Here is a 72089-nt window from a genome sequence, read left to right as displayed (position 1 = left end):
AATCTGTTAAATTAACTAGGGGATGCTTTTGTCTCCAAAATCAATAAGTCATAAAAGTATAGCCTCTACTAACTAACAGTCACCACCACCCTTATCATTGCCATCATTGCTCGAAGCCTGGCTTGCTCACAAAAAAATCAGCTCGTCCACGCTACAAGTAGCCTCGTTTTCAATTTCTAAAAAACGAAAGCAACCCATCTGTTCTTCCTCACAACCATTGTTGCTTCCCACACCCTTAATTATTGATAATAAGAGATGTTCCATCTAGAATTCTAGGGGAAGAAGAGGACATTCCTCTTATGAGAAAAAGACGCACGGTCCCCTAAGATGTTTCCAAGTGTTCGAAACGTATGCCCCTTCTTCCTTGGTAGGTGGATCATCTATTTCATCCCCTTTGCGTACATTGATCGAACTTAAGGCCGAACTTCTTCCTTTATCGAGTAAAGCTACTATTCTTCACCTCGCACCAACTTCCATTTCGTCTCTTCCTTTACAGACACATGCCGCTTCACCTCTTCTGATTGACTGGCCTTCTCCAATGATTTTTACGCAGTTTGATTCACCCTTCAGTGAACCATGAGGCTCTTCCTATAAATGCTAGTGGATTCCAAAACATTGACTTTGCTTGCGCCCATCTTAGAGCTACGATTCCCCTGCTGATTTTAGAGAAATTAGTACATCTCTCGAAGACATCATGATGCAGAGTTATGTGAGCCTTTATGAGGTAACTTATGTTCTCAGTTTTCCTTTTTCTCATTTATATGTTTTGCCAAAACTTGTTTTTTGATGTTTCTTGTTCCTTAGGCTAATGCGTGGACTGAGGTGGCCCTTTTCCAGCAAGTGGGATAAATCCAAAGCTTTGGCAGTCCCACAATTTGGAGATTGAGGCGTGATTGTTGGCGGAGCAACATATGTTGTCTCAACTGGTGAAGCTCATGAAGATGTAGCCTGAGCAACACACTTTGAAGGATGACATGAAGCGGAGATATACCGGTACATAAATGCAACCATGCTGGAGAAGGTAAAGGCTAAGGACTATCGAGAAGACTTTTAGCGGGTGTTGGAAGACTTAAATTCAGAGCGCCAGGTGAAAGTCAAAGCGGATCGGGCCTTGATTGCCTAGAGATGAATTGGAACACACACTGGTTTCGGAGCATGATGTGTGGATGGTAGAACGGTCAGCTCTTCTGCAGGAGGTTGAGCAACTTTTTTAAAGGGTAGACTGCAAGGAGAACAAACACATAACAGACCTTTAGCATCTTTCTGGCAGACACACTTCAGATACATCAATGCTTACGGTATGAGCACTGGAAGTTAATTGACAAAGAGCTTAAGGAGGCATACGATTTCAGATATCTTTTTAGTTATGCTTGGCGAGATCACAATAGAGGCTGGGACGCTTGCAAGACCTATAAAAAGATCTCTCTATGGACTTTTCTCCTCCCCAACACTTGTTGAACGAGCTTTCAGATTTGGAGATGAAAGAGAGCTTATCAAACACAATCTGGAAACTAACATCTACAGAGAACCTTCTGCCACCTGTAAAGGGAAATGAGATGCGGAAGAAAGTTGAATTTAATTACTTCCTGGCTAATAAGAGGGCATGTTCTTTTTATGTCTTCAAATCTTTTATAATGCGAACCTTTATTTGTTCTTTTTGTCATTGTCAAACCTTTTATTCCCGACCACAAAGAGGAATGTCAGGTGTCATGGACCGACTCTACGGAGGGCCTATAAATATGCCCCACGATTCCTCATTGCAGGTAAGCCAAGAACACCCCAGAAATACACTTGACACCCTCATTGTCACCGCAACTGACTTATCGAAGCCTCTATGCTGGGAACCATACTCCCCGACACTTAGACTCATGGTGCTTCCTTGTCCTTGGCCTGTGTAGGTTCTACTCCATGATGGGCACTTTGGAAAATGTCGTCCCCCCAAATGTCCAGACCAGTCCAGGCCCCAGCAATTGTAGAAACTCCTCCGAGGGTAAGAGATGCACCATTAGATCCCCTCCCTCAGTCATGCGGTCTTGAGGAGCATATAGTCAGACCAGGGTTCCTCCAATCAATCTTAGATGCCTAAATTTTGATCTTAATGGCCCAAGCTAGACACAATTAGAAGGGGGCACACAACCATGTTACAAGGGCGATCCCTTCTCTAATGCCTAGCATGAAAGATGCAGTCGAACAAGTTCTCACAACCAATGGTGAAATATTTCAAATACGACTTTGACTAATCAAGCCATATAATGTCATATCGGAACGCTATGGCCTTATACAGCCATAATGATTCCCTAATGTGTAAGATGTTCCCTGCAACATTGAAGGAGAACACCATGAAGTGGTATGCCAGACTCCCCTCTGGATCTGTCACTGACTTCAAAACCCTCAACGACTAGTTCATGAAGGTTTTCTCAGCATACAATGAGGTGAAGTGTGGAACGGATACCCTGTTCTTGAATGCGTTAAAGGGATAACGAAATCCTCAAAGATTACACAAAGAGATTCTGTATCGAGTACGTAGAGGTGGAATACCTGATGATAGTATAACAACCACTACATTCAAGAAGGAACTTCCCATCGAGTTTGAACTCAGTCACAAGCTCCATAAGCCTAGGTACGAGTATATCACACTCGCGGAGTATTTCAACAAAGCAATTGAGATAGTCACCTAGGATAAGGAAAACTAGAGGAATAGGAAACCATCGAAGTCTGGACCTCCGCCGACTCTATCTTCATCGAGCAAATTAGTAAATGATTCTCGATATGATCGAAGCAAGGGCAAGGAAAGACCATCGAGGCTTTCGGACCGCGCAAGGCCATATGGAGAGCATCGCAGTGATTCGTCCTCTTTTACTCTACTGAATACGTCTTTCAACAACATGCTAAATGAAATTAGAAACAAGTCATACTTCATGAAGCCCTATCCAATGGCGAATTCAAATCCTAACTCCAAAGAATACTACAACTACCATAAAGCATGTGGTCATAAATAAGGAAGTGCAAGAATTCATCGAGGATCTACTTGACCATGGCTATTATTGGGAATTCATAGTTGAGAAGACGAAATAGGGTAAATGAGATGACTCTAGGAGATCGACTCCGACAAACAAAGGTGATGGAGACGAGAGGCCTATGAAAAGGCCAACACTTCACATCAATTGCATTTATGGGGCCTAAGAGTATGGAATGACCTCACGAATAGAGCAGAAGATCACTTGCAAGAAACTGAGGATCGTAACCTCCATTAGCAAAGCTCTCCCCATTGACGGCAACATAATCATGTTTTTATATCAACATATGGAGCGAGTTTGCACTCCGCATGACGATGCTCTCGTTGTAACTCTACAAATAGCCTACGTGAAGGTAAGTCGTACCTTAGTAGATGGTAGAGCTAAAGTCAACTTGTTCTTCAAGGACACCGTGAAGCGTATGGGGCTGCTCAACGACATCACGAAAACTTAGTCGGTTATGATGGTGTTTGAATGGACATTTGTCCAAACTTTAGGATCTCTCAAGTTGTTCGTCGTTGTTGATCCATATAGTCCTATGGTCAATCTTCCACCTACCATTAAGTGATCTGGTACCCCATTCCAACCGGGGTAAAGGGGATTAAGGAAGACCAGGTAAGCACCCGTTTCTACGCTGTTTTAAGTTTCAACCTTGTCCTTAAGCTCAACTAGGCAAGGTCATCCACTCCGGCCATCAACATTGCATAGCAATCAAAACCTAGGGGTTCGTTGAGAAACATTAAAGAGTTTGATATTGATCTCGACCCACAAGATGAAAGCATGCCTGTGTCCAAAGCGGATGAAGACGCTGAGTACATAATCCTTGATCTAAAGAGGCTGGAATAAAGGTCTAAGTTCGGTGCCAAGCTCTCGACATATGAGAAAAAGCTTTTTACAAGGTTCTTGTGGAGTAACCAGGACGTCTTTGCCTATTCAATAGAAGATATACTTAGGATTGACTTGGAGGTGATTTGTCACAAGTTACATATGGACCTAAACTTCAGGCCGATCATACAAAAGAAGAGAAATCATGGCCCAGAGTGAGGTAAAATTATTGAAACTAAAATTAACAAGCTTATTGATGTAAAGTTCATAGTGAAGGTGAATCATTGGAGTGGCTGGGCAACATTGTGTTGGTAAAAAAGAAGAATGGTAAATGGAGAGTCTGTATGGAATACCGATCTGAACATAGCTTACCCCAAGGATAGCTTCCCATTCTCATGGATTGACCAACTAGTCGATGCCACTTTGAGTCATGAAAGTCTTAGCTTCATGGACGCGTATAGCGGTTATAACCAGATCCATATGAATGAGTTTAATATGGGATAAACATCCTTCGTTTATGGACAATGGCACACTGCTACAAGGTGATGTTGTTCGGATTAGAGAATGCCGGAGATACTTATCAACAGCTAGTGAGTCGGGTTTTCAAATAAAAGATTTGCAAGACTATGGAGGTCTACGTCGATGATATGGTGGTAAAAAGTAAGAAAAAGGCCAATCACCTGGAGGACTTGGCGAAGTCATTCAATTTACTTTGCAAATATCGAATGAAGCTCAATCTGGAGAAGTGCATTTTTGGTGTCTAGAGTGGGAAGGTCTTAGGCTACCTAGTAATGCAAAGAGGGATTGAGGCCAACCTTGATCAAATAAAAGCGATTGTTAATATACAGTATCCCAGGTCGATGAAAGAAATTCAAAACCTCATGGAGAGAGCGACAACACTTAGCAGGTTCTTGTCCAGATTAACCGATAAGTGCAAAACCTTATTTAACATTATTAAACGAAACAGGGGCTATTGTGCGATGCAGAATACGAGCATGCATTCATCAAGTAAAAAGAGTATTTGTCTTCACCTGCCATTCTCTCGAAACATGTCCTCGGAGAGGATTTATACTTATATTTAGCGATATCCGAAGCAGTGTTAGTGCCGCTCTTGTCCAAGAAGACTTGGAGGGCTAGAAGCTAGTATACTGTCTCAAAGGCTTTCCTCATACCAGAAACAAGGTATCGAAAGATGAAGAAGCTAATTTTGGCACTAGCCATGGCAGCAAGAAAATTGAGGCTGAATTTCAACTTTTTTCGAGTTGTTATGGTGACAGAGTTCCTACCCCGATCAATCCTTCATGGTCTCGATAGCTCTACGATAGTGAATAAATGGGTCATAAAGCTAGGACAACACGAACTGGCCTACAAACCTAAACAGCCACTAAAGGATTTCATAACGGCATGCACTCCGGAGCTAACAAAATGAGATATCCTCATACCGCAAGTACTGAGGAGAAATGGCGCATGTAAGTTGATGGTTCAGCCAACCCAAATAGAGCAAGCGTAGGTCTAGTACTGTTTACCCCAAATGACTCTGTAACGGAGCAGGTATTGAAGTTGGGTTTTAGGGCTAGCAACAATAAGGCCGAGTACGAGCCCTATTAGCTGGGTTAAGAGTTACCACCGAACTCCAGGTAAAAGAGTTACTTATTTACTGCAACTCCCGTAGTGAATCAGGTCATGAGCGAATATACCACTCATAACTTGGTCATGCCGTTACACCTAGTAAAGGCTAAATAACTACTAAATAGGTCCAATAAGTATGACATCCAGTAATTACCGAGGAGTGAAACATGTTGACGCGTTGGACAATTTGAGGTCATTAGTCGACCATCGACTTCAGCGTAGCATCCCTTTCGAATATTTGAAAGTGCCAAGCATTACAAAGCAGACCTAGGAACAAATAAATGTGGTTGACGAGCATGAAAGTTGGATGGATGAAATATTGGCCTACATCAGACACGATGGTCTTCTAGAGGACTGCGGGTTGGCAAGAAAAATCATCCAGAAAGCATCTTGGTATGTTATTTTCCTTGATCAGTTATATTGCCACTCTTACTAGGGTCCGCACCTACTTTGTGTCACTCTAGAGCGAAGACCAAACATCCTAATGGATACCCATTCTGAAGTATGTGGTAATCACTTTGCAAGGCGAACGATGGCACAAAAGGTCCTCACCACAGGATATTACTGGCCTTCAATTTAGGGACTCCAGGGTATACACTTTTACATTTAGAAAATGCCAGAGGTTTCCTCCTATAACCCACTAACCAGCAGAAAAGATGAACTCAATGCATAGTGTATGGCCCTTCATGCGATGGGGGTTGGATCTAATTGGGCCTTTTAAAAAAGCCAAAGGCAATAAGGAATAAATGGTTGTTGTGACAGACTACTTCATCAAATGGATTGAGGCCGAGTCACTCTTCCGGATCACCGAGGCGGTTATACGAACCTTTGTATGGAAGAACATCATATGCAGATTTCGTATGCCTCATATCATCATCTCTAACAATGGTCTCCAGTTCATTAGCTCAGTAGTGACATATATGTACAAGGAGTTAGGCATTCACCATCTCACCTTCACTTCTCGATACCCCCAAGCTAATGGGTAGGCAGAGGCTTCCAACAAGACCATTCTATATTGCCTGAAGAAAAGGCTCAAGGTAAGAAAAAGTGCATAGGTAGATGAAATACTGGAGTCCTTTAGGCATATAAAACTACGGCATGAAAAGCCATAGGCAAAATGCCATTCTCACTTGTTTTCAGAGTTGAGGTTATAATCCCCATCCAACGAGAAATGCCAACTCTCCACATAGTGGAACAAACGGAGATGGAAAACTTAGAAATCATCTAAAAAGGAATTGGACTTTCTTGAGGAATAGAAAGAGATGGCTCAAATCCACCTAATGACATACCAACAATAAGTGCGATCATATTATAACAAGGGAGTCGAGCTCCGAAGATTCCAAGTCAGAGACCTGGTCCGGAGAGAAGTATTCCAGAATACACAAAACCTGGGTGACGGAAAACTGGGCGGGAATTGGGAATGCCCTACCAAATGTCGGAGTGGGAGGCAAATGGACTTTCAACCTTGCTACCCTAGATGGATTACCCATATAGAAACGCTGAAATATCTTCAAGCTAAATTGCTACTACTAAGAAAACCCCTATTTTGTATTTAACTTGCATAGCCAAGGTGCGCACTCCGGCCAGCCTGTAATAATAGAGCATAGTCTATGCCAGCCCGAGAGCTTCTGTAATCGCGACTTAGCTACAACAAGTCCGCAAGACGATACACACCGTGACCTTGATTTAAACTTGTCTAATATATACGTCAAATTTTTATCAAAAGAATGTGTTCAATTCACATAGTCCCCTAGGGCAAGCGAACTGGATCCTTGCCAAGGTTTAAAACTCCCTAAGGCAAGCAAACACCAAAATGAAGGATTCGTTCACAACCTTGGTGGATGCATTATTTAGAAGGCATCTGGAAAACACGTTTATATATTAAGGGAACTTCTAAGGCGCTTGGCAAAGGTGGTCTTATCCCAACCCACCATGCGAAAATTTCCCATGGCACTTGCCTGCTTGAGTAGGCAAGGTTTGAAGGGGTGCAGGTAATGTCAAATCCCCACTACCTTAAAAGTTAGAAAACTTTAAGGTAGAATGATGTTGCTCGAAGTTAAACGCCTAATGGGTCTTTTCAACTCCGAAGCATATCTTAAGAATGACGTGTCCACTCTCGATTATTGTGCAAACTAGACAAACATTACAAAAGAAGGTAAAAGGTCGTAAGTCAAATCACTTAAGGTGTCCGAATCATTACACCACCTAAAGAGGTGTGATTAGAATCACTCCGCGGAAAGAGCAGAAACATAAGTTCAACTTAAACTAACATACCAACTCAAGGTCAACATGTTAAATATGTTGAAAACAAGTCTAGACTATCATACACTTATTTGGAGTCAACATGATATTGTCCACTCTGAATAAAAGGGGCAAAATGATGTGGTTGAAACTTCACAAAGCAAAGCCAAAAAAAAAAGGTAAAGCAAGCAAAACATATTTGAAAGGAAAACCACGATTACTTCAATGGAATGTCAACTTAGTACTTCAATAAAACAAGATAATGGGGAAACCGTGAGCAAAAGCCGCACCTCAACTTACTAAAAGAAAGATGTCCAAACATGATAATGAACATAAAAGAAACTGTAGGAATAATAAAAGACTGGATGTTGCTGAGTCATGGAAATGAGAGCCCTAGGTGCTCGTGGGAAAGAAACCATAAACCTCATCATATTGGCTCAATCTTTCTTTCAGATCATGGATTATGTCGTGAGCTTCCTTCTTTCAGGCCTTCTTTGTGTCCATCACTTATTTGCGCAAGACCTCTTCCATCCTTCAGAACTTAGTAGTCTTAACTCCTAACTTTTCCTCCAACTTCATGATTCGAGCACCAACAGCTTATCCATGGATCACCATAGCTACTCTCACTAAATCCAGTTCTGCTTGCATTTTGTTAGTGGTAGCCTCGGCCTTCTCTCTCTGAAGTCGCAACTGATATAGAAAACCTTCGAACGTGTCCTTAACCTGCTAAATCTGAGTCTGCTCCTTCCGGATGACAGCTTCTAGCATGTTAAAGTGAGCTTTCCCATCTTCGAGCATCTTGATTGCACGCTCAAACTCACCCTGTAGATTTATAAGCTCCGCTTCTAGCTGTTTGATCTTCATCAGGTAGTTCCGTTATTCAACTTCAGTGAACAAATTAGCCTAGGATGGAAGAAAACGAAAATATAAATAAGTAAAAAAAAAAAGGAAACAAAGAGAATAAAGAGTCACTCCTCAGAAAGCACAGACTTACCAGATAACGGGCATGAAAACCCAAGTACGACAAATCCTCAATCTTCCTAACTATTGAAAAATCGTGCTGGGTATATGCAGCCCTTATGAAGGTAGACGCCACTATAGAATTGTACAATCTGCTTACATCTAGAGCCAAGTAACCTCTGTCCGTCACCGGAGTGACGACAAGGTGAGAATCTTGTCCTGGGGCAGCATTGCATCGATAGCGATTGTTCTCCGAAGCGAGCACATGGTGGGGAACTACCTTCCAAGAGGAAGATAACCTAGCCTTCAACAACCTTTAGATCATTGACTCTCTAGTGCCCACCCTATCAAGACCACTGGCTTTTATGACCTGAAGTTTTATTTCGTCAATATGAGTAACCGAAGCCTGAAGATCCACTCTAGCATATTGTCTTTTCGCGTCCGCCAGCTGCACTTTGCCAGTAAGCTCTAGTGTCAACTCCACAGTATTCATCCTTCCGTCAGACTGCACGACAACATGGCCGGCATCGTTAACCTCCACAACATTAACAGCTTTAACCAACTCTATATTTCTCTTTTTGGACTTGGCCGCAGCCACTTAGCTGGCCTTGCGAAGTTGCCTTCTTCTTAAAGGTACATGGTCCTCTGGGTCCACTTCACCAGATTTAACTGCTACTGTGGGTTTAGATTTAACCGCCAGTAGCTCCGTCTTCGACTCTGCTTTATATTTCGCAACACCAATAGATTTACATAAATCAACAACTTCTTCCCAAACCTTCCCCCGGGATGACCTACTTTCTTTTTTAGCAGAGGTGGCATCTTTTCTCTTTGTTGTCCTCGACTCTGACTAGTCATCCCTAGGAACTCTGATAGCTGTGTTTGGTTTCTTGACGACCAAATAATCATCAACCTTCTCAGGTACCACATCTTAAGATCACCGCTTGGTAACATCCTTTAGTCTATCGGGAGAATCTCGGTCTGGATGAACAATCCAAAACCAATCTCTATGAATGTTAGGTATGACAGCGAATTAGCGATTATTCAGATGCACCCTACGATTCTGATAGAGAGAGTATGATTAAAGATAACAGATGAGGCAGTAGGTATCATAGGAATACAAGGGCCATTTATGTCACTTTCCTAATTCCCTATGACGTGGAGTACATCATGATCGTAGTCATTATCTTTGTTTAGCAAGCCCCTAATCCAGGTTCGATTCCATCATCCAGCATGGCGACTCTGGAAAAAATATTTTAGACTTGTAGATATACTCCTCAACATATAAAAAGCTCGAAACTCAGGAAGACCCAACCCAGCCTTGTAAATCCTATTTAAACACTTGAAATCATACACAGGGAATTGAAAACCCAGACTAAGGTACCAAGGATGGATATGAACATCCGGCTAGGTCACCTCCTTGCCCTCGTGTGGGTCAGAGAATAAGTTCACCCCACACGCCTGCAGCCTTAGGTGGCAACCCACCAACACACCATAGTGCAATTCCATGAGTGCCTTGAGATCACCCTCATTATTTATAAGAGAAGGCATAGGAGGGTTATACAACGACTTGCTGGAAACAGGCACATCAAATTTAAGACCTCAATTGATGAGCTTCAAGGACCTAGAATATACGGCATCCATGGTAGATGGACGAGTAAGAAGTACTAAGGGAAGAGATTTGAGAGAGGTAAAAGGATAAGGAAATGATGCAAGGGAAGTAGGGAGAAGGAAATAAGGGTTTTTGTCTCTTAAAAACAAACTCTTAAATCTCTAAGAAGAAGGAAACAAAAGGAAAACAAAAGACTCAAAGGGTATAAATACCCTGATGTAGCCCATTCAAAAAGACATATAGCCTCAGGCAAAGAGTCACATCTCGACACATGGTAATCTGAAAAAGTGATCGACAATTGTTGGGGACCCGTGCGACCTTCACACCTCACCATCCATTTGCAGCGACACACTAATGATGTCCATCAGAGAACAAGGCGTTTCTTGGCATCTCACATAAGCCAAAATTGCTAAAAGCAAACCTTGAGCATTGTGCCCCAAAAGACATGACCCGACATGACCCTTTGCATTAATTGCTAAGGTCCTGCCTTTTCATCTCTCTTTAACGGTCACTTCGCCAATTATTCACGGAGAAAGGCAATAGATACAACAAAGGGTGAAGGGTAAAGATCCACCTAAAGAACCCACTCCTAGAAAATGCCTAAACACCGTTCACATCACTCCCAAAATAAACAATCACACACCCTTCGCTAGGAGAAAGACCTTAACAGATAGCTCGACAACAACGAGGTTTGAATATCACTCCAGAAATAGATACCTCGAATGCATGTAACTATCCCTCCAAGGGAACTTATGAATGATAGTTAGGGGAAATTGTAAGAACACAAATTATCACCTCTCCGAAGTGAACATAACATAAGCTCGCACTATCAGGTGCAACCCAAAATGAATAAAATGCTAAGCCTACCCTCGAAGGGGACTGATCCAATCGGGTGGTTCCCGGTATGGTTGGATGTAACTGACTCACCCTCAGAGTGAGCTCAAAAGTCTGGAGTACGAAATCAGCCAGTTGTCCTGGTACGAGGCAATGCAGGCTAGTCAGCATAATACCTTATGGGCCACTAATGTGTCAGGCAACGCAGTTTTGTCACAACTGCTCCTCCCACCCATGATAGAGAAGAGACAAAAGGTTATTCTCTGACATGGCGTCTATACGTCAGAACAGTCTTCTCGTCAAACCTTTTATTCCCGACCACGAAAGGGAATGTCGAGTGATGTGAACTAACTTTATAGAGGGCCCTTAAATATGCCTCATGACTCCTCATTGCAGGTAAGCCAATAACACCCTAAAAATACAGTTGACACCCTCCTTATGATCGCGATTGACTTAACCATTGGAGCCTCCATGCTAGGAACCAAGCTCTTGGACTCACGGTGTATCCTTGTTTCTAGCCTATGCAAGTTTCACTCCTCAGCAGGCCAAAATCTGCTTCAACAGTTGTTGTTAGGGAAAGATCTTTGCCTCGAATGGTGGTGCAGTGGTGAACCTAAGATCTTCTATAATCTTTCAATGCCTTTTGTTGGGACAAGCTTTGGAGTCAGGTGGTTTGGATTCTAGTTAACTGTCTATGGAGGAACCAGAAAGACAAAGACTTCGAGATGAAGGATGAGGGATGAGGGATGGTGTCTTTAACAACTTTCATCATTTCATCAATCTAGAGAGCCTAGCTCGTTCTTTGGTTTGTAGGTTTTTTTTAAGATCTCTCGCTGATGTGTGTATCTTTTGGGGCATCTTCCCAGACTTGACTTATAAAGAAGGCATCTTTGCTTCCCATGCATGTGTCCTGACCATGAAATGTTCTTTTAGACATAACTTCTACGAGGCAGAGTGATATGGCTGATAGGAATATAAGTTCGCTCTCAACGAAAGCACCATTTGTTGGAACCAAATTCGCGCACCTCCGTAAATGGTGGTAGAGCGTAAATCTGAGTAAACCTGAGCAGACTGTAAAATAGTAAACACTTGTAAACAAGCCTAAGATCGAGGAGGGGGTGTGTTTACTAACGACTTTCCGATGGTCAAGTTAGTAAATTATTTTAGACTCAAGTAGTGGGCAAGAGAATTCAAGTGTTTAGATTGTGTTACCATAGATGAACCCTAGATGGGTGTATTTATACTGTGGAGAAAGAGACCTTTTTAGGATAGAATCCTAGAGGATATCTAAAAGTAAATATTTCACTCTCTTAGGAGTTGTGGTTACTTGCAACACATGCCAATCCCTAGGTTGTAGGAACTCGAAGACCCATAAGATCTGATTGTGTCTATATCCCGATCAAATCGCTTGTCTTGCAGAACAAGCATGGTCATCCAGCGAAGTCGCTAGGACTCTGCCTAGTGCCTCAGAGTAGAGCGATGGTGGCATTGCTACTCCATCTGATATAGCCCCGCTCGGAGCTGGTGACTTCACCTGTAGATAAATAATTATCAACAGAAAAGGCAAAGTAAAAAAAAATATTTTAAAAAAAAGGAAAAATAAAAACAATTATCGTTAAAAAATATATAAAAATAAATAAAAAAGCAATTAGGACAACCCAAGGCCTCTAAACCCATTCCCTACTCTTTCAATCATAGTCTCCGTGCTTTTTCTGTTTTGCAAAAAATCCTAAAGGAAGCTACATAATTGTTGTCCCAGAAACGGCATGGTCAAGAGGAAGTTTGGCATAATCCCATTGAGCCCAGCAAGTTCTCTATCTCCGATTGAAGCACACCAATGATGAGTCGATATTTTACTATATATTTTACCCTATTCTTAGTATTAATTTATTTGTTATTTTGGTAGAATTTTGACACTTTGATTTATATTCTTAATGTAGGACATTCGACTTCCTCTGGAGCAAAAAGTGACCCAACGAATGAATTTTGGAGTGATTCCAATTGGAGGATGTTCGTGTGCCCTTCAAGATGATTGTGTCAGAAGTTTTCTACGAAGCTGTTTGACTGTGGTGATGAAATTAAGGCCCAACGCGTAGCTTTCCCAGATTGACATTTCTAGACATTTTGGGTATTTTGGAGGTCAAGATGGCATATTTTAAGGAATATTCCTTTTGAGGATTTGTAGGGAACGTCTTTAGCTTTCAACATAGACCTTTTGGGACCAAATCGGAGTTAATTTGGTTGGTCAAAAGTGTGATTTTCTGAGAAGTCCAAATTTTAGTTCAAATAAGAAACCTTTTATTTTCTGTTTTATTATTTTATTATGTTTCCTAGTTTTATTCTAAAGGAAAACTAATGAAAAGGGCTTGAAAACTTTGAGTTTTAATGATAAGGACAAAATAAAGGGTAAAGTGAATAGTACCAGGATTGACTTTTTAGTGTAAAAATGTGGTTTTTCATTAAAGTGAACAGTATCAGGTGCTTTTCGTTAAAGTTCCCTTATTCTAAGACCTTTTAGGGTTTTATTTTGTAGTAGTATAAATAAGATATTTAGCCATTAGGGTTAAGGAGGAGAAGAGTGGAGGAAACACATGCACTAGTTTAGAGGGTTTTTGAGTTTATTTTCAAGGTGTTTTCTATCATTGTTTTTAATAATATTTTGTTTATGGTTGTTAGTAACTAATTCTCGATGCCACAAGGTGATGAGCTCAGGAGGAGCTGCCACTTCGTGAAGACCATAGGAGTTCATCTCGTGTAAGGCAAGGTTGCACAAAGGTAAAGCTTCTTCATAGATAAGGTTTTAGGAATTGAGCTTTCTGTGGATTTTTGATGAACTTTTATCTACACTAGTCGATTGGAGTCAATGGTGAGTTTTAACCCAAAGGTGAGTTTTTCGGGCCAAAAATTCCTTGTGTTGATTATTGTTGTTCTTGCTCACATATCTTGTTAGTTTGTATATGTTACACATTGACTCTAGGATTTGCAAGTAGATATGTGTTGTCAACTAAGTTTAATAAAGTTTAAAAATACATTGAACTAAACCCTTGTTAACTAGAATTATGTTAGTAAACTAGGTACAGTTGTTTATTTTCAATTTTGGTAAACTAACAAATCTAATCTTTATTCACCGGTGATGCTGACTAGTCAGTCAAGCATATATCAAATTTTAAATTGCAGGATATACTGCCTGGTACCAATTTCAATATACATCTTCAAGGCTTCCATAGGCCATGAGTGACACCTAGCAGCATGTCATGGTTACCCAAGCTAATCAGAAGTGGTTGGAGAACCTATTCAGTTTTGGATTACATATGCAATACTGTCTTTTTCTAATTACTATTAATCACATTGTTTGGTTTGATAGTTTATTCATGTCTATTATTCAACAAGATTCTCTTAATTATATGATTACCTTGAATATGATGTGGAACGACTTCTTAAATCTCATTCATACTCTAGCTAGAGATTCTTTCATGTTATAGAGTATTCTCCCTCAATGATTTCAAGGTTAGAGATCTTTTGTTGCACATTCACATGCCCCTATGATTAAGTAGCTTAACCCCAACTATGTCGTGGAAATCCTTAAATGAGTGTGAGAACTCATCTTCATCATGTTTAGTGGACTCACTCTCTAGTGAGCACTTACATACTTGTCTTGCTGTCATTCACATCAATGACTTAAGACGAGTCACTTTCCTGGAGAGAATACATAACATGTACCGATCTAAGGATCGTCAATGTCGAATTGGCAATCATATGACCATGAATATTTAGAATATGTGTATGAAAGAGAATGGTCTCATGAATCTAACTTCTTAAGAACACATTCTCCTAATTACATATTCCATGGACTTATTGTTTAAGCATATAACATTTAATGAAAGGGCATTATACAATAATTTTTGCCCTTATATTAAACTAGTTTATTTTAATATGTAAAATGTCTGCAAGTAACCCTTTACCACAATGGTGGAAAGATGTTGAGCTTTTGCATGACGGTGTGAGTTCAACCCTATCGGTGGCTAATCTAACACCTAATCTAACAAAATCTACCGTTTGACAAAAAAAAAAAACATGTAAAATGTCCATAAAATATCATTTATGATTGGCTTTAGAGCATATATCCAACAACATTATCAATTTAAAAAAAAAATTAAAGTACTTATTTTATAAAATAAAAAAAAAAACTAATTTTAAAAATAAGTATTAGTATTCAAAAATAAAATAATAGTAAAAATAAATATTCAATGACTAAACTAGCAATTCTCTAATACAAAAATAAAATAATAGTAAAAATAAATATTCTTTTTTTTTATAGAAAAAAGAATATAGTAGAGAGAAAAGCCCCTAACACAGCCAGTACTAATACAGTCAAATTGAAAAGGCAGATGAGCATCCATAGGGAGACAAGCTTCCCAAATACAAAGATTCAAACTATTTAGACTGATAGATGCCAAAGCATCCGCAATGAAGTTTGCCTCCCTGAATATATGGCTCCATCTAATGTCCTGAAAGCTGTTGGCACATGACTTGATGTCCTCAATAACTGGTTTTAGGTTCCAAGGCACATCACAAGCTCCACAAATTGCATCCAAGACAAGCTTTGAGTCGCCTTCCACCCAGACATGTCTCCAATTCCTTCTCTTTGCCCAAATCAGCGCTTCACGGAGAGCCAAAGCCTCAGCAACATTGATGCTCACAGAGCTGAATTTCATCGCACCAGCTAGGATAGGTATATTATCCCAATTTCTAACGACAAACCCTCCAGCAGCCATTGAGTGTGAAACAGACCCATCAAAATTTATTTTAACATAAGGGGGTGGGGGGGCTCCATTTAATCAAATTATCTTGGGAACCTACCTCAGGTTTCTTATCGTGATTAGTATCCTCTTTAAAATATTCCTTAGCCGTTGACAGGGCTCTAATAACAAACCAGTAATATATAGGATTCTCATTTATGAATATACTTGCATTTATATCATTCCATATTATATCATTCCATATTTGCCAGCAAATAAACAAAGCTTTACTTAAACAGCTAACTTCATTTTTCCCATCATGTGGCAAAGTACTTAGCCAATCATTTACTTTGAGATTGTTTGCAATATTACTAAAATGAGGTTGATTCGAACAAGTCCAGACCTGCACAGCATATTGGCAGTGAAGAAAAAGATGGTCCTAGTCTTCTTTATAATTATGACACATCGGTCATTGGTTAGTTACATTGGGTAAAAACTTGCTAAGACGTTTACTGGTTTGTAACCTTCCTTTGACTAGAGTCCAGGCAAACAACTTAGGGTTGGTTTGGTATTGTTGTGCTTTGAAAAAAAGCTGCTGTGAGAATAAGCGGCTGTGCTGTGAGAATAAGCAGCTGTGAAATAAATTAACAGAGTGTTTGGTAAACTTTTTTGTAAAAGTGCTTTTGGAAAAAAAAGCAGTTTGATAGTGGGTATTTTCATTAAAGGAGCACTATAGCTCCGTGTGCTTTGAAAAAAAAAAGCCAGTTTTCCAAAGCTGCAAATAGCAGCTTCAGCTTTTTCCTTTGATTTCAGCTTATTCTCATAGCAGCTTCCAAAATAAGCCCTTTTTTTTCAGTTTACCAAACACCTAAAACCCTCACAGCTTTTTTTCATGGGTGTTTTTTTTTAAGCACCTCACTCCCAAACCACCCCTTAATCCTATGAGGCAAAATTTGCTTCCAAATCCTATTAATAATTATTTGTGTTGGGGATGTATGTAAATCCTCGACTTGGCGCCAAGTCGCGGATTTCACCGAACACTTTCCATTTGGATTAGGACCCCAAACAACAATGTATGTGGCATTATTAAGAGGAAGAGGGATGTCACATATCTTATTAACAATATCAACATCTATAACATTCTCAAGCTTGTTTCTTTCCCACTGACCATTAACTAAAAACTCAACTACTTTTGTATCCCACTTAATACGAGGGAATTGATTTTTTGGTATAAGATGAAAAATGGGGTGAGGAAAAATCCAGTCAGGAATCCAGAACAAGATGTCCTTGCCAAGCAACATAATGGTGTTACTATACTTTCCAAAAAGTTCTCATTCCTAAGGTATTTCCTTTTAACTACGTTTGCCCACCAGTTATCCTTATCAAATAAAATTTTCCATCCCAGCTTAGCAAGGCAAGCTCTTTTGAGGTGGTCAATGTTTTTAATACCTAGGCCACCCGCTTGTTTTGGTCTGCAAACTTCCTTCCAACTTACTGGATTGCACTTGTGGGTATTACCCCAAAAGAATTGTATGGAATCCTTATTTGATTTATTAGTTAACTTCTTAGGACACTTGAAACAAGACATTATATGATTAGGCAAACCTGTGAGGTTGGATTGAACAAGAGTGAGTCTTCCAGCCTTAAACAGAGTATTAGCCTTCCAACCGGCTAACTTCTGCTTAACCTTTCTGATCAACTCACTTCCATTCAAATGATCCTTCCAAAAGGCAATGTTATGAATTCCAAGATATTTTCCAATGGTAGATTTATGCTAAATGTGAAGAATATTTACAATCTCATTTCTAATTTGGCTATTAGTATTTGAAGAAAAATAAAGAGATGATTTATTAAAATTTATTTGCTGCCCCAAAGCAGTAGCAAACTTACTTAGAACATCCATAGCACTCCTAGCACCCTTAGTAGTAGCTTTAATAAAAATGAGACAATCATCCACAAAAATTAGATTTGAAACTTTATAGCCAAATGGGGAGGTGAGTAAACCAATATGAGATTCAGGAATACTTGCTAAATCATTTAATTTTCTGATTAAAGGTTCCATACAAAGGATGAATATATACGAAGAAAGAGGGTCACATTGTCCTATGCCTCTGCTTGCATTAAAATATCCATGAGGTTCACCATTAATATTGATAAAGAAACAAGTTGAGGAAATACACTCCATAACAAGGTTAACCCACTTTTGACAAAATCCAAAACTATCCAATACACACTTGATGCAATCCCAGTTAAGTAAATCATAAGCTTTTACCAAGTCAAGCTTAATGGCAAGATCTCCTGTTCTTCCTTTCATCCTATTAAAACTTGTGAGTAATTCATGAGCAATTAGAATATTATCTTGAATAGATCTTCCCGCGTAAATGCTTCCTGGTTAGGAGATATGCAAATAAGTATGATAGATTTTAATCTGGCAGATAATACCTTAGTTATAATTTTATAACTGACATTGCAAAGACTTGTCAGACAATAATTATTAACGGTCTCTGGGAACTTCACTTTCGAGATTAAAGCAATATTTATATGGTTAATCAAATGACGGCTAGTATTATTTACAAAACAATCCTTGACCATGTTGCACACAGAGGGTCCAACCATACTCCAACACTCCTGATAAAAGCTAGCATGGATCCCATCAGGACCTGGGGCTTTTAAAGCACCAATACTTTTAACAGCATTCCAAATTTTACTATCCATGGGAACAATAGTTAATTTACGATTTTGATCAGTTGTTGTACAAGGTTCAATGATTTGAGTAACCAACTTAATCTGGTCATTGGAGGGATTTTGCCCCCGTTTGAATCTCATTTTAAATTCATTAACAAAAACCTACTCCATCCCCTCTCCTTTAGACCACCAAAACCAATTGCCATCCCGAATTTTGTTGATTTCATTCCGTTTTTTCCTTATCATTGCACTCAATTGAAAGAACCTTGTATTTTTGTCACCATTTTTAAGCCAGTTGGCTTTAGTTTTTTGAGCCCACATTACTTCTTCCTCCTTAAGAACCCGAGAAAGTTGATCACTTATCTATGCTTCTAATTGAATTTTGTCTTGGATTGTATTAGAAGCAATAGAATTTCTATTTAATGACATAATTTCCTGCTGGACTTTGCTAAGTTCACTTAGGATCTTCTGTTTTCTTTCTTTAACTGACCCAAACACCACACGATTCCAATTTCTCACCAACCTAAACAACCCCTAAAATAGTCAATGGGGGACAATCCCTCATTGCAGCTCCAATTCTCCTTCACAAAATTCTTAAAATCTGGATGTAAATTCCACATAGCTTCGAACTTAAAGGTCTTCCTTCTTTGTCTAACAAGAGGGCCGACCGTGTCCAAGAAATAGGACTATGGTCAGAGCCCATAATAGGATAATTATGAAGGGAATAGTTAGGATAGGCTTCAAGCCAGTAGGAATTTGCTACTACTCTATCTAGTCTCTCAAATATAAGAGACTACTCTATCTAGTTTCTCAAATATAAGAGTATCATCCTTATGGTTGTTAGTCCAAGTAAAAGGAACCCCAGATGCATGTAAGGAAATAAGACCATAATTGTTCAAAAAATTCACAAAATTTGTCATATAGCAATTGTCATTCGATTGCCCCCCCCCCTTCCCCACTTTTCTTGAGTGTTTACAATACAGTTAAAATCCCCTAACATCATCCAAGGCTTATGACCAGGGTTGAGGGTAAGTAACTCCTCCCACATTCTCTCTTGTAGAGTTATATGTGGGTAGACATAAACAAAAATAGTGATAAACTCAACATTCAGCAACACATCCTTAATAGAAGCATGAATAAAACGCGAAGAAGCAGAGATAACATTAACATCTAAAGTGCCAGAATTCAAACACAGAAACACTCCCCCCGAATCTCCCATCGGGGTTACATCCAAAAAACTGATCAAAATGTCTCACAAAAAAAAAAAAACCTAGTAGGGGCTTTATCCACAGTAGACTTGGCTTCAACAAAGCAAAAGAAATGTAACTTAGACAAACTACATAGATAATTGAAATTAGACTTGAACTCTAGTCTTCCCATACCCCTACAGTTCCACACCATACCCTTCATTAATCTAACTCATCAAGATAAGCAGATGGTCCCGCCTCCTCGACATTTTCCCTCTCGGATACGTTTCCTAGGACTCAGCATTACCACCGTTGGTCTAGCAGTTGCAGAAGTCATCTCAGCTGCATGCAAAGCAGCAACAAACTCCCCAGCATGCTCCCTCGCTTCAGACTCATTGTCTCTCACAGTTGACATCATAACATCCTGATTCTGTTCCAACATAGACATGGCATAAAAAAAATTCAATTTACCTAACCTAAGCCCACTAGAACCATAAGACTCAAACCGAAAAGTTATATCAACAAGATTATCAAAAACAAGATAATCGGGTAAGAACCACTCATTGATGAATTTAACATAGAAATGAAGTTCATCACTAGCATTGCCTCGGTAACCTAGACAATCAGCATTTACCTGCCAATCTCGCTCCTTGGCCTTCCCAGCCCTACTCCAATCATGCACTAAGTCCGCCTTAGGAGTCCATTTCGGCTTAGGGCTAGAGGCCACCTCCTTATAGGACCTACCCTCCTTTAAGCTTTCACCAGAACTTCTCTTCTCACCTTTCCTCCTCCACTTAGGAATGACCGTAGTACAGCTCTCTTCATCCGGTCCTCCAACCTCCACTCGCAGACCAGTTCCTCGCACTCCATATAATCTTCTTCCACATTTGTAGCCTTAGGAAAACAGAGCATCACGTCATCCTGAAGACAAGCTTTTATATCTTCATTGACAACTACATCCTCTGGGTAAACAGTTGGTTCATCTTCCAAAGCTTTATCGATCATGAAGCAGCCATCATCAGCCTCAAACTTCGCACAGCCATGTCCTTCAAGATGCCTTCGTCCACAGTAGAAACACACTTCAAATATTTTCTCATAGCTAATCAGAATAGGTGAATCCTCTTCGTGGTTGATGATTAAAGCACGTTTCAGAGGGAAACGTCAGTCCACCTCCAGTAAGACTTTCACGAACAGCCTGTTCAGACCCAAAGTTACTTCGTCAACCCTAATCACTCTCCCAATAAGTTGAGTGATGTCCCTGATAATCTGTTCTTCTTTGTACTGCACCGTGACTCGCGGCAGCCTTGCCTAAACCACCAGCTTAGTAATAATATCAGAGTCCTTGAAATTTTTTGTCCATCGTTCAAGATGGGAAATTTGACCCCGGACATACCACGACACACAGACCCCCTACGCACCAGCAGCAAACCGTTCCCAGCCATCAACCACACCAGCCGCAGCCTCGTACACCGCACAAGCTACCACCTTTCTCACCCACTACACCGGTCGCTCCTCGTCGTCGATACTGAAGAGCCACCGATTCTCAGGTATCTGAGATAACTATTTTCTATTTTCTATTTTGATTTTTATATGATCGTTTTTATCGGATTTGATTGTGTTCAATATTTTCCTCATGAGTTTTGTCGAGCAATTATGTTTTTGTTCATCTTAATTAGACCTTGGTTTCAATTTTTTGAGAATCAGAATGGTAAAACCTGGCAGCTCAATGGGAATGCCAAGCAAAATAAAGTTGGAAGAACCCGAATCTTCGTCTTCTTCTGAAGATCTAAGTGATCGAAAGAAACTTAATTTGATATTGTTGTTAGTTTAGTTTGAAGAACAATCGATTTTTTCAATTCAATTTGCGTATTTTTAATTTGTTATAGGTGGAGGAAATGGAGCAGATGTGACATTTGGGGAACTGCAGGAGGTGCGCTTGAACGGGTCACATGTAGTGCACCTTAAGCCTAAAGAAGAGAAGAAGGGTGGTCGGGCGAACAAGAACCGGTAATCTGAACACATTGGATTATTTTGTTGGGTTCATATGTTTAAAGAGACTTTAAAACAAGATTTGGACTACTTGGATCTAACAGAAGACATGGCACAAAATCGAGTGCATTGCATTCTAGAATTCATATAGCCGATCTCACTTAGTGCGATAATGCTTTGTTGTTGTTTGTTGTTTGTTGTTGTTGTTCATATGTTTTGTAGTTGATCAGGTGAATATGTTTGTGTTTGGGGCCAATGGAGGTTACTTGCACTAAGCCTGTCCCTAGATTTCGAGAGGTTATTCAAGGTTCAAAAAAAGTTGAGATTTTTGTACGGCGTTTGTTATGATTTGTACTATGAAGTTCGTTCTTCTGTTTTCTAATGGGTTGCAGAAGCTTTCATTAGAAAACAATGGTAATTACAAATATTTTACCATGAGGAAAGTTAACTTTAACGATAGAAAGTCTGTCTCTATGTTTTGCCCTGAACTATTTGTAATCAAAATCTGGTATGATTTTAAGCACAACGTGTTGGAATTAGGTGGTTTAGTATATCATGTGGTTTTTCTTTTTAGGATTCACTTATCCTCCAAGATTTGATTTGTCAAAGTTATGATAAAGCTAGAAAACAGATGATCAAAGTTGTGAATCACATCTGTAGTTAATCAATTTATTGATAAGCAATCAATATACCTGAGTTGAAATTATTTCTTGCTATGTTCAGGTGGTACGCGACCCACGTTTTGAATCTTTATGTGGAGAACTTGATGTTGATCGGTATGCTCTCGCTCTCTCTCTCTCTCTCTCTGAAAACGTTCACCGGAGTTTTACGTTTATTGGTTTTTTCTTGAAGCAGGTTACGGAAAATGACTTTTTTGAAATTTTAAATGGAAAGGGGTTATGTTTTTTTTTGTTTTTTTTATGGGCCCGGGGGGGGGGGGGGGGGAGAAGGAGGGGTGGGTATGTGTGGAGTGGTAGGCTATTGGCATCACTTTGGGTTTTGTTTAATGTCCAAGTTTCTGAAAACTCCTTTTTTTGTTGCTGTTATTTTGTAGATTGGAAAGATGTTCTGATCTTGGTCTTATAGTTGTTGTATGATAGATAAACTTTCCTACGTTGGCAACTCTTTTGACTGATCAGCAAATTTTGCTTCTTGCAAAATGAAAAAGAAAGAGGGATAACATGTATTGAACAGGTTTAGGAAGAAATATCGCTTTTTATTTGAGGAGGAGCTTCCTGCCGAAAAAGAGGTAAGTTTCTTAAATAAGTCATAAATCCAATATCATCTATACGTACCGTTTCTCTCTCTTAGTTTTGGTTTGAATATGACAGGAACTACAGAAGCAAATCAAGAAATCTAAGGATCCAGAAACCATTGAAGAACCAAAGAAACATATCTCTTTGATTGTAAGTGCTTGCCTTTATATAAATATATTTGACAGATACCCTCATTTGTCCACCATGCTATATTGTCCTTTTAACTATAAATTTGCTTGGATGAAAATTAGAAATACTGGTTCTGTAACTATTCATTTATCTTTATTTACGTGTCTTTGCAGGACACACAGCTAAAATCTGAGTCAGCTAAGCATACTGAAGCGGCAATACTGACTGAGCACAAGAAAAAAGAGAGAAAAGCAGCAAAGGAAAGGAAGCAACCCTTTTTTCTTAAGAAATGTAATGCCCCTTCTCGCTGCCTCTCCACCTCTGTGCGCATGTTCATCTGTGTCCGGTTCAAACAGTATATATACTTCTAGTTAGTACATACGAGATGCAAGGAAATGAAAATTTTTTGTTCAAAATTTTCTATCATAATTCTAAGGAGCAGCTATAGTAACCGGTTTTGGCAGTTCCAGTGCTGGACGTTTCCTTGGTCATGGTTGAGAATCTTGAGATGTTCATTCTTGTAATGTTACAAGGGTGGCAATTCATAGTAGTGGATTGTTGGTGGTATGGAAACTACATGAAGCTTTCTTACAATAATTGTCCATGAGCTAATTGAATACAACATTGCCTTAAATGTATATGCGAGCTCATTAAGGTAATGCTGTAATTTATTTGCTTATGAGCAAGCATCATAAGAAAACTTCAATTATTTACCAGCCAACCAAATATCTAGGTTAACAACCCGACCCAAATAACATTACAAGATTGAACACTTCTAGACTCTCAACCACGACCAGTGCAGTGTTCTGCGTGGCCATCGACCAACAACTTGTATTGCTGCTAACTGGAATTGTGATAAATCGTGTGTTCTATATAATGCTGCTTGGCATAAATAGGAGTCGAGTAAATTGAATTAAATTACAATTGACGTTTCATTCTTTAATTATTGGCAGCTGAGATCCGAAAGAAACGACTTGTGGAGAAGTATAAACAACTCAAGGTAACATATTATCCTTTTGTCATGCTGTTGAACAATACCTTTGTGAGATTAGTACTTAGTCATGATGGCTTTGGCAACTAATGTCATCCATTTGCATGATCAGGCGTCTGGCAAGCTCGAAGCCTTCATTGAAAAAAGGCGCCGGAAGAATGCAGCAAAGGACCACAGATACATGCCATACCGCGGGCCTGACGCTACCGAGTAGCAAATTTAAAGGTTTATTTTGGTTTGATAGGAGCAGAGTAAATTTGATTTTATCTTACTAGCTAAAGTGGAAAACAGTGTGACTCGGGTAGGACGGACATCGGGTGTTTCCTTGGACGGTTGTAATGTTTAATTCTTTTTGTTAAGGGTATTGAAACACAGAAGAAAATCACTTCGATTCTATTGTCTTCTGTTGTGCTCAAATTTGGATGCCGTTGGCAGGAGAGTATCTTACATGGAATGATTTTACCACCACGTGGCGTCATAGTCCACTTAAACAATGACGTGTTGAAAATTTAACACGTCAATGTTCTATTGAAACAGTTCGCCGTGGTGTTAGTGAACCTGCTCCATGTAAGTTCTCTATTGTAGATTTACTTCCAATGGATGGATCAATCAAGTTGATCAAATTTATAGCTCCCTGAGAACAGGCTTTACATGAATTTATTATACCCCGTTTGTTTCACCTCAGTTAAGATTGATTTAACTTCAAGGACTATGCTGGATTTAAATTAGGGAGCTTTAATGAAAAGGGTTTGGGCCAACAAATATTTAATCAAAAACCATCCTAAAATGTTATTTAAGCAAAAGGGCTCAAGGTTTAATAAAAAACCATCCAAAACTATTGTTCACGGGCCAAACATACAAGCCCAATCAGCTACAAATCTACACTTCCGTAAATACCTTAAATGATTCGATGCAAGAGGAAATTGCAGTTCTTCGAGACCACGAACCGCAAAGAGGTTGAAGATATGTTCAGATCGAGCTTTATGATAAACTCTCGTGCCAAAAGGAGCTGCCCATGTACATAAATCAAAGTTGCTTCATGGATTGGTGCGAATTCAATTCAACGGACTACTATTATTACACCTTTTTGTTTCGGGGTTTTATATATGAGGGATATGTACGGTCCAAAAAACGTGGCAATCACGTCCGTATAATTTGTATTACAAGTTCATGGATAGATTCAAGCCTGTGGGCAAGATTGAATTTCCAGGTTATATATAGGAGGGGTACTTGGATGAGTTTTTCAAACAGTTGGATGTGGATATATGTTTGTATTCCTTCGTCATCTGTGAGTGTGAATTACTTCAATCATATGAATTACCTTTCCTCCACAACTAGCTAGCTAATTGGTATTCTTTGCATTCTTATTATTTATTCTCTTTGGATGTTGAACATATCTTCAACTTCTTCGCCGTTCGTGGTCTCGAAGAACTGCAGTTTCCTCTTGCATGAAGAACCCATGCTTCTAGCTGGCTTTATCGGCGCAGGCGGACATGTAAGAATCGTGGGGATTTTGTTCACTTTGGATGTTGGTGTGCGGCACTCGGAGACAACTCTTCACCAACCTCAACCCGTAAATACCCCTAAAGGAAGAGTCAGTTCAAATCAAAGTTGAAAAATGAAGCATTCATCGGAACAAAACCGTCGAACCAAGCTCAAAGAAGTTTAATGGCAGAAACCGACGAAAAAGTGTCTGGAAAAGAAAAAAAAAGAACCAAAACATAATGCTGTTTCTGGATAACCCAAAATATAACAATGTTTTTGGGGAAAAAAAAAAATCAGATACAGTTTTTGTTTTGTCTGTGCACAAACAAACACTGTATCTGAAAAAAAAAAAAAAAAAAACCAAAATCCAGAAACAGTGACTTAAATTCCAGAAACAGTGACTTACATTCCAAAAACAATCTATTTTTTTAACATTTGACTATTTCTTTTCTTTCATGCATCAGCTGATTATATTTAATAAACAGAGTGCTTATTTTGCTTTGAATCCAGATACAGTAAATTTTACTATTTCTTTTTCCAGAAACAGTGAGTTACATTCCATAAACAGTGACTTACATTATAGAAACAGTCTATGTTTTTAACCTTTGAATATTTCTTTTCTTTCATGCATCAGCTGATTATATTTAAGAAACAGAGTGCTTATTTTGCTTTGAATCCAGATACAGTAAATTTCACTACTAGCTTACATTTAAGAAACAGTGTGTATATTTCATTTAAATTCAAAAACAGTGACTTAGATTCCAGAAACAGTATTACTTAAAATCCAGAGACAGTTTATTTTTACAGTCCAGAAACAGTGATATGTTATTATTGAATAGCATGCAGATCTCAAATTTATTTTCTGGAGAAACAAACAATGAACTCCACTGATGAAGAAAAATAGAAAAACAGTACCTCGAATACATTATAAATAATAACAACGATCACATTTCAACGAAATAATACAAAATATAAATAAAATAGCATGAGATCTATATTTTTGTTTCAAAGAAAAAGAAGGTCTACAAAACAATGATGAATTCCATTAACGAGGAAAATATGGAACTCAACCTTAAAAAGTTAGGGGTAAAATCGATAAATCATAATTTATCATAGTTAGGTCATTTTTAGTTGGACTGGTTTAATATGGGCTTTGTATTAATCATTAAACAAAACTTATAACTTGGTTTTTTATTAAAATTAAAATTTTTCAAGCTATTTTCATTAGTTCTCCTTTTAAATTAAGTAATATTTTTTTCATAAGAAACGATAACAAGTTATTTAGACAATAACATAAATTACAAAATAGTGAATAAGAAATCCTCCATCTAGCAAAACTAGCTAAGATATCCCACGCTATATGAAAAGAGAGAATAATCCCTAAACTCATCCGAAAGCGAGCTGAAAAATGAAAATAACAGTCCTATGTTTGGTTTTTGCTCGGATTGAACTATAATCTCTCTCTACTCTGAGTTCCAGGAAACCAAATTTCTTTCTAGATGGAATCGAGAAAAGCGGGAAAATGCAGAACAACGCACCTCTTGACCATGTCGATGGGAGGAGCTGGCGGAGTCCACAGGAGTTCCAGTGAGGTTCTTAATAAACCCCTCGCCCACATTACCATACCCACGGCGAAGCCAAATCTGTAACACCCGAAAAAATTAAACAGTGCTATCATCATTCCATGGAAGAAACAACGTTACAAATTTACAAGCTACAATATCAACGTTCGTATTCTGAAAACGTCGCATTGTGGTTCCATCATCAATACAAACAATAACATCTCTCGTAAATAACCAAGCTCTACTTAACCTTTGATTAATCGCCGAAAATGCTCTCTTAACTAAAACGGTTGCAACTGCAAAACTAGATTCTACCACATTCAGAACAACGTACGAGGAATTGGATTCCATCTTTCTCCGAACCCTTGACAATTGATGAATTCGCAAACACGTAAGTATGCACAGGCATGGTTTTTACAACAGATATCTGGGAATTCTGCGAAAAGGGTTCTTTTGAAATGAAACTGAATTTATTATCGAAGCTTAGACTATACAAATTTTAGAAGAAAAAACCTAAAAGTGCTGGTATAACATTTACAATTAGACTTCTGCTTGCCTCTTTCTTACCAGCTGGGGTTCGAGAGCTCAATCTTTGCGATGTCTGGTCCATAACCACATCCTCCTAGCATAATCGTTTTCTGATAGGGATCTACTCCACCTTGACCCAAGCAAGAAGTGCCGTTCCAAGCTTCTTGTGGTGTCATCCTCTTGACACTTTTTGTTGGACATCGATTCAACAAATAAATCGAACAAGCTACAGCTTCTGCCCACAATTCTTTTGGCAAATTCTTATCCTTAAGCATGGACCTTGTCATGTCAAGGATGGTTCGATTCTTTCTTTCGGCTATCCCATTTTGCTGTGGGGTATAGGCAGCAGTCAGTTAATGCCTAATTCCTTGCTCCTTGCAGTATGCTTGGAAAACATTGGAGGTGTACTCTCCACCTCTATCTGATCTCACAGCCACAAGCTTGTGGTTGCTTTCAGCCTCTGTGAGTGCCTTGAACTCCTTGAAGATTTTTAGGGCAGCCGACTTCTCCTTGAGAAAATAAACCCAAGTCTTCCTACTGAAATCATCAATGAAAGTAATAAAATACCTATTACCTCCATAAGACATAGGATCCAATGGACCACATATATCCGTGTGTACCATCTGCAGTGGTGCCTTTGCTCTCCATGTATCACCAACAGGGAATGATAGTCGTGCTTGCTTGCCAAGCACACAACCTTCACATACTTGGCGTGTGGCTTCAATCTGGAGTAGACCACGAACCATTCCTCCACTTGACAGCAACTTTAGGCCATTGAAATGAAGATGGCCATATCGAAGATGTCATTTCCATGACTCATCTTCCATTACACCAATGTTGCAACTCCCAATCTTTGTGTTCAACTTCAACGGGAACATTCGGTTTTTTGACATTTCAACACGTGCAATAAGCTTTCTTCTTGCATTCCTGAGAGTGAGAAACATATCCTCCATATGTATAACATACCCTTTCTAGAGCAGTTGACCAATGCTCAGAATGTTGCTCTTCATACCTGGTATGTAGTAGGTATCGGAGATGTATTCTTCTTTACCATCCTTCGAGATGATTTTGATCTTTCCTTTGCCTTCAACTGGCAACTTTGAGGAGTCACCAAGACTCACAGATCCATAAGGCCCATCTTTGAGTTTGGCAAAAAACTCTTTCTTTCCACACATGTGGTTGCTTGCACCAGAGTCTAAATACCAAACATCTTGTTGGCTACTGATATCATGGTGTGCTAGTAAGACTGTAAGTTCCTCACCAGCATTTCCATTTGATTCTGCCATGTTGACATGCTCACCATTTTTATATGAACATTCATTTGCATAATGTCCATATTTCTTGCAAGTGTGACATTGGATATGCGCCTTTCCTCGGGTAGATCTCCACTCTTGAGATTGACCTCAGTTTTGTTCATAGCCTCGACCTCTTCCTCGGGCTCGTCCTCGGCTACGGTTGGATGAACTCCCACGACGTGAGTGCCCACGACCTTTATTTGGTTTATCAATATTCAACTTTGACTCCAAAGCTTGCTCTAGCGTTGTGGGGCTTGCATTCTTCTGAATGCGTTGCTCGTGAACTAGGAGGGATCCTAGTAGCTCCTCTGCGCTCATCGCCTCCAAATCCTTGGATTCCTCAATGGCAGTCACCACATGCTCAAACTTAGATGTGAGTGACCGGAGTATCTTCTCCACAACTCGTACTTCATCGAGTCTCTCCCCATTTCTCCTCATTTGATTTACTATAACAATGAGCCTTGAGTGGTAGTCGGAGATGCTCTCCCCTTCATTCATGTGAGCAGTTTCAAAATCTGCTCGAAGTGACTGTAATCTCACTTTCTTGACTCGATCTACTCCTTTGTAGATTGTACTGAGTGTGTCCCATACTTGCTTGCTCGTTGTTGCTTCTGCAACCTTCTCGAACGTTGAATCTTCTAATCCTTGATAGAGAAGATACAACGCCTTCTGGTCCTTCTTTCGTAAATCCCTGAGAATGTTCCTTTGATCTGCAGTATATGTGGCTTCTTGCTAGGTAGTGGGTACAACATACCCACTACTGACAACTTCCCATAGCTCTTGTGATCCAAACAATGCTTTGAATTGGATGCACCATCTTTCATAATTTTCTTTCTTCAATGTGGGAACTTGGAGCTGCACTAAGTTGGATGCCATAACTGCTGCACCTGCCAGAATGGTATTCTGGCTCTGATACCAATTGTTGGTATTGATAAGTTTACTAACTTAATACCAAAATATGTGGGTGATAAGTTTACAAACTCTATCACACCTCTCACTTTGCACTCTCAATAAAATTGGACAAAGAAATATAGAAAAGAGGGAAGCTATAAGCTTTGGCAAAACACTTGGACTTTGATATATGAAAAGAGAGTTTACAAACTCAATAGCTTACAAGCTGAAAATGAGAAAGGAATTGGAATGGAATTGATATTCTAAAGCCTGGCAAGAAGGCCTATTTATACAAAACAGAAATTGATAAACAATACAACAACACATACAATGAATGATGGTGTTTACCATCTTTCCACCCTTTCAAACACATGCAGCAACTTTGGATAGTTGGCACACACATACATTGCATCCTTCCAGCTTGCAAACACAACCTTTCGGCTAGCACACAGCAGCTCACATCTCTACTGTCTTTCAACACACTTTCAGCTAGCACATGGAGGAAACTTTAGTCTTTGTAGTTGCAGCAAGTGTGAGTACAACCTGTAAAGAAACTAACAGCTAGCAGCTGCCATTTACAACCTGTTTTGATTTGAATTTCCAACAACGTGATGGTTCTGCAGTTGGTGTTGAAAAATTTGTAGGCATGGACAACGAAACATTTGATGCAAATGAATTTGCAATTGCCAGTGATTCTGTCAAACTCTTCACCTGAAATGCAATTGGAAAGAGCTCAACACAATCTAATGACAATGGGTAAAGGGCTAGAGCATCAGACAACAATGCATAAAACCCAGTATAACACGTCTAGTTTTAATGGAGTCAAACTCACATCTGGAGAATAATTTCTTGCAATGGATATATCTGCAAAATGCACATACTCAGCTCACTAAATCACAAACAAACGAAGCAACAAATGCCAGCAATCCAGCGATTAAACTTATGTGACTACCTAACATAAAATAGAAGTACGTCTGATAAGTGTGTGCATGCGCAAAACATCACATGCAAGCATCCAAAGACCTCATCGTGAGGGCTACCAATTTTCCACTGGACAAATAATTGTAAAACAAGGAACTGCAGGTTATCAATGTACTTTCTTAACATGTGCTCAAAATAAAAGAAAATAGAAGAAATATGTCCTCAAAATTTAAGATATATGTTCTGTTAAGACAAACGCTGTCGATCCATAAAACAAAGACACGTCCAGAATTTCTATTTTGACAGAAGAAAATTGTACATTTGAGCTTTCTTTATCTTATTTTGATGATATGTAAAGCAGGAAACTAGGAAGCTGAGAGAGGCATATATTTGGTATAAGGCTACTGTGTGGTTCTTCAATGTGTTTACAAATACCAAGAAAAGATCGATCATTCTTATTCAGGACTATCAGAAATTCCTATCAATGCAAACATGATGCCACTGTGCAATTTGCATCACACCGAGGATTGCAAAGTTAAATTTTCATTTTTACAGGCATTTCTGATGCAATAGTTTATAAACCTAGTAAAAGAGGCCATTAGGTATTCACTACATTCAATCTTATGTAAATTAATCTCATGATGAAAAGTAGGAAGTTCAGAAGGTTTCATTTACCAAAGTGGAAGTAACGTTACCTGGAGATGGACTCAGATTTGTACCTGTTCCTCCATGAACAGGGGACTTTTGAGATATAGGTGTTCCAAAATTCTCCAGTGGGCTTCCCAGATCTGAGAAATTACCCCTTTCAGAACTTAATGCACCTTTTAACTCCATGCTATCATTAGTACTGATTCCACGAGAGACTTGATATGGAGTACCAATTTCACTAGAAACACGCTGTCGATTATCCCATTGAAAATTCCATGACGGTGAACGTATGGCATTCCTGCACAATGTTTCACCTTCAGTTCGATTTGGGTGGGTTCTTTTCTTCGCAGCAACACAGCAAACTGATCCCATGATCGTCCAGATAGCCTTCGCCCTCACTGTGAGCCGAAATTTCACTCTCCTGGAAGACAGAAAATAAACAAGATTTAGTCCGTCATTCATGTTTAATAGCCGCAACCTAATCTTCTAAGTAGAGAATCCAAGAACAGCTCATCCTTACGAAAGGCAAGGGAAAATCAATACTGCATCATAATCACCTGTATCTAATTACTGCGACATCATCTGTTGTATTCAATTAATGGAACAATTATTCGGTTTCTTCGATTTGTATGTCACCTTTTAAGGAAATACTCTGCACATTATTGCTTCCAGACTAACATGTTGCGTTTATTAACATCTAAACCAACCACTCCCCTAAATTTCCAATTAAAAAACCAAAACAAAAATGATGAACAAAGAAAAAAAGAGAGTTAAGAGCAAAGTAAAGTAATCAGTAACCTAACAAATACATACAAAAAAAATAAAAAATTGAAACAAAATTCAATGATTCTTAAAAATCATAAAATTGAAGAAACCCTAGGAAAAATAAGCATTAAAGTTCAATAATGGAAATATAAATTGCAGAAAAAAACCTAGGGTTTCCAATCTGCTGGAGTGAACGAAAGAGAAAGGAAAAGTCGCTGAAAATTACCGTTTCGTTCCGTTTAGGGTTTCACAGTGCGAGGGAGGTCTTCATCTTCTTCCGCCTAAAGTTGAGAGAGAAAGAGGAGAGAGAGGATTGAGCGGTATCAGAATAACGGCGTGGATGTGATGTGGTGGGAACTGGGAAGTTGTAAACGCATCGGGAGTTGCGCCACGTATTCTGTACTTCCAGCTTTTAGTTTTTTACTTTTATTTTTTTATTTTTTTTATTTTTTATTTTTTCTTATTTCCTGCTACTGTGTATTTTTTCAGGTACAGAAATATATTGGCAGCCGAACGAGAATCAGGATGCCAAGCAAAAAAATTATATTTATGGGGAAAATGTTTATGTTCAGATTATTGCGTTCTGAGTTTAAATTATTCGTATCATTTTTAAATAAAAAAGTAAAATGTTATTCACATGCTGAATGCATTTCATAATTTCTTTACATATTTGATATTTTTTTGTGGAATAGTCGAGTCTTAAAATTAAAATGTGGTATAAACATCATCAATAAGAATACTCATGAATTACTAGATTTTTAAAAATAATCAATTAAGAAACATCAACTGTGGAACAAAATGAAAGCATATACTAATTTATTTCTTCTGTTACATCCTAAGTGGGATTTGTTCAGCAGAACCCACCCATTTTCACAATAAAATAATTCTAACTGAACTTAAGAAAATAATGTATTATGTATACCCCATGGTTGCCCAACAAATTAATCAATAATTCAATAAGAGTATTATACAACCCACAACAGCAGCCATGCATATATGATTTTTCGCTAGTTTTTCCCAGATTTCTTCTTGTCCTTTACTAGAGTACCCTGAACTTTTGGCGGATTCGGACCTCCAGCACTCTGAGAATGGGATGAAGAACCACGTTTCGTGCCAGGATAAAGGACCGTTGCTGCATCAAATTTCTTACTAGAAGACATAACTGCTAATGATAAACTTACTTTAACTTGTTTACAGAAGGTATACAAAGGAGGAGATCAAGTTGTGGCTTTTGCATTGAATATGTTGGAAATGTATTTATAGACACCGGGTTCGCATCTAGGAGTTTGGTTTCCATAGAACTACCAAGAAATTACAGTAACGTAACTGCAAATGTAAACACAGCTATTTGTTTTAATTTTAACTCCTTTTTTTCTATATATATCCTGAATGCCGACCGAGTTGTCTGAATAGCTGAGAAGCGTTGGAGGTTCGGAAAAAATCCTCGAAAAGGAAAACAAATTTCTGACTAGGCCGACAATTTTATGTAAGTTAATATATATATATGGAGATTTAAATTGTATGGGGAATATCTGTTAATATTTTCCCTCCATTCTTATCTTCTGAAGTTTCTCTGTGATATATATTGAAACTTCCTTTTCGGTAATATATTGACTTTCAAGCCTTCTGAGATTTCCTATAATATTACACAACAAATGTTCAAGGCTATCGATCGGAAAATTATCTTCCCCGACGCACGCGGTTTAACGAATGTTTGAAGAAGATCACCAATGTATATCTTAAGAGGTGGCGTGGAGACTAATCTTTATACGTTGAATGTAAAATAACAAAGACTTTGGAAAGATTTTGAAATGTGAAAATAAATGCATCGTGAAATAACAGAGAATTACCATAAGGTAGAAAAAAATCATGGAAAGAGTTGATGCATAGGGTTTCACCAGGCTTTCATTTGGAACTGTTGGGACCCATTGTAGACATCGAAATTTCGTAAATAAATGTTGACCGATAAATCAAAGTGTCAACGCTCATGTATTACATAAATTTTACACGTAGCGTGTGACTCAACGAAAATTGAAATGAGTTGGAAAAGTCATCAAATAGGACACGTGTCAACACCTGGCAGAAACGACTTATTTCATCTGGGATATTATATTCAAAATTAGGCATTGGAAAATTCTATAAATACAAGCCCATTTCATTCATTTAAAGGGGACCAATTCATATTACACCTTGAAGCTCTGAAGCACCGAAGCTCTCAAGCATCCAGGTTCCCGAAGAATCAAGAAAGCCTTCTTCGTTCTTCGTTCATCGTTCTTCCAAGATCAAGCCCCAACGGCCCTTTGGATCAACAATTATCCACCAATTCAAGATCAAGCCCCGACGGCCCTTGAAGAAAGTGTTCTTCGTTCTTCGTTCATTGTTCTTCCAAGATCAAGCCCCGACGGCCCTTGGATCAACCATCCACCAATTCAAGATCAAGCCCCGACGGCCCTTGAAGAAAGCACCATCGTTCATCATCCGTTCATTCAAGATCAAGCCCCAACGGCCCTTTGGATCAACAACGTTGACAAATCCACACATCCAACGGTTCTTCAAGATCAAGCCCAAAAGCCCTTGGAGATCCGTTCATCACTGTTCTTCAAAGATCAAGCCCAAAAGCCCCTTTGAAGATCCGCTCAAATCCACCTTCAAGATCAAGTCCACGGCCCTTGAAGAACGTTCATCCTTAGATCAAGCCCAACGGCCCTTTGGATCAATCACACATCCACAAATACACACCTTACGGAGATTGAATCAGAGGATCAAAATAGAGAGAGATTGTAACCCAAAACTATCAAATACAAAATATTTGTTTGTGCACGTCGTTCTTGTCTCTTTCGTTTCAGGAATTTTCCGTGTTCACAAATTGGCACGCCCAGTGGGACAATCTCTGCCTCTCATCTCTTTCTCCGTTCAAGAAATTCAAGCGCACTTCCAAAATTAATGGCATCAAGGAAGGCTCAAACTGTTCCCGCAACCGGCGCAAAGAACAAAAGCGTCCTTGTCGCAACTGGTGTCACTTTGGGCATCACGACTCGAAGCATGGCAAGAGCTACTTCTGCCGCCTCTTTCACCTCTGCATCAACTCTGCCAAGGGAACAAAAGCACCCAAGGCACGAGCCTTTGATCACCTTAGCCTCACTAAGGGCACCAAGAGGGGAAAGCCCAAGGAAATACTCCGAATCCATGCTCTCCGATGCCGATTCAAGCGACAGTTCAGCCATGCAAGTCATGACCATTGGAGCAACTTCAATCGATGAGCAGCTGGCTCAAATGAATGAAGCAATCGCAAGGCTAACCCGAACTGTGGAAGAAAAAGACTTGCAAATTGCAGCACTAGTCAACCGACTGGAGGCGCAGGACGGCGATAAACCCGACCCAGAGGATGATCCACTAAAGGGAGGAGCTGGCGGAGACGAAGAACCCCCGGTGAAGAAAATCGATGGGAAGCCGGAGCCAGACCAAGCAGCGGCACTCATGGGATCTCTTTCTATCCAGCAGCTGCAGGAGATGATCACCAACACCATCAAAGCACAGTACGAAGGGAGCTCACATACCTCCTTGTTCTACTCGAAGCCCTATTCCAAGAAGATTGATGCCCTAAAGATGCCGAGGGGATATCAACCACCAAAGTTCATGCAGTTTGATGGAAAAGGAAACCCAAAGCAGCACGTTGCACATTTCGTCGAAACTTGCAACAACGCGGGGACGGAGGGAGACTACCTCGCCAAGCAGTTTGTGCGCTCGCTGAAAGGAAACGCCTTTGAGTGGTACACGGACCTAGAGCCTGAGTCCATCAACAGCTGGGAACAGTTGGAAAGGGAATTCCTCAACCGCTTCTACAGCACCCGCCGCACTGTGAGCATGCTAGAGCTAATGAGCACAAAGTAGTGGAAGGACGAGCCAATCATTGACTACATCAACAGGTGGCGCACTCTAAGCCTCGACTGTAAAGACAGGCTCTCGGAAACCTCTTCAATCGAGATGTGCATCCAAGGCATGCAATGGGGTTTGCAATACATCCTTCAAGGCATCAAACCACGGACCTTCGAAGAGCTAGCCACCCGCGCCCATGACATGGAGTTAAGCATCGCCCATCATGGGAAGAAAGAACCGATCGCCGACTACAAGAACGACAAAGTTCTTGGGACAAAGGTGGAAAAGGCCGCATGGAAACCCACCAAGGAAGCGATGACAGTCAACACAGCTTCCGTCAAAATCCCTACACGAGGCAAGGCGATTCAAGCCGAAGGCTTTCGTGATCGAGAGATGCGTAGACGCACTTTGAAGGAGCTTGAGGAGAAAACTTATCCATTCCTCGACTCTGATGTGGTTGCCATGTTAGAAGACTTGCTGAAAAAGAAGGTGATCGGCTTGCCTGAGTGCAAACGGCTAGAAGAGATGAATCGCACTGACAGTCCAAGGTACTGTAAATTCCACCGCTTCATCAGTCATCCGACAGAAAAATGTTTCGTGCTGAAAGATCTCATCATGAAGCTGGCTCAGAACGGAATCATTGAGTTAGATCTTAACGATGTGGTGAAGTCAAACTATACCACCTTCACTTCTGGCTCTTCCGACTCAAAGTTTTCACCTCAACCGCTGGGGGCATCCTCCAAGACAAGCAAAATTGAAGGATGGACTCAAGTCACTCCTAAGAAATTGCACAAGAAGCATACGTCTCCTCCACAAGTCCGCCAATCGGAAAGGGGGCAAAGCAGCTCTTGTCAACCTTCAAAACAACGTGAACATGTTGAAGATGATGAAACTTCGACACAAAGATCGTACGTCCCCATCACGATGCGCGACTTCTTGCCCGAAGACTTCTTCAATCATGCGGTCAAAGCTCATTGCTATGAAAATTGTGAGGAACGCCTCTCCCGGATTGCTTGACAAAATTCACAAATTCTCCTCGCCCGCACGAGTCTAAACTGCATGGCACAAAGCTCCTGGTCTGCACGAGCATAAAAGGCAACACCAATGCTCCTTGTTCGCACGAGCCTAAACTGCACGAACCAAAGCTCCTTGCCCGCACGAGTCTAAACTGCATGACACAAAGCTCCTGGTCTGCACGAGCATAAAAGGCAACATCAACGCTCCTGACCCGCACGAGCATAAAATGCGACATCAACGCTCCTGGTCTGCACGAGCATAAAAGGCAACACCAAAACGCTCCTTGCCTGCACGAGCTGAAACTGCAACACGGCACCAAATGCTCCTTGTCTGCACGAGTTGAAACTGCAAACGGCACCAAAAGAAAATACCAAGAAAAAAAAAATGTATTTGAACTACGTTACGACTTGATCTCTTCTTTGGAGGGGTACGTAGGCAGCTCGAATGTTCAATTTTTCGAGTTCAGTCGCATCAAAATCAAAAGAATAAATGTTTTATTAAAGAAGGTCAATTTCATTACAAATTTATTTTGTTAAGAAAATTTGCAATTTTCTTTGTACAAAATTAAATTACAGTTTCTTCGAAAAAAAAAAATTGAATACATATGTTATTATATGTATTTAGAAAAAAAAGAAAAAAAAAAGAGGTACAGAACCTTTCTTCAAAAAAAAAAAAAAAACATATGTTATTATGTATTTAGAAAAAAAAAAAAGGGATATATATATATCTCTAGACCCAATCAATAACACTCTGCAAGTGGAAGTAGAAACATCTCCGCTTCCAATTTCCCCATTTCGGTATTTGGCATTTGGCATTTGCTTTTCCCAGAATTCCGAAGCCAGGGAATCCATGGATCCAAACAGGATAGAAGCCGAGCGATTGCTCGGAATCACGGAGAAGCTTCTACACAGCCGGGATCTCAGCAGCTGCCGCAACTTCGCAATTCTAGCTCAGGAGACCGAGCCGCTGCTGGAGGGGTCAGATCAGATCTTGGCCGTTGCCGGTGTGCTCTTAGCCGCCGACAAACGCGTCAACAACCACCCCGACTGGTACGCCGTTCTCCTGTCCGATCGCCAATCCGACGACCTCGATCACATCGAGAAATCTTACCGACGGCTAGCGTTACTCCTCCACCCGGACAAGAACAAGTGCGCCTACGCTGAGCACGCGTTCAAGCTCGTAGCCGATGCATGGGCGGTTCTGTCCGATCCGGCCAAGAAGCAGATTTACGACAACGAGCTGGGGCCGTTCAGCCGGATCGATCTCGGCTCTTTGATTTCGAACAAATTACCGGTGCGGCGGGACAGCCGGGCCCGAACTAACGCCGGGGTGGGAAACGACGGCCAGCAGCAGCCGAGGTCGAGATTGTCGACTTTCTGGACGACTTGCCAGTACTGTTACGTGCTGTACGAGTACCCTAGGGTTTACGAGAGCTGCTGTTTGAGGTGTCGGAATTGTAAGGAAGTGGAAGAGAAGGAACAATGCAGTCCTGTTTCTGTATTGGACCCTCCGTTCCAAGACGACGACGAGGGACGTGACGGTGACGGTGAGGATGATGACGACGAAGACGGTTGTGATTTGGAGTGCAGCTATGCCAATGTACAGAGAACAAAGCATCACCTTCTGCAGAAGCTTCGTAGATTTGAGCAATTGGCGGGGTTAGATCCAATTGAACTTGAGAAAAGAATGCTAGAAGAAGATGATGATGACGATGAATGTGAAGAAGATGAGTCTGAAACATCAGATAGCAGCAGTGAAGAAACTCTTGATGGGCTTCTCAGAGAAGTACTTTCCAAATTAAACTTTCCTTGTAACAAAAGAATCCCCGAGGATGTGCAGATATTGGCCATGGATCTCATTGTCGAGGAGCAGAGAGATGATGATTCTTCCGACAGAGGGGAAAGAAATGGTGCCCGTGCTGCAAGGAGAGCTCCTGGACAAGCTAACAAGAACTTTGTTGGTAATGTGACTGGGGAAGATGCTGCCGGAGCACAAGGGATTGCCGGAGCAGGTCAAATGATTAGAAGGAATGCAGAAAATGTTGCTGCTCGGTGGGAGATGCAGGCAACTCGTCTTGAAGCACATGTGGAACAAATGTTTGATGGTCTGGATGATGCTGATAGCGCCGAGGATGTACCGTTTGATGAGCTTGGGATTTCGGCATTACCCAGGAGCCTCAGATTGTGCAAAACTCTGGTTTTGTTTTAAAAGTTAAAATCTTGGAAATTGAGATGCTTCGTCACGTTTACAACAGATCCTTTGGAATGATGTTTCTTCTCACTACCTTGAACAAAGAACAAGATAAGCCAAGAGACGACGGCCTCCGACTCAAAGTCTGCTCCATACTCTCTCTCTCGCCTTCATCCGCGATGACAGGTAGTGCAACGGGCAGTGGCTGTGCTCTGTGCCTATGGTCAGTAGCTATGCTCAGTGGCCGTGCTTAGTGGTAGTGCAACAGGTGTGTAATGGCTATGCTCGGTAGGCAGTGCAATGGCTGTGCTCAGTTGTTGTGCTTAGTGGCTGTGCTTGGTAAAGGTATTGGTGGAGCTTCTTCCTCTGTACCTCCGCCATGGTTGCCGCCTTTGAATGAGATTGACAAAACCAAAGTTTATCAATACACACCCAAAGACCTCCTCCGTCCCTTGCCTCGCAGCCGCCAACAACATCAAAGACCACCGTCAAACGACTAGCCGGTCGTGAAGCTCGAAGCACCATCTTCTCGGCCTCCTTGCTCCGCTCCCTGCAAATTCCTCTACCCATCACCCAAATTTATACAGAAAAATATATAATAAAAAAAGGGGATGGTGGAGCAAAGTGGTGCTGGCACCACGTGAAAAAAGAAAAGAAAAAGGGAATGGTGGATCAGCACCATGTGAAAGCAAAAAAATAATAAATAATAAAAAAAAATATAATAAATAAATAATAAATAAAAAATATATATATATATATATATAATAAAAATAATAATAAAAAAAAAGGAGAGAAGGTGGATTCTTGGTGGCTAGCACCATGCAAAGGGGAAGGGTTTTTGGAATGGTGGATCAATCCACATGAAAAAAATATACATATATATATATATATACATACATAATATATGTATGTATATAGCAAAAAAATAAATAAAAAATAAAAAAATTGCATTGAGAGAAATAAAGTCCATTTTATTTATTTTTCTGGAAATTTTGCATAAATTTGCATTATACATACCTTAAGAAAAAAAAAATCAAATCAAATTAAATTTACAAGAGGGGATCTTCAAGGACGATCAGGTGCCGCCTCACCACTCAGCAGAGCTCCAAAAATGAGAGGCGCTGGAGGTTGACTGTTTGAAGCCTCATCACTCGGCGGAACTCCAGGAAGTAGAGGAGCCAAAGGTTGATCATTCGGAGCTTCACTACGCGGTACAGCCCCAGAAGACGAAGGCAAATGTTGTTGGAACAAACCCACAAACCTCCGATGATCAAGTAAAATCTGACCATCAGATTCTTGCATCTGGTCAATTTTCCTCTTCATGTTTGTGGCATAGTTGTGTGCGAGCTTGTGCAACTATTTATTCTCATGCTTGAGCCCCCTAATCTCCTGTTTGAGACTCATCACTTCAGCCGCCAACGATTCAACTTGACGGGTTCGAGCAAATAGGCGTTGGGCCATGTTGGACACATAACCCGCACACTGCACACTAAGAGCCAAAGACTCCTTAACAGCCAACTCATCAGACCGCCTAGAAAGTAGTCTGTTATCTTTGGGGGTGACGAGGTTCCGGGCCACCACCGCAGCGGTCATATCATTCTTCATCACCGAATCCCCAACGGTAAGAGGACCAGTAGGGGATATGAAGGATGGGCGCCATATGTTGTCTGGAGAAGGCGGGACTGCCTCTTCACCAAGATTCAAGTCAAAACGACGATCGGAGGGTCCTGACATTTTCAAAGTGTTGAAGAAAGAAGAGGTCGGACGAATCAAGATCTTAGAAGTGCAAGAAGGGAGTTTTCACAAGTAAAATTCAAGTGTGCTTTGAAACGAACAAGGTGCCTCTATAAAAAATCAGCACTCGACGGGATTTCAAAGATCGAAGAGGCGAGCTCAGAATTCAAAGAGGCCATTCAAAAATCGAAGAGGCAAGCTCAGAAATCGGAGAAGCATCTTGCTTTTCCAGACGCGTCGGCACCCATCACACGCAAACTCAGCTTTGCGAAAATCACGGGCAATTTGTCGAAGCGCCGATCCCAGATATCGAAGAGGCGCCAGTCTTTTTCAGCCACGTCAGCACCCATCACACGCAAACTCAGCTGTGCGGAAATCACGGGTAATTTGTCGAAGCGCCTATCCCAGTTATCGAAGAGGCACGAGTCTTTTTCGGCCGCGTCATCACCTGTCATATGCACACTCAACTTTGCGCAAATCACGAGCAATTTGTCGAAGATTTTCGGTGAAGGAGAAAGCACGTGAAAGTTTACTGTTCAATCACGCGTTAGTTGCCGACACAAGTGAAAGAATACTACTTCTACAGGTATTAAGGGACCTCCTATAACTGTCCATCTTCACCTTCCATAGCAAGGCAGACACACAGAGCCTCTCTTCATCTAAAAAACAATGTTTTCCCAACGAAACCTCTCGAGTCATTCAGTGTTCCTTATTCCTTGGAGTACCTCTGGAAGCCAATGACTCCAAAGCAAAAGTATCTCATATCACCAGGGTAGAAAGCAAGAGTATCTCATATCATGCACTCTCCCTGTCCTTTCCTTTGTCCTTGTTCCTACCCACAAAGACAAGGATAAAGAAAACAATATGCCGGAACTTCCACTCAAACTCGGGTAAGGAACCGACTGCTTGGAACCCTTCCCTGATTGCCCACCTAGCACTGCTCTCGAGTACTCGCCTTCCACTGCTGCTGTACTTTCAAAGAAGCTGCCACATCTGCTTGGAGGACAGATAAGGCAAGTGAAAATAATACCTTGCAGCATGTGGAGACAAGGTGCAGAAGAAACAAGCAGAGAAGAATGCGGTATGCACGATCAACTCAGCAGAAGGAGTCCGAACTGAGGAACTCGAGAAGCTGCCACATCTGCCTAAAGAAACAAGCAGAGAAGAATGCAGCATGCACAGTCAACTCAGCAGAAAGAGTCTGAGATGAAGAACTCGAGAAGATGCCGCATCTGCCTTAGGACGGTGAACTCGTTTTGACCCTCAAATTCTTAGGTCGACTTACTAGGCGTTGTGGGATGCACATGCCGATTCACCACCCTTGAATCAAATCCTTAAAGACCAAGTCACCAATTGGAAGAGGAGCCCATCAATCTCGAAGATCATACCGTTGACCAAACTACTCAGGTGTGAATTAGAAAGATTGAACAAAGCAACAAGTCGTCACCTTCACCTCGTGCCTGCTTGCCGTGTGTTCAAGTCAGCCTTCAAGAATCAAGCCTCAACGGCCCTTGAAGAAGCTTCCAGCCAAATTCAAAATCAAGCCTCGACGGCCCTGGAAGAAATCACAAGCCCGATTCAAGATTAAGTGTCTACCACCCTTGAATCAAAACCTAGTTCAAGAATAAGTTGTGGAAAATCAACAATTGGAGGAATATAGAAAATCCTTCAACCCAGTTCAAGATCAAAGCTGTGGAAAGTCAACAAAGCGCAACAAAATACGTGTCGATTCACCCACTACCAAAGCCAAAGATCATCTACCACATGAAGCTCCTTGTGGTCCAATTTCAACCTTCAAGATCAAGCCTCGACGGCCCTTGAAGAAATTTCAAACAACAATTCAAGATCAAGCCTCAACGGCCCTTGAAGAAATCTCAAGCCCAATTCAAGATCAAGCCTCAATGGCCCTTGAAGAAATCTCCAGCCCAATTCAAGATCAAGCCTCGACGGCATTTGGATCGACATCTACAGTAAGGGACTTCAAAACGCATCTCATACACGTGACAAGCACATGTATACGACGTGCCTTGAAGTGGGGGCATTTGTAGACATCGAAATTTCGTAAATAAATGTTGACCGATAAATCAAAGTGTCAACGCTCATGTATTACATAAATTTTACACGTAGCGTGTGACTCAACGAAAATTGAAATGAGTTGGAAAAGTCATCAAATAGGACACGTGTCAACACCTGGCAGAAACGACTTATTTCATCTGGGATATTATATTCAAAATTAGGCATTGGAAAATTCTATAAATACAAGCCCATTTCATTCATTTAAAGGGGACCAATTCATATTACACCTTGAAGCTCTGAAGCTCTGAAACACCAAAGCTCTTAAGCATCCAGGTTCCCGAAGAATCAAGAAAGCCTTCTTCGTTCTTCGTTCATCGTTCTTCCAAGATCAAGCCCCGACGGCCCTTGAAGAAAGTGTTCTTCGTTCATCGTTCTTCCAAGATCAAGCCCCAACGGCCCTTTGGATCAACAATCATCCACCAATTCAAGATCAAGCCCCGACGGCCCTTGGATCAACCATCCACCAATTCAAGATCAAGCGCCGACGGCCCTTGAAGAAAGCACCATCGTTCATCATCCGTTCATCCAAGATCAAGCCCCAACGGCCCTTTGGATCAACAACGTCGACAAATCCACACATCCAACGGTTCTTCAAGATCAAGCCCAAAAGCCCTTGGAGATCCGTTCATCACTGTTCTTCAAAGATCAAACCCAATGAAGATCCGCTCAAATCCACCTTCAAGATCAAGTCCACGGCCCTTAAAGAACGTTCATCCTTAGATCAAGCCCAACGGCCCTTTGGATCAATCACACATCCACAAATACACACCTTACGGAGATTGAATCAGAGGATCAAAATAGAGAGAGATTGTAACCCAAAACTATCAAATACAAAATATTTGTTTGTGCACGTCGTTCTTGTCTCTTTCGTTTCAGGAATTTTCCGTGTTCACACCCATATATAACCAAGTTTTCAAATTATTTTTAAAAAAATGCAGACGGCTTGAATTCAAATAGTGTTTTCTTAATTAGTATTTGCTAGTTCATTTTTAATATTAGGGTCATTTTGGTTCCCGTCTTTAATCAACCTAATTGTTTGACTAAAACCTTGTTTGTTTAATATTTTGATTGAGGTCATTAAAATCATTTAAGAGATTTAACTCATGCATTTATATATTAAATGTCCCACAAATTATGAAATTTAAAAAAACTAAATAATATTTTTAAAATAAAATAAATACTTCAAAATAAATATTAGAGTAATATTGTAGAAAGAAAATAATGTACCTACATAATTATTAACATATTTTAAAAAATAACTACTGATATATTTTAAAACATAAAATAAATACATATAATTAGCATGGGTACATTTAGCAACATTAAAAATGAGTACAAATAAAAAAAAAAAGGTACAAATAGAAATAAAACTTTAAAAAAATATGGACATAAAATGAAATGAATATATGTGACACGCTTCGATCCAAGAATCAAGGCGTGCTGGGCATCACGTGAGCGTGACGTAACCAAAAGTGCGATGCGGAAGCAAAAGATATGAGAAATACGAAGGAATAAAAAAAAAACAACTACTAGCAGTAATATCCAACTAGCATGCTAGAGTGAGTTTAAGTGTGTAGTACACAATTTCAGAGCATAAATAGTAGGTGCAGTCAAGTAAGATTATAATTAAATTACAACACCCGCAGGTGAGTCCTACATGCAGGAAGTCTGTCAGAACGCCGAAGAAAACCTCGTGAGCCACCAACTGCTAACTAGAACCTGAAGGGGCGCAAAACAAAATTGAGTAGGTCAGTAAACCAAAGTTTTTCCAAAACATTTCATTTAAAACATTTCTAACCCCTCGCCGTAAAACCTGTATATTTTCCCAGAAAATAACATAATAGCATAATATTTATTCATATCTCTCAAAACATCAATCTTTATCAAAATCCAGTAAGTATGCCAAGCTATATATGTCAATGACAGAATATAGCCTGATTCTTGTATGTTTATTAAGGATGCATACTTCATTTTCATGCATGAATTAGATGCTAGAATATAAATGAGTTTCACCTAATCGTTACAAGTTTATATTCATGAGTAGTGAAGGTTGTTTATCACAATCGCGTTAATTGAATTCTTGGCAATTGTATCATGCATTCATAGTTATAATTGTCTCGTCAACACTTATGATTTTCATTGAACGTAATGATCTCTGATTGTATCTCTATTATGCATTCATATAGGGGACTTTTAGAGAATGATTTGGGTTGTCGCATGCATTCATCCAATTCAATGAGTAAAGGAAAATCTGAGGGTTAATTTGTGCATCACGGTTAATCTGGGGTGTTGAGCATAATAGTTTATTGAAAAGAAATTGGAAAACGATTCATGTACAATTGTGTCATGTGTGAAGAATGGACCTCTAACTAATCCATCCATCATTTTATTTCTCAAATTCATTTTATAATCTGCCTAGTTTTATAACTTGCTTGTTTATTTCAAATTCATCCAAACCAAAATCCCCTTTTTACTTTCTTGTTTCAAAGTGTTAAATTTCTGTTTTTGAGTGTTTTTGAGTGTTTTGATTCAAGTCAAAACACTAAATTCATCCAAAGTTGATTTAGAGTCCAAATCTGCCCAGTTTGTGTTTTTAGGCAGTTTTGAGTGTTTTTAAGTTGTTTTGAATCTTTAAAATCTGTTTTGAGTCCCTTGAGTCTATTCAAACGTTTTTAATTTTGTTTTTATGTTTTTGAGTCAATTAAAGGTTTTAGCAAGCCCTCCTAATCCCCAGTTTAAAACGATCCCTACTTGCATTTATACTACAATTTGACAAAAAGAGGGTTTAATTTGAGTGCTTAACTTTCATCGCATCAGTAGAGCGCAAATCTGAGTAAACCTAAGCAGCCTGTAAAACAGTAAACACTTGTAAACAAGCCTAAGACCGGGGATGGGGTGTGTTTACTAACGACTTTCCGATGGTCAAGTTAGTAAATGATTTTAGACTCAAGTAGTGGGCAAAAGAATTCAAGTGTTTAGATTGTGTTACCATAGATGAACCCTAGATGGGTGTATTTATACTGTGAAGAAAGAGACCTTTTTAGGATAGAATCCTAGAGGATATCTAAAAGTAAATATTTCACTCTCTTAGGAGTTGTGGTTACTTGCAGCACACACCAATCCCTAGGTTGTAGGAACTCGAAGACCCATAAGGTCTGATTGTGTCTATATCCCGATCAAATCGCGTGTCTTGCAGAACAAGCATGGTCATCCAGTGAAGTCGCTAGGACTCTGCCTAGTGCCTCAAAGTTGAGCGATGGTGGCACTGCTACTCCATCTGATATAGCCCCGTTCGGAGCTGGTGACTTCACCTGTAGATAAATAATTATCAAAAGAAAAAGCAAAGTAAAAAAAATATTTAAAAAAAAAAGGAAAAATAAAAACAATTATCGTTAAAAAATATATAAAAATAAATAAAAAAGCAATCAGGACAACCCAAGGCCTCTAAACCCATTCCCTAGTCTTTCAAGCATAGTCTCCGTGCTTTTTCTGTTTTGCAAAAAATCCTAAAGGAAGCTACATAATTGTTGTCCCAGAAACGGCATGGTCAAGAGAAAGTTTGGCATAATCCCATTGAGCCCAGCAAGTTCTCTATCTCCGATTGAAGCATGACCAATGATGACTCGATATTTTACTATATATTTTACCCTATTCTTAGTATTAATTTATTTGTTATTTTGGTAGAATTTTGACACTTTGATTTATATTCTTAATGTAGGACATTCGACTTCCTCTGGAGCAAAAAGTGACCAAACGAATGAATTTTGGAGTGATTCCAATTGGAGGATGTTCATGTGCCCTTCAAGATGATTGTGTCAGAAGTTTTCCACGAAGCTGTTTGACTGTGGTGATGAAATTAAGGCCCAACGTGTAGCTTTCCCAGATTGACGTTTCTAGACATTTTGGGTATTTTGGAGGTCAAGATGGCTTATTTTAAGGAAGATTCCTTTTGAGGATTTGTAGGGAATGTCTTTAGCTTTCAACAGAGACCTTTTAGGACCAAATCGGAGTTAGTTTGGTTGGTCAAAAGTGTGATTTTCTGAGAAGTCCAAATTTTAGTTCAAATAAGAAACCTTTTATTTTCTGTTTTATTATTTTATTATGTTTCCTAGTTTTATTCTAATACCTTTTAGGGTTTTATTTTGTAGTAGTATAAATAAGATATTTAGCCATTAGGGTTAAGGAGGAGAAGAGTGGAGGAAACACACGCACTACTTTAGAGGGTTTTTGAAGTTTATTTTCAAGGTGTTTTCTATCATTGTTTTTAATAATATTTTGTTTATGGTTGTTAGTAACTAATTCTCGATGCCACAAGGTGATGAGCTTAGGAGGAGCTGCCACTTCGTGAAGACCATAGGAGTTCATCTCGTGTAAGGCAAGGTTGCAAAAAGGTAAAGCTTCTCCATAGATAAGGTTTTAGGAATTGAGCTTTCTGTGGATTTTTGATGAACTTTTGTCTACACTAGTCGATTGGACTCAATGGTGAGTTTTAACCCAAAGGTGAGTTTTTCGGGCCAAAAATTCCTTGTGTTGATTATTGTTGTTCTTGCTCACATATCTTGTTAGTTTGTATATGTTACACATTGACTCTAGGATTTGCAAGTAGATATGTGTTGTCAACTAAGTTTAATAAAGTTTAAAAATACATTGAACTAAACCCTTGTTAACCAGAATTATGTTAGTAAACCAGGTACAGTTGTTTATTTTCAATTTTGGTAAACTAACAAATCTAATCTTCGTTCATCGGTGATGCTGACTAGTCAGTCAAGCATATATCAAATTTTAAATTGCAGGATATACTGCTTGGTACCAATTTCAATATACATCTTCAAGGCTTCCATAGGCCATGAGTGACACCTAGCAGCATGTCATGGTTACCCAAGCCAATCAGAAGTGGTTGGAGAACCTATTCAGTTTGGGATTACATATGCAATACTGTCTTTTTCTAATTACTATTAATCACATTGTTTGGTTTGATAGTTTATTCATGTCTATTATTCAACAAGATTCTCTTAATTATATGATTACCTTGAATATGATTTGAAACGACCTCTTAAATCTCATTCATACTCTGGCTAGAGATTCTTTCATGTTATAGAGTATTCTCCCTCAATGATTTCAAGGTTAGAGATCTTTTGTTGCACATTCACATGCCCCTATGATTAAGTAGCTTAACCCCAACTATGTCGTGGAAATCCTCAAATGGTATGCCTTTAACATAGTCAAAGGCTAGGGACCAAACCAAAAGACAACTATGATGTCTCAGGTCAAATGTCTACTTTGCATTATCTTAACTATGAATTCTCGTGTGAAATGAGTGTGAGAACTCATCTTCATCATGTTTAGTAGACTCACTCTCTAGTGAGCACTTACATACTTGTCTTGATGTCATTCACATCAATGACTTAAGACGAGTCACTTTCCTGGAGAGAAGACATAACATGTACCGATCTAAGGATCGTCAATGTCGAATTGGCAATCATATGACCATGAATATTTAGAATATGTGTATGAAAGAGAATGGTCTCATGAATCTAACTTCTTAAGAACACATTCTCCTAATTACATATTCCAGGGACTTATTGTTTAAACATATAACATTTAATGAAAGGGCTTTATACAATAATTTTTGCCCTTATATTAAACTAGTTTATTTTAACATGTAAAATGTCTGCAAGTAACCCTTTACCATAGTGGTGGAAAGATGTTGAGCTTTTGCATGACGGTGTGAGTTCAACCCCGTCGGTGGCTAATCTAACACCTAATCTAACAAAATCTACCGTTTGACAAAAAAAAAACATGTAAAATGTCCGTAAAATATCATTTATGATTGGCTTTAGGGCATATATCCAACAACATTATCGATTTAAAAAAAAAATTAAAGTACTTATTTTATAAAAAAAAAACTAATTTTAAAAATAAGTATTAGTATTCAAAAATAAAATAATAGTAAAAATAAATATATTTTTTTTATAGAAAAAAGAATATATTAGAGAGAAAAGCCCCTAACACAGCCAGTACTAATACAGTCAAATTGAAAAGGCAGATGAGCATCCATAGGGAGACAAGCTTCCCAAATACAAAGATTCGAACTATTTAGACTAATAGACACCAAAGCATCCGCAATGAAGTTTGCCTCCCTGAATATATGGCTTCATCTAATGTCCTGAAAGCTGTTGGCACACGACTTGATGTCCTCAATAACTGGTTTTAGGTTCCAAGGCACATCACAAGCTCTACAAATTGCATCCAAGACAAGCTTTTGAGTCACCTTCCACCCAGACATGTCTCCAATTCCTTCTCTTTGCCCAAATCAGCGCTTCACAGAGAGCCAAAGCCTCAGCAACATTGATGCTCACAGAGCTGAATTTCATCGCACCAGCTAGGATAGGTATAGTATCCCAATTTCTAACGACAAACCCTCCAGCAGCCATTGAGTGTGAAACAGACCCATCAAAATTTATTTTAACATAAGGGGGTGGGGGGGCTCCATTTAATCAAATTATCTTAGGAACCTGCCTCAGGTTTCTTATCGTGATTAGTATCCTGTTTAAAATATTCCTTAGCCGTTGACAGGGCTCTAATAACAAACCAGTATTATATAGGATTCTCATTTCTGAATATACTTGCATTTATATCATTCCATATTTGCCAGCAAATAGACAAAGCTTTCCTTAAATAGCTAACTTCATTTTTCCCATCATGTGGCAAAGTACTTAGCCAATCATTTACTTTGAGATTGTTTGCAATATTACTAAAATGAGGTTGATTTGAACAAGTCCAGACCCACACAGCATACTGGCAGTGAAGAAAAAGATGGTCCTGGTCTTCTTTATAATTATGACACATCGGTCATTAGTTAGTTACATTGGGTAAAAACTTGCTAAGACGTTTACTGGTTTGTAACCTTCCTTTGACTAGAGTCCAGGCAAACAACTTAGGGTTGGTTTGGTATTGCTGTGCTTTGAAAAAAACCTGTTGTGAGAATAAGCGGCTGTACTGTGAGAATAAGCAGCTGTGAAATAAATTAACAGAGTGTTTAGTAAACTTTTTTGTAAAAGTGCTTTTGGAAAAAAAAAGCAGTTTGATAGTGGGTCTTGTCATTAAAGGAGCACTATAGCACCGTGTGTTTGAAAAAAAAGCCAGTTTTCCAAAGCTGCAAATAGCAACTTCAGCTTTTTCCTTTGATTTCAGCTTATTCTCACAGCAGCTTCCAAAATAAGCCCTTTTTTTTTCAGTTTACCAAACACCTAAAACCCTCACAGCTTTTTTTCATGGGTGTTTTTTTTGTAAGCACCTCACTCCCAAACCACCCCTTAATCTTAGAAGGCAAAATTTGCTTCCAAATCCTATTAATAAGTATTTGTGTTGGGGATGTATGTAAATCCTTGAGTTGGAGCCAAGTCGCGGATTTCACCGAACACTTTCCATTTGGATTAGGACCCCAAACAACAATGTATGTGGCATTATTAAGAGGAAGAGGGATGTCACATATCTTATTAACAATATCAACATCTATAACATTCTCAAGCTTGTTTCTTTCCCACTGACCATTAACTAAAAACTCAACTACTTCTGTATCCCACTTAATACGAGGGAATTGATTTTTTGGTATAAGATGAAAAATGGGGTGAGGAAAAATCCAGTCATGAGTCCAGAACAAGATGTCCTTGCCATCACTGACCACCCATCTCATACCCTTTGAAATTATATCCCTTGATCCCAGTATACCTTTCCAAGCAACATAATGGTGTTACTTTACTTTCCAAAAAGTTCTCATTCCTAAGGTATTTCCTTTTAACTACGTTTGCCCACCAGTTATCCTTATCAAATAAAATTTTCCATCCCAGCTTAGCAAGGCAAGCTCTATTGAGGTGGTCAATGTTTTTAATACCTAGGCCACCCGCTTGTTTTGGTCTGCAAACTTCCTTCCAACTTATTGGATTGCACTTGTGGGTATTACCCCAAAAGAATTGTCTGGAATCCTTATTTGATTTATTAGTTAACTTCTTAGGACACTTGAAACAAGACATTATATGATTAGGCAAACCTGTGAGGTTAGATTGAACAAGAGTGAGTCTTCCAGCCTTAAACAGAGTATTAGCCTTCCAATCGACTAACTTCTGCTTAACCTTTCTGATCAACTCACTTCCATTCAAATGATCCTTCCAAAAGGCAATGTTATGAATTCCAAGATATTTTCCAATGGTAGATTTATGCTTAATTTGAAGAATATTTACAATCTCATTTCTAATTTGGCTATTAGTATTTGAAGAAAAATAAAGAGATGATTTGTTAAAATTTATTTGCTGCCCCAAAGCAGTAGCAAACTTACTTAGAACATCCATAGCACTCCTAGCACCCTTAGTAGTAGCTTTAATAAAAATGAGACAATCATCCACAAAAATTAGATTTGAAACTTTATAGCCAAATGGGGAGGTGAGTAAACCAATATGAGATTCAGGAATACTTGCTAAACCATTTAATTTTCTGATTAAAGGTTCCATACAAATGATGAATATATACGAAGAAAGAGGGTCACATTGTCATATGCCTCTGCTTGCATTAAAATATCCATGAGGTTCACCATTAATATTGATAAAGAAACAAGTTGAGGAAATACACTCCATAACTAGGTTGACCCACTTTTGACAAAATCCAAAACTATCCAATACACACTTGATGCAATCCCAGTTAAGTAAATCATAAGCTTTTACCAAGTCAAGCTTAATGGCAAGATCTCATGTTCTTCCTTTCTTCCTATTAAAACTTGTGAGTAATTCATGAGCAATTAGAATATTATCTTGAATAGATCTTCCCAGCGTAAACGCTTCCTAGTTAGGAGATATGCAAATAAGTATGATAGATTTTAATCTGGCACATAATACCTTAGTTATAATTTTATAACTCACATTGCAAAGACTTGTCGGACGATAATTATTAACAGTCTCTACGAACTTCACTTTCGAGATTAAAGCAATATTTATATGGTTAATCAAATGACGGCTAGTATTATTTACAAAACAATCCTTGACCATGTTGCACACAAAGGGTCCAACCATACTCCAACACTCCTGATAAAAGCTAGCATGGATCCCATTAGGACCCGGGGCTTTTAATGCACCAATACTTTTAAAAGCATTCCAAATTTCACTATCCATGGGAACAATAGTTAATTTACGATTTTGATCACTTGTTGTACAAGGTTCAATGATTTGAGTAACCAACTTAATCTGGTCATTGGAGGGATTTTGCCCCCGTTTGAATCTCATTTTAAATTCATTAACAAAAACCTGCTCCATCCCCTCTCCTTTAGACCACCAAAACCAATTGCCATCCCGAATTTTGTTGATTTCATTCCGTTTTTTCCTTATCATTGCACTCAATTGAAAGAACCTTGTATTTTTGTCACCATTTTTAAGCCAGTTGGCTTTAGTTTTTTGAGCCCACATTACTTCTTCCTCCTTGAGAACCCCGAGAAAGTTGATCACTTATCTATGCTTCTAATTGAATTTTGTCTTGGATTGTATTAGAAGCAATAGAATTGCTATTTAATGACATAATTTCCTGCTGGACTTTGCTAAGTTCACTTAGGATCTTCTGTTTTCTTTCTTTAACTGACCCAAACACCACACGATTCCAAGTTCTCACCAACCTAAACAACCCCTAAAATAGTCAATGGGGGACAACCCCTAAAATAGTCAATGGGGGACAATCCCTCATCGCAGCTCCAAGTCTCCTTCACAAAATTCTTAAAATCTGGATGTAATTTCCACATAGCTTCAAACTTAAAGGTTTTCCTTCTTTGTCTAGCAAGAGGGCCGACCGTGTCCAAGAAATAGGACTATGGTCAGAGCCCATAATAGGATAATTATGAAGGGAATAGTTAGGACAGGCTTCAAGCCAGTAGGAATTTGCTACTACTCTATCTAGTCTCTCAATCTAGTCTCTCAAATATAAGAGACTACTCTATCTAGTTTCTCAAATATAAGAGTATCATCCTTATGGTTGTTAGTCCAAGTAAAAGGAACCCCAGATGCATGTAAGGAAATAAGACCATAATTGTTCAAAAAATTCACAAAATTTGTCATATAGCAATTGTCATTCGATTGCCCCCCCCCCTCCCCACTTTTCTTGAGTGTTTACGATACAGTTAAAATCCCCTAACATCATCCAAGGCTTATGTCCAGGGTTGAGGGTAAGTAACTCCTCCCACATTCTCTGTTGTAGAGTTATATGTGGGTAGACATAAACAAAAATAATGATAAACTCAACATTCAGCAACACATCCTTAATAGAAGCATGAATAAAACGCGAAGAAGCAGAGATAACATTAACATCTAAAGTGCCAGAGTTCAAACATAGAAACACTCCCCCGGATCTCCCATCGGGGTTACATCCAAAAAAACTGATCAAAATGTCTCACAAAAAAAAAACTAGTAGGGGCTTTATCCACAGTAGACTTGGCTTCAGCAAAGCAAAACAAATGTAACTTAGACAAACTACATGGATAATTGAAATTAGACTTGAACTCTGGTCTTCCCATACCCCTACAGTTCCACACCATACCCTTCACTAATCTAACTCATCAAGATAAGCAGATGGTCCCGCCTCTTCGACATTTTTCCTCTCGGATACGTTTCCTAGGACTCAGCATTACCACCGTTGGTTTAGTAGTTGCAGAAGTCATCTCAGCTGCATGCAAAGCAGCAACAAACTCCCCAGCATGCTCCCTAGCTTCAGACTCATTGTCTCTCACAGTTGACATCATAACATCCTGATTCTGTTCCAACATAGACATGGCATAAAAAAAAATTCAATTTACCTAACCTAAGACCACTAGAACCATAAGACTCAAACCGAAAAGTTACATCAACAAGATTATCAAAAAAAAAGATAATCGGGTAAGAACCACTCATTGATGAATTTAACATAGAAATGAAGTTTATCACTAGCAATGCCTCGGTAACCTAGACAATCAGCATTTACCTGCCAATCTCGCTCCTTGGCCTTCCCAGCCCTACTCCAATCATGCGCTAAGTCCGCCTTAGGAGTCCATTTCGGCTTAGGGCTAGAGGCCACCTCCTTATAGGACCTACCCTCCTTTAAGCTTTCACCAGAACTTCTCTTCTCACCTTTCCTCCTCCACTTAGGAATGACCGTAGTACAGCCCTCTTCATCCGGTCCTCCAACCTCCACTCGCAGACCAATTCCTCGCACTCCATATAATCCTCCTCCACATTTGTAGCCTTAGGAAAACAGAGCATCACATCATCCTGAAGACAAGCTTTTATATCTTCATTGACAACTACATCCTCTGGGTAAACAGTTGGTTCATCTTCAAAAGCTTTATCGATCATGAAGCAGCCATCATCAGCCTCAAACTCCGAACAGCCATGTCCTTCAAGACGCCTTCGTCCACAGTAGAAACACACCTCAAATATTTTCTCATAGCTAATCAGAATAGGTGAATCCTCTTCGTGGTTGATGATTAAAGCACGTTTCAGAGGGAAACGTAAGTCCACCTCCAGTAAGACTTTCACGAACAGCCCGTTCAAACCCAAAGTTACTTCGTCAACCCTAATCACTCTCCCGATAGGTTGAGTGATGTCCCTATTAATCTGTTCTTCTTTGTACTGCACCGGGACTCGCGGCGGCCTCGCCCAAACCACCAGCTTAGTAATAATATCAGAGTCCTTGAAATTTTTTGTCCATCGTTCAAGATGGGAAATTTGACCCCGGACATACCACGACACACAGACCCCCTGCGCACCAGCAGCAAACTGTTCCCAGCCATCAACCACACCAGCCGCAGCCTCGTACACTGCACAAGCTACCACCTTTCTCACCCACTACACCGGTCGCTCCTCGTCGTCGATACTGAAGAGCCACCGATTCTCAGGTATCTCAGATAACTATTTTCTATTTTCTATTTTGATTTTTATATGATCGTTTTTATCGGATTTGATTGTGTTCAGTATTTTCCTCATGAGTTTTGTCGAGCAATTATGTTTTTGTTCATCTTAATTAGACCTTGGTTTCAATTTTTTGAGAATCAGAATGGTAAAACCTGGCAGCTCAATGGGAATGCCAAGCAAAATAAAGTTGGAAGAACCCGAATCTTCGTCTTCTTCTGAAGATCTAAGTGATCGAAAGAAACTTAATTTGATATTGTTGTTAGTTTAGTTTGAAGAACAATCGATTTTTTCAATTCAATTTGCGTATTTTTAATTTGTTATAGGTGGAGGAAATGGAGCAGATGTGACATTTGGGGAACTGCAGGAGGTGCGCTCGAACGGGTCACATGTAGTGCACCTTAAGCCTAAAGAAGAGAAGAAGGGTGGTCGGGCGAACAAGAACCGGTAATCTAAACACATTGGATTATTTTGTTGGGTTCATATGTTTAAAGAGACTTTAAAACAAGATTTGGACTACTTGGATCTAACAGAAGACATAGCACAAAATCGAGTGCATTGCATTCTAGAATTCATATAGCCGATCTCACTTAGTGCGATAAGGCTTTGTTGTTGTTTGTTGTTTGTTGTTTGTTGTTGTTGTTCATATGTTTTGTAGTTGATCAGATGAATATGTTTGTGTTTGGGGCCAATGGAGGTTACTTGCACTAAGCCTGTCCCTAGATTTCGAGAGGTTATTCAAGGTTCAAAAAAAGGTGAGATTTTTGTACGGGCGTTTGTTATGATTTGTACTATGAAGTTCGTTCTTCTGTTTTCTAATGGGTTGCAGAAGCTTTCATTAGAAAACAATGGTAATTACAAATATTTTACCATGAGGAAAGTTAACTTTAACGATAGAAAGTCTGTCTCTATGTTTTGCCCTGAACTATTTGTAATCAAAATCTGGTATGATTTTAAGCACAACGTGTTGGAATTAGGTGGTTTAGTATATCATGTGGTTTTTCTTTTTAGGATTCACTTATCCTGCAAGATTTGATTTGTCAAAGTTATGATAAAGCTAGAAAACAGATGATCAAAGTTGTGAATCACATCTGTAGTTAATCAATTTATTGATAAGCAATCAATATACCTGAGTTGAAATTATTTCTTGCTATGTTCAGGTGGTACGCGACCCACGTTTTGAATCTTTATGTGGAGAACTTGATGTTGATCGGTATGCTCTCGCTCTCTCTCTCTCTCTCTGAAAACGTTCACCGGAGTTTTACGTTTATTGGTTTTTTCTTGAAGCAGGTTACGGAAAATGACTTTTTTGAAATTTTAAATGGAAAGGGGTTATGTTTTTTCTTGTTTTTTTTTTTGGGCCCGGGGAGGGGGAGAAGGAGGGGTGGGTATGTGTGGAGTGGTAGGCTATTGGCATCACATTGGGTTTTGTTTAATGTCCAAGTTTCTGAAAACTCCTTTTTTTGTTGCTGTTATTTTGTAGATTGGAAAGATGTTCTGATCTTGGTCTTATAGTTGTTGTATGATAGATAAACTTTCCTACGTTGGCAACTCTTTTGACTGATCAGCAAATTTTCCTTCTTGCAAAATGAAAAAGAAAGAGGGAATAACATGTATTCAACAGGTTTAGGAAGAAATATCGCTTTTTATTTGAGGAGGAGCTTCCTGCCGAAAAAGAGGTAAGTTTCTTAAATAAGTCATAAATCCAATATCATCTATACGTACCGTTTCTCTCTCTTAGTTTTGGTTTGAATATGACAGGAACTACAGAAGCAAATCAAGAAATCTAAGGATCCAGAAACCATTGAAGAACCAAAGAAACATATCTCTTTGATTGTAAGTGCTTGCCTTTATATAAATATATTTGACAGATACCCTCATTTGTCCACCATGCTATATTGTCCTTTTAACTATAAATTTGCTTGGATGAAAATTAGAAATACTGGTTCTGTAACTATTCATTTATCTTTATTTACGTGTCTTTGCAGGACACACAGCTAAAATCTGAGTCAGCTAAGCATACTGAAGCGGCAATACTGACTGAGCACAAGAAAAAAGAGAGAAAAGCAGCAAAGGAAAGGAAGCAACCCTTTTTTCTTAAGAAATGTAATGCCCCTTCTTGCTGCCTCTCCACCTCTGTGCGCATGTTCATCTGTGTCCGGTTCAAACAGTATATATACTTCTAGTTAGTACATACGAGATGCAAGGAAATGAAAATTTTTTGTTCAAAATTTTCTATCATAATTCTAAGGAGCAGCTATAGTAACCGGTATTGGCAGTTCCAGTGCTGGACGTTTCCTTGGTCATGGTTGAGAATCTTGAGATGTTCATTCTTGTAATGTTACAAGGGTGGCAATTCATAGTAGTGGATTGTTGGTGGTATGGAAACTACATGAAGCTTTCTTACAATAATTGTCCATGAGCTAATTGAATACAACATTGCCTTAAATGTATATGCGAGCTCATGAAGGTAATGCTGTAATTTATTTGCTTATGAGCAAGCATCATAAGAAAACTTCAATTATTTACCAGCCAACCAAATATCTAGGTTAACAACGCGACCCAAATAACATTACAAGATTGAACACTTCTAGACTCTCAACCACGACCAGTGCAGTGTTCTGCGTGGCCATCGACCAACAACTTGTATTGCTGCTAACTGGAGTTGTGATAAATCGTGTGTTCTATATAATGTTGCTTGGCATAAATAGGAATCGAGTAAATTGAATTAAATTACAATTGACGTTTCATTCTTTAATTATTGGCAGCTGAGATCCGAAAGAAACGACTTGTGGAGAAGTATAAACAACTCAAGGTAACATATTATCCTTTTGTCATGCTGTTGAACAATACCTTTGTGAGATTAGTACTTAGTCATGATGGCATTGGCAACTAATGTCATCCATTTGCATGATCAGGCGTCTGGCAAGCTCGAAGCCTTCATTGAAAAAAGGCGCCGGAAGAATGCAGCAAAGGACCACAGATACATGCCATACCGCGGGCCTGACGCTACCGAGTAGCAAATTTAAAGGTTTATTTTGGTTTGATAGGAGCAGAGTAAATTTGATTTTATCTTACTAGCTAAAGTGGAAAACAGTGTGACTCTGGGTAGGACGGACATCGGGTGTTTCCTTGGACAGTTGTAATGTTTAATTCTTTTTGTTAAGGGTATTGAAACACAGAAGAAAATCACTTCGATTCTATTGTCTTCTGTTGTGCTCAAATTTGGATGCCGTTGGCAGGAGAGTATCTTACATGGAATGATTTTACCACCACGTGGCGTCATAGTCCACTTAAACAATGACGTGTTAAAAATTTAACACGTCAATGTTCTATTGAAACAGTTCGCCATGGTGTTAGTGAACCTGCTCCATGTAAGTTCTCTATTGTAGATTTACTTCCAATGGATGGATCAATCAAGTTGATCAAATTTATAGCTCCTTGAGAACAGGCTTTACATGAATTTATTATACCCCGTTTGTTTCACCTCAGTTAAGATTGATTTAACTTTAAGGACTATGCTGGATTTAAATTAGGGAGCTTTAATGAAAAGGGTTTGGGCCAACAAATATTTAATCAAAAACCATCCTAAAATGTTATTTAACCAAAAGGGCTTAAGGTTTAATAAAAAACCATCCAAAACTATTGTTCACGGGCCAAACATACAAGCCCAACCAGCTACAAATCTACACTTCCGTAAATACCCTAAATGATTCGATGCAAGAGGAAACTGCAGTTCTTCGAGACCACGAACCGCAAGGAGGTTGAAGATATGTTCAGATCGAGCTTTATGATAAACTCTCGTGCCAAATCAAGCTGCCCATGTACATAAATCAAAGCTGCTTCATGGATTGGTGCCAATTCAATTCAACGGACTACTATTATTTTGCTTTGAATCCAGATACAGTAAATTTTACTATTTCTTTTTCCAGAAACAGTGAGTTACATTCCATAAACGGTGACTTACATTCTAGAAACAGTCTATGTTTTTAACCTTTGACTATTTCTTTTCTTTCATGCATCAGCTGATTATATTTAAGAAACAGAGTGCTTATTTTTCTTTGAATCCAGATACAGTAAATTTCACTACTAGCTTACATTTAAGAAACAGTGTGTATATTTCATTTAAATTCAAAAACAGTGACTTAGATTCCAGAAACAGTATTACTTGAAATCCAGAGACAGTTTATTTTTACAGTCCAGAAACAGTGATATGTTATTATTGAATAGCATGCAGATCTCAAATTTATTTTCTGGAGAAACAAACAATGAACTCCACTGATGAAGAAGAATAGAAAAACAGTACCTCGAATACATTATAAATAATAACAACGATCACATTTCAACGAAATAATACAAAATATAAATAAAATAGCATGAGATCTATATTTTTGTTTCAAAGAAAAAGAAGGTCTACAAAACAATGATGAATTCCATTAACGAGGAAAATATGGAACTCAAACTTAAAAAGTTAGGAGTAAAATGGATAAATCATAATTTATTATAGTTAGGTCATTTTTAGTTGGACTGGTTTAATATGGGCTTTGTATTAATCATTAAACAAAACTTATAACTTGGTTTTTTATTAAAATTAAAATTTTTCAAGCTATTTTCATTAGTTCTCATTTTAAATTAAGTAATATTTTTTTCATAAGAAACGATAACAAGTTATTTAGACAATAACATAAATTACAAAATAGTGAATAAGAAATCCTCCATCTAGCAAAACTAGCTAAGATATCCCACGCTATATGAAAAGAGAGAATAATCCCTGAACTCATCTGAAAGCGAGCTAAAAAATGAAAATAACAGTCCTATGTTTGGTTTTTGCTCGAATTGAACTATAATCTCTCTCTACTCTGAGTTCCAGGAAACCAAATTTCTTTCTAGATGGAATCGAGAAAAGCGGGAAAATGCAGAACAACGCACCTCTTGACCATGTCGATGGGAGAAGCTAGCAGAGTCCACAGGAGTTCCAGTGAGGTTCTTAATAAACCCCTCGCCCACATTACCATACCCACGGCGGAGCCAAATCTGTAACACCCGAAAAAATTAAACAGTGCTATCATCATTCCATGGAAGAAACAACGTTACAAATTTACAAGCTACAATATCAACGTTTGTATTCTAAAAATGTCGCATTGTGGTTCCATCATCAATACAAAAAATAACATCTCTCGTAAATAACCAAGCTCTACTTAACCTTTGATTAATCGCCGAAAATGCTCTCTTAACTAAAACGGTTGCAACTGCAAAACTAGATTCTACCACATTCAGAACAACGTACGAGGAATTGGATTCCATCTTTCTCCGAACCCTTGACAATTGATGAATTCGCAAACACGTAAGTATGCACAGGCATGGTTTTTACAACAGATATCTGGGAATTCTGCGAAAAGGGTGCTTTTGAAATGAAACTGAATTTATTATCGAAGCTTAGACTATACAAATTTCAGAAGAAAAAACCTAAAAGTGCTGGTATAACATCTACAATTAGACTTCTGCTTGCCTCTTTCTTACCAGCTGGGGTTCGGGAGCTCAATCTTTGTGATGTCTGGTCCAGAACCACTTCCTCCTAGCATAATCGTTTTCTGATAGGGATCTACTCCACCTTGACCCAAGCAAGAAGTGCCGTTTCAAGAAAGGTTTCGCAGAGTTGTTCCGAGTGCTGGAACTGGGTTCCATCTTAGATACTTTTCCTTTCCTATCGGCATTCTTCTGATGATCAAAAACACCATAATCATCATCAAAGTAGCTATCTACAACTCTATTTTTGGATATCTTAAGGTTTTTGGCTTTGAGCTCTGCTTCGACTCTCAAAGCTTTTCTCGACATCTTTAAGACTTGCTTATCTCCGACCATACAAATTGGGCAAGCCGGGTCAAACTTATCAACCTCCAATGTCATAGTCTCCAAGCACTCAACATGGTACAAATGTCCACATACCAACACAGAAACCACTGATGTGTCACTGCCGGCAATAATTTTCTGGATGCTCCATGTGTTGGTATTGAAAAGTTTACTAACTCAATACCAAAATATGTGGGTGATAAGTTTACAAACTCTATCACACCTCTCACTTTGCACTCTCAATAAAATTGGACAAAGAAATATAGAAAGGAGGGAAGCTACAAGCTTTGGCAAAACACTTGGACTTTGATATATGAAAAGAGAGTTTACAAACTCAATAGCTTACAAGCTGAAAATGAGAAAGGAATTGGAATGGAATTGATATTCTAAAGCCTAGCAAGAAGGCCTATTTATACAAAACAGAAATTGATAAACAATACAACAACACATACAATGAATGATGGTGTTTACCATCTTTCCACCCTTTCAAACACATGCAGCAACTTTGGATAGTTGGCACACACATACATTGCATCCTTCCAGCTTGCAAACACAACCTTTCGGCTAGCACACAGCAGCTCACATCTCTGCTGTCTTTCAACACACTTTCAGCTAGCACATGGAGGAAACTTTAGTCTTTGTAGTTGCAGCAAGTGTGAGTATAACCTGTAAAGAAACTAACAGCTAGCAGCTGCCATTTACAACCTGTTTTGATTTGAATTTCCAACACACCTCCTCAAATCAAAACGCCTTCATTCCTAGCATTTCACGTAGCAGCCGGAATGATTCAACTGGTAGTGGCTTAGTGAAGATGTCTGCCACTTGTTCCTTCGTGTGACAATAGACAAGTTCGATTGTCTTTTGCTTTACATGATCCCTTAGAAAATGGAACCTGGTATCAATGTGCTTGCTCCTTCCATGTTGAACAGGATTCTTTGCAAGCTTGATTGCAGACATGTTATCCACATGAATCACAGTCGATTCCACTTGTGGATGACACACTGACTTCAATAGATTTCTTAACCAAATTGCCTCACACACTGTTGAGGCTACAGCAACATACTCGGCTTCACATGATGACAAAGCAACAATTGATTGCTTCTTTGAAGTCCATGAGAAAGCTGTTGATTCTAGAAAAAACACATAGCCAGTTGTGCTTTTCCTTTCATCTTGGTCACCTCCCCAATCACTATCTGAATAACCAAATAATTTTGTATCTTCACCAAAATTATAAAATAGACCATAGTTTAGAGTACCTCTTATGTACCTCAAAATTCTCTTGGCAGCCAGCCAATGAGACTCCCTTGGTGTTTCCATGTATCGACTCACGAGTCCAACTCCATAAACTATATCAGGTCTTGTGATTGTAAGGTACCTTAGGCTTCCAACCAAGCTTTTGTACACGGTTGAGTTTACAAACTCACCTTCTCCTTCCTTAGACAACTTCAATCCAGTTGCAACTGGAGTGTTGACAATATTGCACTTATCCATATTGAATTTCTCCAATATATCTCTCATGTACTTTTGTTGAGAGATGTAGATACCGTCACTTTCTTGCTTCACCTCTATGCCAAGAAAGTATGACATTAATCCATTGTCAGTCATCTCGAATTCACGGAACATGGATTGCTTGAACTCACAGAACATTGCTTCATTGTTTCCTGTAAACAACAAGTCATCTACATAGAGACAAATAATTAAGAACTCCCCTTTTGCACCATTCTTCATGTAAACTGAATGCTCGTATGGACATTTCTGAAATCCATTTTGGTGAAGGTAGTTGTCAATCCTTGAGTTCCAAGCTCGTGGTGCTTGCTTAAGGTCATACAAAGCCTTCTTCAAACGATACACCTTATCTTCTTTTCCTTGTACTTGAAAGCCTTCTGGTTATTCCACGTACATTTCTTCCTCAAGTACTCCATTAAGGAAGGCTGACTTGACATCTAGTTGATAAATTTTCCATTTATGATGAGCGGCAAGAGAGATTAGCAATCTTACCGTGTCAAGTCTTGCAACTGGAGCATAGACTTCATCATAGTCCACTCCATACTCCTGTTTGTAGCCCTTTGCTACAAGCCTTGATTTGTACCGATCCACACTCCCGTCTGCAGTGCGTTTGATCTTGTACACCCACTTGATACCAATAGCCTTCTGATTTGGTGGGAGCTTTGTCAACTCCCAAGTGTCATTTTTCTCGATGGCATGGATCTCTTCTTCCATGGCTTTCTTCCAATAATCTTCTTCCACAGCTTCATTGAATGAGAGAGGCTCGTGGTCTGCATACAAGCAGAAAAAGTTGGTTTCTTCTTCTTCTTCTTCTTGTCCATATATCTCAGTGAGACTTCTTAGCCTTACTGGAGTTGAGGAGCTGCTTTCTTCACTGGATGTAGGACCACTCCTTGTAATTCTGTGCACTGGAGTTGTTGTGATTGTTTGAGCAGGCTGTTGCTCAACAGGTGGTACAACTTCTGGTTCTTCAAAATCAGTGTAGACGATCCTCTCTTTACTGACTTCTTTGTTGTTCCACTTCCATGCCTCTTCCTCACTGAAGATGACATCTCTACTAACCACTAGTTTGCCAGTTAGTGGGTTGTAAAGCTTGTATGCCTTGGACTCTTCACTATAGCCCACAAACACACACTTCTCACCTCGATCATCGAGCTTTCTCCTCTTGGCTTCTGGAACTTGAGCATATGCAACACACCCAAAAACTCTTAGGTGTGCAACACTCGGCTTATATCCCCTCCAAGCTTCTTGTGGTGTCATCCTCTTGACACTTTTTGTTGGACATCGATTCAACAAATAAATCGAACAAGCTACAGCTTCTGCCCACAATTCTTTTGGCAAATTCTTCTCCTGAAGCATGGACCTTGTCATGTCAAGGATGGTTCGATTCTTTCTTTCGGCTATCCCATTTTGCTGTGGGGTATAGGCAGCAGTCAGTTGATGCCTAATTCCTTGCTCCTTGCAGTATGCTTGGAAAACATTGGAGGTGTACTCTCCACCTCTATCTGATCTCACAGCCACAAGCTTGTGGTTGCTTTCAGCCTCTGTGAGTGCCTTGAACTCCTTGAAGATTTTTAGGGCAGCCGACTTCTCCTTGAGAAAATAAACCCAAGTCTTCCTACTGAAATCATCAATGAAAGTAATAAAATACCTATTACCTCCATAAGACATAGGATCCAATGGACCACATATATCCGTGTGTACCATCTGCAGTGGTGCCTTTGCTCTCCATGTATCACCAACAGGGAATGATAGTCGTGCTTGCTTGCCAAGCACATAACCTTCACATACTTGACGTGTGGCTTCAATCTGGGGTAGACCACGAACCATTCCTCCACTTGACAGCAACTTTAGGCCATTGAAATGAAGATGGCCATATCGAAGATGCCATTTCCATGACTCATCTTCCATTACACCAATGTTGCAACTCCCAATCTTTGTGTTCAACTTCAACGGGAACATTCGGTTTTTTGACATTTCAACACGTGCAATAAGCTTTCTTCTTGCATTCCTGAGAGTGAGAAACATATCCTCCATATGTATAACATACCCTTTCTAGAGCAGTTGACCAATGCTCAGAATGTTGCTCTTCATACCTGGTATGTAGTAGGTATCGGAGATGTATTCTTCTTTACCATCCTTCTGGATGATTTTGATCTTTCCTTTGCCTTCAACTGGCAACTTTGAGGAGTCACCAAGACTCACAGATCCATAAGGCCCATCTTTGAGTTCGGCAAAAAACTCTTTCTTTCCACACATGTGGTTGCTTGCACCAGAGTCTAAATACCAAACATCTTGTTGGCTACTGATATCATGGTGTGCTAGTAAGACTGTAAGTTCCTCACCAGCATTTCCATTTCATTCTGCCATGTTGACATGCTCACCATTTTTATATGAACATTCATTTGCATAATGTCCATATTGCTTGCAAGTGTGACATTGGATATGCGCCTTTCCTCGGGTAGATCTCCACTCTTGAGATTGACCTCGGTTTTGTTCATAGCCTCGACCTCTTCCTCGGGCTCGTCCTCGGCTACGGTTGGATGAACTCCCACGACGTGAGTGCCCACGACCTTTATTTGGTTTGTCAATATTCAACTTTGACTCCAAAGCTTGCTCTAGCGTTGTGGGGCTTGCATTCTTCTGAATGCGTTGCTCGTGAACTAGGAGGGATCCTAGTAGCTCCTCTGCGCTTATCGCCTCCAAATCCTTGGATTCCTCAATGGCAGTCACCACATGCTCAAACTTAGATGTGAGTGACCGGAGTATCTTCTCCACAACTCGTACTTCATCGAGTCTCTCCCCATTTCTCCTCATCTGATTTACTATCACAATGAGCCTTGAGTGATAGTCGGAGATGCTCTCCCCTTCATTCATGTGAGCAGTTTCAAAATCTGCTCGAAGTGACTGTAATCTCACTTTCTTAACTCGATCTACTCCTTTGTAGATTGTACTGAGTGTGTCCCATACTTGCTTGCTCGTTGTTGCTTCTGCAACCTTCTCGAATGTTGAATCTTCTAATCCTTGATAGAGAAGATACAACGCCTTCTGGTCCTTCTTTCGTAAATCCCTGAGAGTGTTCCTTTGATCTGCAGTATATGTGGCTTCTTGCTCGGTAGTGGGTACAACATACCCACTACTGACAACTTCCCATAGCTCTTGTGATCCAAACAATGCTTTGAATTGGATGCACCATCTTTCATAATTTTCTTTCTTCAATGTGGGAACTTGGAGCTGCACTAAGTTGGATGCCATAACTGCTGCACCTGCCAGAATGGTATTCTGGCTCTGATACCAATTGTTGGTATTGATAAGTTTACTAACTCAATACCAAAATATGTGGGTGATAAGTTTACAAACTCTATCACACCTCTCACTTTGCACTCTCAATAAAATTGGACAAAGAAATATAGAAAGGAGGGAAGCTACAAGCTTTGGCAAAACACTTAGACTTTGATATATGAAAAGAGAGTTTACAAACTCAATAGCTTACAAGCTGAAAATGAGAAAGGAATTGGAATGGAATTGATATTCTAAAGCCTAGCAAGAAGGCCTATTTATACAAAACAGAAATTGATAAACAATACAACAACACATACAATGAATGATGGTGTATACCATCTTTCCACCCTTTCAAACACATGCAGCAACTTTGGATAGTTGGCACACACATACATTGCATCCTTCCAGCTTGCAAACACAACCTTTCGGCTAGCACACAGCAGCTCACATCTCTGCTGTCTTTCAACACACTTTCAGCTAGCACATGGAGTAAACTTTAGTCTTTGTAGTTGCAGCAAGTGTGAGTACAACCTGTAAAGAAACTAACAGCTAGCAGCTGCCATTTACAACCTGTTTTGATTTGAATTTCCAACACCATGAAGATCTCTCTGTTAAAAGCTTTGAGCAGACTCCATAAGACTGCAAATCTATGGAAGGAGAACATGAGAACCTGCTGCTGGATCCAACCATGGATAGAACCAAAGTTCTCACTATCAAAAGACCATCTTTCCCTTTGAGAATAGGCCACGAGCTCAGAAAAGGTACGCATAGACCAGCCATCAGAAGACCCACCTAGAGATCCAGTCGCCAAGTCATTGCTGCAAGTAGAGAGTACAAATGATTGTCTTCCTTCAGATATTGAGTTTTTATTTGGAGATTTTAATCCCCATATCCGACTATCAGAAACCTGTCTCAACAGCTGATGTCCTGGTGAACGACGGGCTCGTCTTGATGGGGTTGAGTTGGGAAATAGTGGATAGCTAGGGGTACGTGATGGTTCTGCAGTTGGTGTTGAAAAATTTGTAGGCATGGACAACGAAACATTTGATGCAAATGAATTTGCAATTGCCAGTGATTCTGTCAAACTCTTCACCTGAAATGCAATTGGAAAGAGCTCAACACAATCTAATGACAATGGGTAAAGGGCTAGAGCATCAGACAACAATGCATAAAACCCAGTATAACACGTCTAGTTTTAATGGAGTCAAACTCACATCTGGAGAATAATTTCTTGCAATGGATATATCTGCAAAATGCACATACTCAGCTCACTAAATCACAAACAAACGAAGCAACAAATGCCAGCAATCCAACGATTAAACTTATGTGACTACCTAACATAAAATAGAAGTACGTCTGATAAGTGTGTGCATGCGCAAAACATCACATGCAAGCATCCAAAGACCTCATCGTGAGGGCTACCAATTTTCCACTGGACAAATAATTGTAAAACAAGGAACTGCAGGTTATCAATGTACTTTCTTAACATGTGCTCAAAATAAAAGAAAATAGAAGAAATATGTCCTCAAAATTTTAGATATATGTTCTGTTAAGACAAACGCTGTCGATCCATAAAACAAAGACACGTCCAGAATTTCTATTTTGACAGAAGAAAATTGTACATTTGAGCTTTCTTTATCTTATTTTGATGATATGTAAAGCAGGAAACTAGGAAGCTGAGAGAGGCATATATTTGGTATAAGGCTACTGTGTGGTTCTTCAATGTGTTTACAAATACCAAGAAAAGATCGATCATTCTCATTCAGGACTATCAGAAATTCCTATCAATGCAAACATGATGCCACTGTGCAATTTGCATCACACCGAGGATTGCAAAGTTAAATTTTCATTTTTACAGGCATTTCTGATGCAATAGTTTATAAACCTAGTAAAAGAGGCCATTAGGTATTCACTACATTCAATCTTATGTAAATTAATCTCATGATGAAAAGTAGGAAGTTCAGAAGGTTTCATTTACCAAAGTGGAAGTAACGTTACCTGGAGATGGACTCAGATTTGTACCTGTTCCTCCATGAACAGGGGACTTTTGAGATATAGGTGTTCCAAAATTCTCCAGTGGGCTTCCCAGATCTGAGAAATTACCCCTTTCAGAACTTAATGCACCTTTTAACTCCATGTTATCATTAGTACTGATTCCACGAGAGACTTGATATGGAGTACCAATTTCACTAGAAACACGCTGTCGATTATCCCATTGAAAATTCCATGAGGTGAACGTATGGCATTCCTGCACAATGTTTCACCTTCAGTTCGATTTGGGTGGGTTCTTTTCTTCGCAGCAACACAGCAAACTGATCCCATGATCGTCCAGATAGCCTTCGCCCTCACTGTGAGCCGAAATTTCACTCTCCTGGAAGACAGAAAATAAACAAGATTTAGTCCGTCATTCATGTTTAATAGCCGCAACCTAATCTTCTAAGTAGAGAATCCAAGAACAGCTCATCCTTACGAAAGGCAAGGGAAAATCAATACTGCATCATAATCTGTATCTAATTACTGCGACATCATCTGTTGTATTCAATTAATGGAACAATTATTCGGTTTCTTCGATTTGTATGTCACCTTTTAAGGAAATACTCTGCACATTATTGCTTCCAGACTAACATGTTACGTTTATTAACATCTAAACCAACCACTCCCCTAAATTTCCAATTCAAAAACCAAAACAAAAATGATGAACAAAGAAAAAAAGAGAGTTAAGAGCAAAGTAAAGTAATCATTAACCTAACAAATACATACAAAAAAAAATAAAAATTGAAACAAAATTCAATGATTCTTAAAAATCATAAAATTGAAGAAACCCTAGGAAAAATAAGCATTAAAGTTCAATAATGGAAATATAAATTGCAGAAAAAAACCTAGGGTTTCCAATCTGCTGGAGTGAACGAAAGAGAAAGGAAAAGTCGCTGAAAATTACCGTTTCATTCCGTTTAGGGTTTCACAGTGCGAGGGAGGTCTTCATCTTCTTCCGCCTAAAGCTGAGAGAGAAAGAGGAGAGAGAGGATTGAGCGGTATCAGAATAACGGCGTGGATGTGATGTGGTGGGAACTGGGAAGTTGTAAACGCATCGGGAGTTGCGCCACGTATTCTGTACTTCAAGCTTTTAGTTTTTTACTTTTATTTTTTTATTTTTTTTATTTTTTATTTTTTCTTATTTCCTGCTCCTGTGTATTTTTTCAGGTACAGAAATATATTGGCAGCCGAACGAGAATCAGAATGCCAAGCAAAAAAATTATATTTATGGGGAAAGTGTTTATGTTCAGATTATTGCGTTCTGAGTTTAAATTATTCGTATCGTTTTTAAATAAAAAAGTAAAATGTTATTCACATGCTGAATGCATTTCATAATTTCTTTACATATTTGATATTTTTTTGTGGAATAGTCGAGTCTTAAAATTAAAATGTGGTATAAACATCATCAATAAGAATACTCATGAATTACTAGATTTTTAAAAATAATCAATTAAGAAACATCAACTGTGGAACAAAATGAAAGCATATACTAATTTATTTCTTCTGTTACATCCTAAGTGGGATTTGTTCAGCAGAACCCACCCATTTTCACAATAAAATAATTCTAACTGAACTTAAGAAAATAATGTATTATGTATACCCCATGGTTGCCCAACAAATTAATCAATAATTCAATAAGAGTATTATACAACCCACAACAGCAGCCATGCATATATGATTTTTCGCTAGTTTTTCCCAGATTTCTTCTTGTCCTTTACTAGAGTACCCTGAACTTTTGGCGGATTCGGACCTCCAGCACTCTGAGAATGGGATGAAGAACCACGTTTCGTGCCAGGATAAAGGACCGTTGCTGCATCAAATTTCTTACTAGAAGACATAACTGCTAATGATAAACTTACTTTAACTTGTTTACAGAAGGTATACAAAGGAGGAGATCAAGTTGTGGCTTTTGCATTGAATATGTTGGAAATGTATTTATAGACACCGGGTTCGCATCTAGGAGTTTGGTTTCCATAGAACTACCAAGAAATTACAGTAACGTAACTGCAAATGTAAACACAGCTATTTGTTTTAATTTTAACTCCTTTTTTTCTATATATATCCTGAATGCCGACCGAGTTGTCTGAATAGCTGAGAAGCGTTGGAGGTTCGGAAAAAATCCTCGAAAAGGAAAACAAATTTCTGACTAGGCCGACAATTTTATGTAAGTTAATATATATATATGGAGATTTAAATTGTATGGGGAATATCTGTTAATATTTTCCCTCCATTCTTATCTTCTGAAGTTTCTGTGTGATATATATTGAAACTTCCTTTTCGGTAATATATTGACTTTCAAGCCTTCTGAGATTTCCTACAATATTACACAACAAATGTTCAAGGCTATCGATCGGAAAATAATCTTCACCGACGCACGCGGTTTAACGAATGTTTGAAGAAGATCACCAATGTATAACTTAAGAGGTGTCGTGGAGACTAATCTTTATACGTTGAATGTAAAATAACAAAGACTTTGGAAAGATTTTGAAATGTGAAAATAAATGCATCGTGAAATAACAGAGAATTACCATAAGGTGGAAAAAAATCATGGAAAGAGTTGATGCATAGGGTTTCACCAGGCTTTCATTTGGAACTGTTGGGACCCATATATAACCAAGTTTTCAAATTATTTTTAAAAAAATGCAGACGGCTTGAATTCAAATAGTGTTTTCTTAATTAGTATTTGCTAGATCATTTTTAATATTAGGGTCATTTTGGTTCCCGTCTTTAATCAACCTAATTGTTTGACTAAAACCTTGTTTGTTTAATATTTTGATTGAGGTCATTAAAATCATTTAAGAGATTTAACTCATGCATTTATATATTTAATGTCCCACAAATTATGAAATTTAAACAAACTAAATAATATTTTTAAAATATAATAAATACTTCAAAATAAATATTAGAGTAATATTGTAGAAAGAAAATAATGTACCTACATAATTATTAACATATTTTAAAAAATAACTACTGATATATTTTAAAACATAAAATAAATACATATAATTAGCATGGGTACATTTAGCAACATTAAAAATGAGTACAAATAAAAAAAAAGGTACAAATAGAAATAAAACTTTAAAAAAATATGGACATAAAATGAAATGAATATATGTGACACGCTTCGATCCAAGAATCAAGACGTGCTGGGCATCACGTGAGCGTGACGTAACCAAAAGTGCGATGCGGAAGCAAAAGATATGAGAAATACGAAGGAATAAAAAAAAACAACTACTAGCAGTAATATCCAACTAGCATGCTAGAGTGAGTTTAAGTGTGTAGTACACAATTTCAGAGCATAAATAGTAGGTGCAGTCAAGTAAGATTATAATTAAATTACAACACCCGCAGGTGAGTCCTACATGCAGGAAGTCTGTTAGAACGCCGAAGAAAACCTCGTGAGCCACCAACTGCTAACTAGAACCTGAAGGGGCGCAAAACAAAATTGAGTGGGTCAGTAAACCAAAGTTTTTCCAAAACATTTCATTTAAAACATTTCTAACCCCTCGCCGTAAAACCTGTATATTTTCCTAGAAAATAACATAATAGCATAATATTTATTCATATCTCTCAAAACATCAATCTTTATCAAAATCCAGTAAGTATGCCAAGCTATATATGTCAATGACAGAATATAGCCTGATTCTTGTATGTTTATTAAGGATGCATACTTAATTTTCATGCATGAATTAGATGCTAGAATATAAATGAGTTTCACCTAATCGTTACAAGTTTATATTCATGAGTAGTGAAGGTTGTTTATCACAATCGCGTTAATTGAATTCTTGGCAATTGTATCATGCATTCATAGTTATAATTGTCTCGTCAACACTTATGATTTTCATTGAACGTAATGATCTCTGATTGTATCTCTATTATGCATTCATATAGGGGACTTTTAGAGAATGATTTGGGTTGTCGCATGCATTCATCCAATTCAATGAGTAAAGGAAAATCTGAGGGTTAATTTGTGCATCACGGTTAATCTGGGGTGTTGAGCATAATAGTTTATTGAAAAGCAATTGGAAATCGATTCATGTACAAGTGTGTCATGTGTGAAGAATGGACCTCTAACTAATCCATCCATCATTTTATTTCTCAAATTCATTTTATAATCTGCCTAGTTTTATAACTTGCTTGTTTATTTCAAATTCATCCAAACCAAAATCCCCTTTTTACTTTCTTGTTTCAAAGTGTTAAATTTCTGTTTTGTTTGTGTTTTTTGAGTGTTTTGATTCAAGTCAAAACACTAAATTCATCCAAAGTTGATTTAGAGTCCAAATTTGCCCGGTTTGTGTTTTTAGGCAATTTTGAGTGTTTTTAAGTTGTTTTGAATCTTTAAAATCTGTTTTGAGTCCCTTGAGTCTATTCAAACGTTTTTAATTTTGTTTTTATGTTTTTGAGTCAATTAAAGGTTTTAGCAAGC

General features: G+C 39.0%; 2 protein-coding genes and 3 pseudogenes across 3 annotated transcripts; 3 read left to right on the top strand and 2 right to left on the bottom strand.

Annotated features, from left to right (window-relative positions):
• The first annotated feature begins 21428 nt into the window (after positions 1-21428).
• On the top strand, positions 21429-24334 carry LOC126590084 (uncharacterized; annotated as a pseudogene).
• Positions 24335-30012: 5678 nt separating this feature from the next.
• On the bottom strand, positions 30013-32470 carry LOC126590088 (uncharacterized). Of its 2 annotated transcripts, XM_050255590.1 has the most exons (4): positions 32410-32470; positions 31466-31839; positions 30682-30713; positions 30013-30560 (listed from the first exon to the last, which is right to left on the bottom strand). In XM_050255590.1, the coding sequence occupies exons 2-4, from the start codon at positions 31788-31790 to the stop codon at positions 30411-30413; spliced, it is 507 nt and encodes a 168-aa protein (XP_050111547.1). In that variant the 5' UTR covers positions 31791-31839; positions 32410-32470; the 3' UTR covers positions 30013-30410. The 2 variants fall into 2 exon arrangements, with proteins under 2 accessions (XP_050111547.1, XP_050111546.1); XM_050255589.1 differs by lacking the exon at positions 30682-30713.
• Positions 32471-37808: 5338 nt separating this feature from the next.
• LOC126590083 (uncharacterized) lies at positions 37809-39382 on the top strand. Its single transcript, XM_050255582.1, has one exon. The coding sequence runs from the start codon at positions 37926-37928 to the stop codon at positions 39282-39284; it is 1359 nt and encodes a 452-aa protein (XP_050111539.1). The 5' UTR covers positions 37809-37925; the 3' UTR covers positions 39285-39382.
• A 15754-nt stretch (positions 39383-55136) lies between these two features.
• LOC126590085 (uncharacterized) lies at positions 55137-58088 on the top strand (annotated as a pseudogene).
• Positions 58089-60398: 2310 nt separating this feature from the next.
• On the bottom strand, positions 60399-68631 carry LOC126590089 (uncharacterized; annotated as a pseudogene).
• Positions 68632-72089: the final 3458 nt, after the last annotated feature.

This window comes from Malus sylvestris, chromosome 11, assembly GCF_916048215.2.
Source record: "Malus sylvestris chromosome 11, drMalSylv7.2, whole genome shotgun sequence".
Classification (NCBI taxonomy): Eukaryota; Viridiplantae; Streptophyta; class Magnoliopsida; order Rosales; family Rosaceae; genus Malus; species Malus sylvestris.
Note: the sequence above shows the minus strand (reverse complement) of the source record. Positions and strands in the feature narration are given on the sequence as shown.

Excerpts from the sequence above, each read along its gene's own strand:
- LOC126590088 (XM_050255589.1), bottom strand. The coding sequence starts at position 31,790 with ATGGGATCAGTTTGCTGTGTTGCTGCGAAGAAAAGAACCCACCCAAAT. Across the intron at positions 30,561-31,465 it reads AAATCTGAGTCCATCTCCAG|GTGAAGAGTTTGACAGAATC; the intron begins GTAACGTTACTT and ends ATTGCATTTCAG.
- LOC126590083 (XM_050255582.1), top strand. The coding sequence starts at position 37,926 with ATGGATCCAAACAGGATAGAAGCCGAGCGATTGCTCGGAATCACGGAG.